The following is a 60,948-nucleotide window of genomic DNA, read 5'->3' as shown; positions in this document are numbered from 1 at the left end:
CACCCCCTGACCCCCCCCCCCCAACTCTGATCCATCTCCTCCATGATCCCCCCCCTCTAGTCCCCCCCCCACCTCTGATCTTCTCCTTCTGACCCCCCTCCCTCTTCTGATCCCCCCCTGCTCCCACCCCCCTCCCCCCTTGAAACAAACAAGCATCACGGTGGCTAGATGTTAACTACCTCGCCTGGTAATGTGAAAAAGGTAAATAGTCGAGTTTGTCATCACCACCGTCGCTCTCACGGAGTCAACATGTTTCACCCAATGAGCTTTCAACTCCGTGGTGTCTCCAGTGGTGGTCTTATAATAAATAAGAAACGCATGCGAGTGAATATTTATTTTTATTCAAAATGGTTTATTTTACGGACTGCACACTTGTGTAATGTATCGAGTTAATGTTTACTAAGAATGAATAAAAGTATGAACGCAGGACTTTAAGAACTTAGAGTAACAATTGTTTTTTCTTACATGGCACATCAACAATTTGATAAAAACCGCATCAGCTCCGACGAAGTACTGGTATTTCACGTTTGCTACAGGACAACAACAAAGACATTTCTAATGCACCTCAACTGGATTTGCCATTCGCATAAACTTCATTCGGGCGTGCCTACACGGGACCTCGGGAATTAAAATTATTTCAGTCGAATTATTTAGCCATAAATGTCCCTGCACGTTGGTTTAGGTTTCCTCACGGTGTTCTGTAAGATTATGTACACACATTATAATTATTATTACGGGGGCGATGAAGCAGACAAAAACATTTAAACTTAAGATGCACCAAAACACCAGAATTTTGCAAGAACTACAATTGTTTCTCTTCATGAACAGACTTCACTTAAAACAAAACCACACCGAGATATTTTTTGTTTCAAGGGATTATTGATAAACTAGAAAACTAATAATTTGACCGATGAATTGGGTTTACAAATTATAAGTTTACATGGCATGAACCTGTCCAACCCTGCCGTGTTGGCGCTGCGGTCGGTTGCTTGATCCCCCCCCCCCCCCAAGAGCGGAGTTCGATTCGTGACTGCTGTGTGAGGGGGGGTTGACTGCTCACCGTCTCCACGCTCGATTATAAACCAAAAACGGAGAGGGGGCGGGGCACACAGGCACACACACCACTTGATAAGATGGACAACGGAGGTCGCTCACGCGGAATTAACTTCATGCTCCAGTCACGGAAATGCGGAATTTCCCCTAACAAAAAAATTAAGATCACACACACGCTGGACCCGCACGATGGAAGGAATGATTCGATTGGTTGCAATTGTGCGCCTTTTGCGGTCGAAAATCGCAACTTGCATCAATTTAATATTCCTAATTTATTCCCAGCCTGCTCACTATCTGTGTGACGACGAGGTTATTTTTCACGTGATGACCACCTTCACCACCACCATCGATAGAACGTTAGAATTTGTTTACCATCACTTGTGAGCAAGGCGAGACAAAAACAAGTGTGAATGGGGGGGGGGGAAACTGCGCAACAGCAAGTTACGTCTTTATTAACAATCGCAAACAGAGACGCCACGTGTTCATTACTTGGAATGTTGTTTCGGCAAAGCAATGACAGTTCTGAATTTTAAACAGGAGCAAATTACGCAGGGCCTTTTTGTGGTTCTGGCATGGAATGGCTTCGGGGACGGCTTTCTTGCGAGCAAAGCAAACATCGCACACATCCCACGGAGAGAGAAATTGTTCTCGTGTTCAACGCCTAAATAAATCTTGGCAAACGAATTTGAGTTTATACATGTTGCATAGAATTGTCTTAACTAGATACCAGGAAGTACATTTCTAAGTGGGTAGTTTAATTTGGAGATTAAAATATAAAATATAATATACTGCAACCATGATCTTCACAGGTAGCACCCACTTACGTCCCGGGATGCACGGCACAATTTCAATGCAATTCGATTGCACTGCACCCCAATCGATTCGTGGTGAAACACGATGCAACCACGCGTGCAATGTAATCAAAGGCAAGACTGCCAGACACACCTACTGATAACAAATGCAAAGATACCCCGTCGAGCCTGAACAGACTGTTGGCGCGAGTGCTGTTAGCGAGCAGCACCTATTCAGGGCGGCACGGCACACGAGGGGTGGGTGGCCAACACCACGCCCAGCCACCATTGTCTCCCTCGTGGTGATGTTTACAATCCACACCAGGTACTCGATTGACGCAGACTCGACCTAGGGAAGCAGATACTATTAAGAGAGGCAGTTAAGGCAGATGTTGCCCACAAAGGAGTAACGTTGCCCACCAGCTCTCTCGGCCAACTTTGTCTCCCCAGTGCTGATGTTTACATGCTTCATTAGCTACTCATTTATGGCTGGGTCCACTTAGGGGAGGACCAGTGCTGGCTCAGATCTTCGCCACCGATGTTTGCTTGTGGCCGAGGTTCGCTTACTTTGCCTAGAGCAGTATGCTAACCACTACAAAAACACAGATACCCCATGTAGCCTTAACAGACTGTTGGGACAAGTGCTGTTATTGAGCACCGATGAATTGCTGGCACGGCACACGAGAGGTGGGGTGGCCAACACCACGCCCAGCTGCCTTTGTCTCCCAAATGGCAATATTTACTACACACCGCGACTCTATCCACCACACATACACGCGCGACTAATTCGCTCACCGAACAGACCAATGTTGGATTGTGGTCACGGCCACGATTGACAAAAAAAATATTGGATTTTGCCTCTCGTCCACAGGGTGGGGAACGGGCGTGGCAACCTCCTTTTGCATGGGGCAAAAAACGTGGCAATTGTGCGATGCGACCAATCCATCACCTTCACGTCAGGCTCGCGTAGATTGCAGTGAAATTGCCGTGCACCTTAGGTCTTCAAGAAGCAAGGAGGGGGGACATCATATCTCATATATAGTAAGGAAGTTATGGAAGGGAGCACTCCTTTCACACACCCCACCTCCCCAGAGCAGAAGCAACGAGGTTAAAAAAACTACTTTTAGGAACACGAACACACGAGGCTTAATTCACATTCACGAACTCAAAACTCTAAACAGACGGGACTCGACGGCACGGCTACGCTCACATCACCTAACTCCCACCTGAATCGTCTATCTGAAACGATAACGGAATGGGTTTCCACCTTTTAAAAAAGGGATAATTAACGGTTTGCCATTATTTAGGCTGACAAGGGAGGGGAGTTGTGCCGATCGCGAACAAGGTGTGACGAATTAAAAAAAGAAATCAATCTCCAATTATGGCCAAAGTCAGAGTGAGAATAACAACAGGACAATTCTGAGCCAGCGGTGAGAAGCGGTGAGAAGCGTTGAGATGAGTGAGGGGACAAACCCCTTTGGGTGGGGGGGGGCCTTCAAACAATGTACCACCTCGGCCTTCAATCCCCTCATCGTCTCCAAGATTTGTTCGCGTCTCCATCGGCCAATTCCAACAGGGGGAGAGACAACAGCAGCGTCCATGATTCAGCTTGGGTCACTAACGCACAATGCTAGCAACGACAAAATGTTAACCACGAATTTAAAAACAATATCTGCTAAACCACACACTGCCATCTGTAGCAGACGTGTGGGAGTGCACGGGAAGAGAGGTGTGGTGCCGCCGGTGGTGGTTGTGCGCCACCACCACCGGTGCCACCAAACAGTGCCAGCAACTTCCCAGCAAAGCCAACAACGCAGACCCCCCCCACCCACAACGTCAACGCGGCGACGGATCGACAGACAGGCAGGGGGGGGGGGACAAACTTAAAACGTCCATTAACACCGTCTTACAGCAGACATGATGAGTCACAATGGTAGTAATGTTATAAGGCAGTGTTAACAAAGACAGGTAGCCAAAGATTCTAGGTTTGTGCTTGTACAACACTGCCGATGCAGTCCCTTAATTGTCCTGCAGGAAGGAGCAATTACAAAGTTGAAGAAAGAGATAGAGGCTGAGAGAGGTGCTGGGTTTGTGCAGTCGTGCGTCAGCGATGTCGATGGTGTGGGGGGGGGTTAGATGCACTGTGATGGGAGTAGTGGGGAGGGTGTGGAGGGGGTAGGAGGAGGGGAGGGTGGCTGGAGGCAGTGCAAGGGTGGAGGGATCTCCTTGACGGGAAGAGGACCGTGCGGGTGGGCGGGCGGATGAGCCGAAGGTTTGACGCCACCCCCCTTACAAGTTGTGCAACTCCTGCAGGGTCTGTTCCAGGGCTTGGTTCAGCTTCAGGTTCTCGTCCTTGGCGTGACCCAGTTTATCTGCGCACGGAAATCACCGAGTGGGCAGCGGGGGGCGGAAGGGGAGGGGAGAGGCGACAGGGCGAGTGAGCGGCGCGACGCTCAGGTCAAAGCACAATTAGAACCCCCCTCGTGACGTTTACACAAATACAGAATCGGAATATGTATTTATACTGAAGGAATCTGATGAAGTATAAATCTCTTTTTTCACAGCTGTCCAGCAGCAACCGTGCACTTAAAATATATTTTTTTTTACGAGGCAAGGCCCGCGCTGAGCTATCTATTTTTCATAAGTGACCCGGCCACAAAGGAGAGCTCAACGAAGTGGCTCATCACGTGGACATTTATAGCTGCCAAATACTCTGAATGTACGTTTCTAAATGTGGAGAGGAAAACCAAAGAACCCAGAGAAAAATCAACGTGACCAAATTCCAAATATATAGGCGTCGGGGTTGGGATCGAACCCACGACCTCCTGCATACCAGGCGAGGGAGAAAACATGAACTTGGCGCGCAGCCGGGCACGCTGGCGCTCGGTCGGTGTGGAACCAACGACGGGACGACGCTGGGCCTCGACAGCGTGTGCCGGAGGCTGGGGAAGGGTCCCCCCCCCCCCAGTCGTGGTGATAAATTCTGAAGTCGGCGTTTTAAATTTCCGTGGCAAAAAACCCAGGGGGGCAGAGGACGCAGCTCCGCAGCCGGAGAGAAACACACACGCCCCCGATGGCTGCCGCAGTAAAACAAGGGGAGTGTAACTAAAGTTGGAGCGTTCTCACGCAAACCAATCTGTGTTGTGCATTGCGCCGATTGCAGCAAAACTAAAGATGTACATAAATAGGAGGCTAGTCTCTAAAAATGCAACAAAAAAAGGACATCAATCGGCACCTCCGATTCGCACGGTTGAATACGTACGGACATTAATAACTCCAAGGCATTGGTTCGGCCTTATCAACGTTGATAAAAATACCTCTTCCAAATCAACATTACAGACTTAATCCCAGGGGGAGGTGCTAAGAGAGGGAAGGGGACCACCCCCCTCCACCTGATGTTAAGTCCCAGAGAATCAACGGAGACATGACGAGACTCAAAGGAAACATCAGAACAAGGAGGAGACGCTGGTGCAGGGGAAGTTTGTGTTGTGTGCGTGACACACATGTTTGCGTCACGTGTGTGCTCGTTTGCGCGCGCGCAGCAGTGCCCTGCTGCTTTATTACGTTTGTGTGCGTCGCACGAGAATGGATCGCAGCAGCAGCAGTTAGACCATGGGCCAGAGCAGTTCTGCATTACATTTTGGGGATACAGGTTTCTGTATTTGGCGCATAAAAGTGGAACGTGATAACGTACTAATTAAATTGCCAATATGAAGATGTTGATACAACTCAGGTTTTGCCACATCAGGTGGTACCAGCAAGGTAAAGTAAACTATTTTTTTATTTTACCAGGTAAGGCCCACTAACTATGCAGCTATTTTTTCAGAAGTGACCTGGCCACAAATAATAGCTCAACAAAGTGGCTTACCATGTGGAAATGTATAGCAGCCAAATACTGTAAACCCATGTCGATTCTAAATGTGTAGGGAAAAACCGGAGGACCCGGGAGAAAAATCCACACGACCACTGAGAGATAGACATGCCAACTCCAGCAGGCGTGAGGGTCGAGATATTTGGTCTGAGCCCATGGACTAAGCAATGAAGGATAGAAGAGAGGAAGGGAGGGAGGGAGGAGGGCAGGTACCAGACCGACTTAGTCGCTGAATTCATTCAGCAAGACTCTGAGCTCGCGCGTTAGCACGCGGTTACTCTCCTTCTCCTTGTGATAGCATTCTTGGGGAGGCACAAAAGGAATGCAGATAAGGGTTAGAAGCAAGGCAAAGACAGTGAGAGAGAGTCCATTTCCCACTCTAAATACAGTGCAAGAACTGTAAAGAGCGGACGCGAGATTGTAACCACTTGCAGATTACAATAATGCATCGGTATCCATAATAGGCGAAAGCCTACGTGTTAAAATGCACAGGTATCCACAAGAGCAAGCTAAACACGTCCCAAGTGTGGTGTTGCTACAGACGATGGCAAGCCACCGCCTCGCTTATCAAATGAGAAGTGGGGGCCCCGAGCCACCAACGTGGAGACTCCAAGTGGCTCGGTGGAAGAGCGAGCAGCTCGCAACTGGAGGGTTAAGAGTTCGAACACTGGCTGTGGGTCAGTTGACTCAGCCCATCATCCTTCCGGAGAGGGGGGGGGGGGGCGATAAACAGAGTTGTAATTTGAGGACGAAAATAAAACCGTGGTTGTTCTGTGGGTCAACTCACCGCCGCCACCATCTGAACGTTGAATTAACAACATTGGCTGAGGGCCGTAAGCACACGATGCGGTAGAAGGCAAGGTGTAACGAGACGCAGGTCATCCTAAATAGCTTATGCTTACGAAACATGTACATAAAAGTAAGCACACTAGCACGGTTAGCTACGTACGGTACAGAAGTTCAACAAAAACAAAGTTATTTCCACACACGGTCTTATGGGTTCACACAAGACCCACGCAGCCTCTAATGGGCTGCTACAGTCCGCACGATAGAAAAATAATGGACGCGGTCAAATCGCGACAACTTTCTGGTTTCATTATCGATGGGGAATCGGTGTGAGTAGGTCTCATCAAGTGATCATTGTGGCAATGTGCACGAATCGCACAAAGAATGGCAGCACATCACATTAAATCTTCAGAGATAGAAAGGACATTAAATTAAGTACAGTAATACCTCGGTATACGACCGCTTTGGAATACGTCGAATTTGGTATATGTCGTGTTTTGACGAGAAAAAAACATCTTGGGATACGACGCGCTTGCTAGAACTTGTATGGGTCGGGAAGAGTCACCGCGTACCCGCGTAGACCCCGTTCACGACTGAAACAAAGCGCCGCTCTTCAGTCTGCCTGTACAGTAGATCTCGTTCAGTGCACAACCCTCCTCTCAGCAAGGTAAAGTGATGTTAAATTTTATTTTTTATTTCAATTTATTTTAATTTATGCATTTATTTTAATTAATGTATGCATTTTAGTAATAAGTAGTATCTACATTATTTTATATAACCCCATTAATGTATTATGTCATATAAAATATCATTTCTTATACTCTAGGAACGGATTATTTTCTTTCCCTTTATTTTTTATGGGAAAAATTTGTTTGGTAAACGTCATTTTCAGTACAAGTCCTACCTTCTGGAACGAATTAACGACGTATAGCGAGGTACCACTGTATATCTACGATTGGTAGTGGAGCAATGGTAGTGATTAAACTGCACTGAGCTATGAACCTGGCAGCCAGAGTTCGATTCCCAGCCGCAGCTAACAGCAGTGGCCAAGTGATAACTCAACCAGCATGGGGAAATATGGTAAAAACAATTACGCGCAAAATAAACTGAATTATTTTTTATTTTATCAGTTAGGGCCCACCAAGCTATATTGCTCTTTTTCAGAAACGACCCAGCAAAGAAAGATAGCTCAAAGAAGTGGCTTGTGGAAATTGAACGCAGCCATATACTCTAAACGCACATTTCTAAATGTGGGAGGGAGAAACCGTATGACCCGGAGAAAAATCCACGCGAACACCAGAACTCCAAATATACAGCAGCAGGCGTCAGGATCAAACCCAACCTCCTGTATACCGAGCGAGGTAGTTAACATCTCCTAGCCACCGTCGTGGTGCCCCAAACCCACGGCACACTCAAACTTGTGTTTTGCTTTGTGGTTCAATATTCAATTGCTCCGGCGCAATCACCATGGCACTTGCACCAGGCTAGGTGCACACCGAGGCAATCGTTGTGCAAAGAGCACGCTCCGCTCAAACGTCAGCAATAAACGAGGTTCAAAACACGACAATGTAGTATCACAAGCCGACTGAGCAGTTCCTGCAGTTGGAGAATTATACAACCAGTTCATAAAACGATTAAATAAACACACAACTTGCATGGGGTGGGGGGCGGCTTAGGCAGCTGTCGACATTGCCCTGGTGCCAGTTTTATTTGCTTGCCTGCCCTCGCTACTGGTCTAAGGGGAAATGTATAACTGCATTAAAATGGTTACATATATGGGGACCTTTGTGTCCATATAAATATTTAAAAAATATGTTAAGATGGTCTGTATATTTGGAGTTTGCATCTTCTTCCCGTGGTCAAGTAGATTTTCTCTAGGTCCTACAGTTTCCCCCCCTAACTAAATCAACACCACACATTAAGAGTATTTGGCTGCTATACATGTTCACATAAGCCACTTGGTTGAGTTATCATTTGTGATGGCCAGATTGCTTCTGAAGAGCCACACGGCTCTCAGCGGGCGTGACCTGGCAAAATAAAAAAAGTTTTTTTACTTTCTCAGAAGTGTGGCCAGGGCTGCCCTGAGGGAGGCCAAGGAGGAAGTTTACCTTAGGCCTCAAAGCGGACAAATGCAAAATCTCTCCACAGCTAGTCGGTCAGCCACCTACTTGCTGTGCCTGCCTCTACGATAGAACTTTTTCTGCCAAAACTGCTGGAGAAGTGGAACCGAGAGAACGACGCAACGAGTCCCATGACATCGCGACAGGTTCAGCTCAGCGCGAGCCTGAAAGTCGGCTCGAATTACCAACCAGGGTTTGGTTACACATCAACTTATTTATATTGTTACTTAAGTTCTCCACAACGACAGCCATTAATATTAGTATTGTGTTCGGGTTAGTTTAGCATGACCTGGTGACTTTTGCGCACAGGCACTCTGGGCCCAGCCCAGCACCAGCAGCCAGCGCTCCCCCACTGGCTGTGGACACACGGCACAAGTCCGTGGGGGTGGCGGTGACGGATGGATGGCGTGGTGCAGGATAGGTGGAGCCCACATGCAACGCTCGCAATGTAAACGTACAAGCCAGCGTGTGTGCGGGAGAGCAAGGGTCTGCCACACACCTTGGGAAGGGGGTTTCCGGTGCTCACACTGTGGGCGGCATAACCCTGTGGTGCCAATCTTTCCACATCGCCACGACGCAAATGCCGCACGTTGCAGCGCGAAAAACGTACATGCGGTTCGCAAAAAAAATTGCATTAAAAGGGGAACGAAAAAAGGCCCGTGGACATACGTAGGGGTGGTTGAATGTTCGGGGAAAAAGTGTTTGAAAAGGATGAGCAGGTAAAATAGAGTAACTTTTGTGCAGACGTTATAAATAATCCCCAATTGTGTATTCGTAGATGAAGTCTAAAAAAAAATTAGAAGAGTCCAGGGAATCCATACAAATTAGTACACAATGCACTTGACAGACCAGCACCGTTTGCAAATTAAAAAATATATTTTTAAATAACACCTGGACAAATCATTTGCAAAGAAAAATGTACTGCGAAGAAGCAGCTCAAAGCGCAGGACAACAAACTCTTCAGAGGGTGGATTAAAACCTTGCGCACAGGGCCCACAAAGAAATCCGCACAGGTTCATCAAGGTCTCTCATTTTCATGATAGTCCATGGGAGTTGTTCCATCGCACATCAATTGTTACCTTAGACGTAGGTGTAAGTGTCAGTGACCAAAATTAAAATAAAATAAGCAAAAAGCCAGAAAGGAAATGGATATCACCGCCCATAGAAAACAACCAAAGAAAGAGCAGACAGAATCGCAGATGAAGCTGGAGTTTTTATTCGAAGAACATTGCAGGATGGAAAGTGCAACGCAAGACAGGAGGAGGGGAAAGGGGACAATGATGGCAAAAGAGTGGCAAGTTTACTGGTTCCAACAAGGGTCAAATGTGTGCACGATAGCGACATGGTTTTGAAAAATCCTCAAAATCGACCGCCAAACTCTGCAAAAAGGTGCCAACAATCCGGAGCAACCACCAGCGGCACCACTCCCATTTACCGAGTATTCGCCATTGTGCAGGATTCACCGATTTTGCGTCGGGTTCGGCAGGGGCCGATGACACGTGCGTGTGCAATGGAAAAATGAGAGACTGGCAGGAAGACATGAGGAAGGAAGGCCAGAGGTGGGGGGAGGAGGGCAGGAAGGGGCCCGAATCCAGCGAAAGCAGCAACATCCAGGATCCCCCAATGGAGAGAGACCATCTTGAAGATTTAGCTACAACGCGACAAACACAAGACACGGAACGCAGACACAGAAGGCATCGTTCAAAGCGGATACGCACAAGCAACAACGGTCGTAATAATGCAAAGAACAGTGGTGTAAAAGTCAAATATAAATAGCGCACAAGCCCAGAGCAAGTGGTGAAAATTGCACATTCATACAGTGGAGTGAACATCTCCTTTAAAAAAAACCCATTTCATTTCCAACAAAGCAGTATTCATTTGTTGACTCAAGAAGGCATCAATTAGAGTTAACCCCAAATCCCCACCCCCGTAAGGATCTGATCCCATAATCTTAACGATATCAACCTGCAACAGCACGAGCAAACGAACGCTGCAATTGTACACACATTTCAAGTTGCTACTATGGCTACTCAGAATTGCGCAAGCTGATCAATTCGTTTGCTACAAAGCGCATTCCGTTAAAAAAACGCTGTTAGAAGCAAAAAACCACACCACATCTGTTAAAAGAGCGCGGGCATGCACACTACACGGTTAATAAAATCAACAGCAAGTAGAAAAAGAGTCGCCGCCATCCGTAATTGATTGAATGCCCCAGAGGGTTTGTTCGGGTCACCAGTGCTCACAATGACCTGATTTAATGTGCTTGATAGGCACCAGCGGGGGGGGGGGGGGAATCTCATCAAAGCACCGTCGATATATCTATCTTTAAATGGCAATAAAAAAGAAATGGAGCGCAGATGAAGAATTATTGAGTTTTAAAGGATCTGTGCTAGGCATGTGCCTGCTGCAACCACAAGGCCATAAATTAAGCGGAAAAGCAATTAAACTGTGAAAAGTTGCCAATCTTTGTAGTAATAAGCAAAGCAAAACATTTAATAAAAACCCCACTCCACCAATGCAGTTTGCAATGAATATTAACGACACCATAAAGCAGCTGGTGACAGACATCGAAAATGATGGCTTCTTGTCGCACCGCATTTTAATTAAATTATGGGCATAGACGGTTTGGATTATAAATTTGCCTTCTTATGAATGTGAGGACGTGTATTTGCAAGTGGTGCCTCTACCAAAAATTATAAGGTTAGAGGTTTAAGAGGAGCATATTAAAAAGGAAAACATAATTTGACGTTTGGGTAAAATAATTTTTCATCGTAAATAAAAAAAATCCGTGACCAACAACAAGGGGACTCCCATTTCTGAACGGACTTTTTTCTCCGTGTAAGCAGAATTTTAACTAAACTACTGATCTACCGCTTGCAGATTGGCCTTGACGTGACGATTCTGCGGGGCTCTAGCTGTCGTGAAGATAGCGACGCGCGGAAACTCAAGCGACGAGACAAAAGTGTGCCAGATTTAAACAAAACTGGAAGGGAGGAAGCCAGGTTAGCAGGCAGTAGCAGCACAACAAAGAAGGGCAGAGCAGGAAAGGAGTATTTACATCGAGGTCATATCATTGAGGGCAAGATCCAGCTCCTCACTCACAGACTTGTATTTCAGTTTCTGAGCATAGACCTCGTCTACGGGGGAGATCAGACGCACAAAGCAGGGCATGGAAGGAACAACATAACAAGAGATGCAGAAAAATAAATTAAACCTATAGGAAAAACAGCAGATAATCAATAAGGGAGAAACAGCATGAGGGGATAAGTGAGGGGATAAGCGAGGGAAGCTCCCCCGCTCCCCTGAAATCAAACACAAGGTTGGTGTAGATCTGTGTTCTTCATTGCAAGGCCCGCGGGACACTGGCGGTCCCTGGTGGACTATAGTGCGGCCCCCCGACAACACACACGGAGTGAAAACACCCCCCCCCCTCTCCCATCATCACCATCGTGCTGCTGTCAAACCCCCAATTGTTTCCAATGTGTGGCGGCCCTCACACGGATGTCTTATCGGCAAAAGTGCCCTCCTCCCTCTGAAAATTAGCGAAGAACACTGGAGTAGACACACACACGCGAATGCTCGTGCCGAAGTTGTAGTACAATTTAAATTCGTAATGCGGAAATATCTGGGTTTGAGATTTACCCACAATAAAGTTTAGTGTGAGAGGGAGTCGTGAAAGCAACCAATGAGAGGAAGCGTAAGAGAAGTACGGGGTGTAAATGTTAACTCACCAATGTTCGAAGCTGAAAATGTAATTACTTTTGCGCAAAAAGCTAGCGCATGTGTTCTTAAAAGGTGACAAATCTTCACCCGCAGCCCAAATTGTTTTTCTTCCTAAAAGTATATTGATAAATCCCAGTCCAAAGAGTGCTGATGTGGCACAACTTTTTTGGCCAGCAATGGACAAATATTTTGCCACTACTGAAAGGAACCACTGTTCCCCCCAGAAAAGCATTCTAAATTGACCTATTGCTAAAATTGTTGTAGCAACTAGACAAGCTTGCGATGAGGATTGCCAAACACTTGGCATTAGAGCGTTGTTAAAAAACTGGGCGTGCAAAACAGTGGCCGGGATTGTGTTAGGGACACGGGGCCATTGTAACAAGGGGGGGCGGGGGTTGGGTGCGTAAACCCAACCCCAAGGACCTTCAACAAATGCATCACCCACTTCAAGCCAGTGCTTCCTGCCAGAAAAAATGCGGCTCTTGTCAACGGTATTCTCACACGGCAGACTTGGTAGTGGGCTGCTCGCGAGAGCGAGTCACCAAGCCTGAATTTCACCTTCATTATCACGGGCTGCAAAAACTTTGTTATACAGAAGGGTCACAACACTTTCAACAACTTCAAAGTTTGTTAAAATTGTTGCAAGGTTTGGTTTCCTCCCCAATTATGTTCGAACGTGCTATCGGCATAACATTAGGAGATTAAGAACTTTGTAATTAGGAAGCTCAGACTTCAGAACTATTTTTTATATCTATACAAATTTGGACTTTATTCACCATTTGGTGGTGCGCCTCACGTCGGCAGCGTGTTACACAGCAATCAAAACTACCAGCTGGGAGGACAAGTCAAAGTAAGTGAGAACTAAACGTAACGCGATTGTTTCTGTGCGGTTATTAGTCACTAAAAATGTTGACTACCAACCAAAATCTAGATTCAAAGTCAGGATCTCAACGGTGCTGGCTCCGTGCGTGACACAGAAATCGGCCCTCTACTCCACCTTGGCTACCTAACCCGGATGTAAAATAGTAATCATTTAATAATATTATTCTTAGAATATTTTTGAGTATTTGGCTGACATAAATTCCCATGTGATGATCAGCTACTTCATTGGGCAATCACTTATGGCCAGGTCACCTGAAAAAGTTGCTAAATAGCTGAGTGGGCCTTGCCTCCCCCTGCTGTGTTTGTTTCACACCCGATGACGGTTGCTTGTGTTGTGATCGAAACGTCGTGATCCATTATATTTTTTTCTACCTATGTGACTTTACCGAAAGAACAAAAGAATATAAAATTACAAAGTTTTTTTTCCCCAATAATTCATTACAATTAGATCCCCCCCAATGGTGTCCGATCAGTGTTGTACACCTTGGTTCAAAATTACTGTATTTAAATATTGTTTTACAACACGGTGTGACTAATTCTTAGGACGCACACAACGTAAAGATTATTTGTAAGGCAAAGTTTGGGTGTCATGCTGAAATTTATGTTGGGGGTGAAAAAGATAACGTAGGTTTTTTTTGAGCTGCCTCCATAGAACAATCCCTATGCTTGATCCTTGCTACTGCACCACAAGAGCAAGGCATGCACACACAGGCATGACCCCCCCACCACGTACGGTCGCTAAGTGGGTGCAGGTTTACGAAAGGTTGCTGCTGGGAGCCGAGGCCACGTTGACAAAAACATTTTCCATGAGCTCTCTGATGAGCGAGCATCAAGCCACTGGGCACCTGTTTTCCCTTGCGCTTTAGATCACCACCATACATGCTAAGTGCCACGCTGATGAAAACAACACCTCGCGCACAACCTTCAACTTCTTAGATGAAATGTTAGCGTTAACCCCTCCCGCATGGTCAACTGGAATAGTGCAATAATCCTCACTTAAAAAACGACTCTGCCTTGAACATTAGCACCAGCTTAAAACTGAAATAAGAGGTTTGCAAACATCTTTCTCAATGGTTCTTTCGAACTATAATTAATCATACATATCCAAAATGGTAACATCAGCTGTTCACAGGGTGCCTCATTTCTCTCCTGCTACTATTTTCAATCTTTGTCAAGTCACTTTAGTTTCACTCAAAAATGATCAGGGATTTTCCAGACCGAGCCAATGTTGAAAATTCCAACTTCCATTGTCGGGGGTGGTTATATCCATGAGACAACCACTTTACTTCGCCCACAAAGTGGTATTCATTTTATCGAAGCCAGAAGGGTGGACGGGCCGAGTTGACTCCCAACTCACATTCTTCCGACTGCGAGCCGAGCACCCCCCCCCCGTCCTCTCCCGCTCACCCCATCTAGACCGAATTAGCTTCACTCAACACTTAAGAGTTTTTTTTATTGGCTGCTGTTATTTTGGCAACTCAGTAACCCATCTGAGTGCAATTGTCTGCTGTGGACAAGAACTGTGGCGGGTGATACCTGAAGGGATCCTGATCTCACCAAATCTGCGCAAGGCAGGAGGGAGGGTAAGCTGCTGGATGTGGCATGAGTACGAGCCAATGTTGGCTTCAATGTACTAATAAACCGAGCAGGCATCGACTTCCTTCTGCTTATAATTCCCACCTTAGATTACAACGAAGCTGTCCTCGAAGATCCACTCGCATGTACCCATTTGCGGAAATCCTTTGTACCCTGATAATTTTTTCCCATGTCAGTCTCAGTGATATAAATTACAAAAAAATCACAAGGGTACCATTTTTTTACTTTTGTTAGTGTTTTGGTTAAAACTATAAAAACTGTAAAAACTTTAAAACTCGTTGTTCTAGAGGACATGTATAGCTTTAATTTGATAACAAAATTGTGGGTGTGGGGCCTGTGTGACTAGAGGAAATGGATAAAATGCCTCGTGGGAACTGAAATTATTATGTTTCCAACTACGGAATAAAGTACAAAGCAGTGTTGCTACAACTCTCCTCAAATATCACAGCCCCTTGGGGATGTTCAATCACCCAGTGAAACTTACACGCTGTATCTCACACATGTGCCCTCCTCAGCTCATCTTGCTATGCATTCCCGGTTGTTCGCACTATGCCATGCGGCCAACACAAGTGCGCGGGTCCCAGTGCCTCGCGTACTATTCCACTAAAACGCATTTCAGAAACCGGAACCACACTATTCTCCGAGGTCTTCTCGTCCAACAGACTGCACACACATTACTGCTTGACTTTCACCCCTGTGTGAGGACATCGACCTTGCACAAACTCGCAACCAAGGAGAGGAGACTTTGGCAAACGATCAAACTAAGTGGCAATGGGTAAGCGTGAAGAGACACGGTGCTATATTTAAGCAGAGGCCACTTGTTGCACACGGTGGCAAAACTGATGAGACAAGTCCCCTCAGGACGCATCAGCTGCGGGCAAAGTTACACGCAAGCAGGGGCGCCGCTGTGGAACAATAAAAACGGACTGCGACGTAAATCACTGATCTTGCTGATCTTAGCCAACCAAATGAAGTGGGGGCGTGGTTACATCATGACTCGATCTCTGGATCGATTGGAAATGAGTCGACAGCGATTAACCCGGTATTTTTTCATGTTTGTTTATTATAGATCAACTGAGCGGAATTCGATGCAATTAAGCTCGATTAACGATCCAAAATACCATAAATGGGCAAAGACACGTGCCTTCGGCCAAGGCCACACCTACTTTCTTCCATGTATGAGCAAATCTCAAATCGGCGATTTCGTCGGGTGTACAATTTTATCGTATTACAGAGACACAAACCAATTTCAATTTTGGCTGCTTGGTTAACACTTGAAAGAACTCTTCTCCTGGTATCCTGCGACAAAACCCGTTGTATGTGAGGAATGGAACTCTTACCTTCCAGGTCGTCAATGCTCTTCTCCAGCTTGGCTACCGAACGCTCGGCAAACTCGGCACGGGTCTCAGCCTAGATGTGGTCGACAAGGGAGACATGAACGTGTGTGCCAGGTGAAACACATAAATAGCTGGGCCAAATCCAAGCGACTTTAACGCTTCACCCCATACAACCTTTGTCTGCCCACCCCCCCCCTCTAAGACTACAACAGTTCCAAAACGTTAAACAATGTATGGAAATGTTATATTTATAATCACACGTTTATAAAATGAATTGGCCAAATAAACTCATGCAAGACCCTTCCCAAAAAGTATCCTAAAACTTAAGAGCTTCCGACAAACCATAGTTACAGTACTGCCCACTACGTTAACAAACCGGCATTGATACGAGAACAATAAAGTTACATTTCATTTTCATACTCAATATACACGGATCAAAATGTATAACCGAGTAACAGGGCATTCGGGTTTCCCCCCCCCCCCCCCCCAAGTGCCTTTCATAATGTACAGATTCAATATGTACCTTGAACCCAAATAAACACGCAGGGTATTCTTCAAATATAGTTCTGTGTAAATGTTTTAGATAGTCACCATGCCTACTGAATGAAAGAAAGCAGCCGATATGTACCTTGCAAACGTTCAGTTTAGCAACAGAAAGTCAACTATACATAGCCAACATACGATATTCGGGAGTTCGGTACAAAGTTTGACAGCACAGACCAATCGTCGTATAACTTTGGTGCAACAACTTTACAAACCTCCTTCAGCTTGTCAGTAAGAATTTTAATTTCTTCTTCATATTTGTCCTCCTTTTGCGAGTACTGTTAAGGAAATAAGATCCACAGAAGAAGAATTAATTTGAACCGCAAGGCAAGCCCACCTGCAAAATTACATTTTCATTCAACTCATTCACATGTGGATAGAATCGTACAAGTACAGTCAGATGAGGAAAGGACAGAATGAGAAAGGACAGCGAGAGAAAATGTAATATTGGCATATCTAAAACAATAAAAATATGTTTTTTATATTATTGGACCACCTATTTATATTCCAAATGTCTTATTGGACAAGTATTGACTAGTGGTAAAAAATAATTGTCTTTCTGGAACTCCCAGTCCGCAGATCCTCATGGGAATCCGGCAACAGCCCCAGGTGACACCACAGAACCACTCCGGGAGTCAATTTAATAGGCTGCTCCCTTACCCAACTCTACAGTGCTCTGCAAAGGCCTTTTGACCACCAGTCAGTCATTCACTACATTCTGCAATGTACGACAGAGAGCTGGGCGATTCAGGTAGCCAATTGGTAACTGGGCAGGAACTATTAATTGAAACCTACGTGTTGTCTTCGGTAGACACCTATAAAATGCAAAAAACATTCTTCAATAACACTGTTCTAAAAGAAAAGCACACATTTTACTATCAAGGGCCATTACGTGAAATGTAGCCTATTACATGCTTTTCCTTTTAGGGTAGCGTTAATGAAAATTGTGTTCAAGATAAGGTCATTATCCTGAGAGACGCCCGTCTAGAAAAAGTCAAACACCTATTACCGGGACTCGGCGGCATAGGGATGCCTTCACCCAGCAGCAGATTAATAATGGGGCTGCAAATGTCAATTACTTTGCATTTAATGCGCGCCTCTGCCAATTCCTAAAATCGAACAAACCTCAAAAAGGCCACCACCTTCTCTCGGGCCTTGGCCCACCGCTTAAGGTACCGCTCGGCAGGGTTCAACGGAATTCTGTCCGCGAGAAGCCGATCCCCCACCCTACCTTGTCTGACTGCGCCTCAAGAGACTTGAGGTTGTTGGTGACAACTTTGAGCTCCTCCTCCAGCTCGGAGCACTTGCTGCTCGCGGCGATATCGATGAGGAGGAGCAGGAGGAGCAGCGAGCAGGAGGAGCAGCGGTTTGTCGCAGTTGCAACAGAGGATGACAAATGCGGAAATGAGAAAGAAAAATGTAAAAAAGGAAATTGGCAAGAGAGGGGGGGCAGGGCGGGGCAGGCCAGGGCAGCATGTACTCTGGCTAAGAAGGGAAAGGGAAGCACGGCAGGTGATCGTCTTAGGAACCGTTAATAAACGTGACAAGTCAGCATCTCCTTTCTAAAGAGCCAACCCTCGTGAACTCAAATGGTGATAATTCAACAGTTAAAGACACTTGTGCTCGTGGCAATTTAATGCTAATTTGGATGCGTTGGGTGGAAGTGTCCAAAACTACACAAATTTGGCTAGATCATTATGTCGCGGCCCAACCTAAAATTAAATTGTGGAGCAACGCTCATCTCCACTGGCAGCTCTTTCAGTGATAGAAATTCCACGTGTGGCAGTGACCAGTCTATCCACACGATGACCACTGTTCATGACGTGCCTGCGCTGTTGCCCGTTTCATTTACCAAGCCGTAAAAGGGCAGCGAGCGAGCTGACCAACCCCTGATCAGGATTGAAGTTGCAACCTTGCGATTGCAAGCGGAGTACTCTTGACAATAGCACCACACAGATTAAGTGAGAGCGAAGCTCTTATTATATACAAAAAATATTATCCAAATATTTTAATCGTCTGGACTAAGCGATTGCCACCGTGCAACCGTTTCAGCAGCAAAACAGGAGAGAGTTTTAGATTGAGGCAAAGCAAACCTGCCAACTGAAAACGTAGCTGCAACAAGGCGAGTGCAAGGTTGTATTTTTTTTCCCCACAAGAATCGGAAAGTTTTCTTGTCCGTCTTAAAATTTCGAAGAGGCCAAGTGTTCCTGCTGAGGGAGTCAAATAAACTCAGAGAGGGTTTCCTGCTCAAGGGAGTTGGAGGGAGGTGCTGCTCTCCTGAACTAGCGGTGTAAATTCCACCTTCCCGTGATGGGGAGGAGTCAATCCAGAGGGAGGGGAGGAACAGAAAGCTGAGGAATTGGCAATGAAATGTAGTAATCCCTATGGGTGCTTTAGTCTGGAACTGTGATGCTTAGGAATTAGAAGTGAACTCTAAAGGTGCCCACCTCCCCCCACAGTCTGGGCGAGAGCTTTGAGAATGAGCACAAAACCATAAAATCCTGAGGATGTGTTTGGCTCTGGAATATTATTTTCCTTGACCAAACATCAAGGAAGAATAATAGTATTACTGTATAACATTCACACAATGTACTTCTGACTCAACATCTTCTAACAATACGAATTAGTCCAAGGGTCAAGACAATGTAATTACTTGTCGGAACCACCACCCGAGATGGCCAAGCCTGACATATAACACTCTTTAAAATGCCACTAAAAGGTGAATAACCCTGCTTGCACAATCCATATTAATTAGCCAAATTGAAAATAAAACCAGTAATCCAAACATGTCACACCTAGCGGTACCAAATTCTACTATGGCACATGGACTACACGCACGACCAATATCAGAAGACTGAGATATATCACTTGAAGAACCGAGAAAGCTCGGTCAAAATAGGTACAGTTGGCAGCTGTGCAAATACACCCCGAACGGTCCAGAAAAATAAACACCGCAGCACAGGGCAGAAGACACAGAAAGGCTCCCCCGTAAGGTGCCAGAGGACAACATGGACACACAAAGCTGCAGGAGTAGCGAGGGGGAAAAACATGGCAGGAGGAATTGCGATGAGAAACGAGGGCCTTCATTCAACGCTCACGGTTCCACTTGCACGTTCGAATCGTGCCACCACAGGGCAGGAGTCGGCAAGGCACGGGTGGTTTACCCCACGAATTTAACCGAGCCAAGAATCGAGTGGGCACTTTGCTGGCCTCTAGCTAGGGATCCAAAACACGTCAGGGTGTGTGGCTCCCGACGTGAGTCGGCGCTAGTCCAACGCAGAGGTCACCGCGTCATCTTCGTGTATATTAACATTGCGCGCATTACGAGTTACGTCAGCAGCATGGCTCGGCTTGTGACAGTGGGGAAAAAAACCGTGCCGTCTGACCCAACACGGCTCCGTTGTGCCAGTGGAAAATAGAAATTAAGATAGGTTTAATCATTGCACTTGTATTTAAGTGATGATACCTCCTCCTCAGAAGCCATGAGGCCCTTCAAGTGCTGATCCTGAATTCTTAGCTGCTCCTCCAGCTGCCTGACTTGGCTGTTAGTATCACAGTGAGGGGTCGGGGGCAGCAATCAAAATCGGCATGCAACAAATAACAAACTCCGTTAGTTTTGGGGTAAAAACACACGCGTGTGAATTAAAACCAACAAAACTGCAAACCAAAGGAATACATTTTAAACTGATTAGTAGAAAATAACGATGAGCTTTAAACGGTGTTCACTGCAAACAGAAAATGAATTTAAACTCTTCGACTTGTATTAACAGTTAGACATTGCAAAAGAGACCAGCAACACCCCTTATATGCTCACATTGGCACTGGGCAGCAGAAATCTTGAATAACAGTCCTGAGCCAGGTCTTGGAAATTCAATAGGTCTGTCACTGGGATGGGACACTGATGGAACCAACCAAGTTGTGGGTGATCATTTTACACACCCAGGAGAGATGAGTAAAGTTGACCCTGAGCAGGATTTTATCTCATTAAATAATGAAATGGCAATATTTCTGATAACACCGAATGAGCAATATATATAGGCCAAAACAACTTGCAGGTTTGATATATTTTAAATATTTTAATAGTTTCTAAATTAGTTTCTTAATTTTAAAGTAAATCAATTGATTAAAATGAAAAGCAAAACTAGTTTAATTGGGAAACTTAGACCTAGACTTAAACGAAATCCTGACGTTTGAATTTCAACAATTTCACTCAACCAAATGAAAATAATTCTATGCTGTAACCGATTAGTCTTGAAAACATGCAAGGGTTTTAATTTGCTTTTATTTACTATGAGACAAAAAATAATGACGTGGGTGCAATCTCCACATGGAGCAAACATTTGGCCACTCGCGCAGAAACAAAAATGGAGCAAATCGAGTGTCACAAATGATGACTCACGCGTCGGCAACTTCGGCACGTTCCTCTGTCCGCTCGAGGTCTCCCTCAAGAATGACGAGTTTACGTGCCACCTGGAGGACGGAGGGGACAGGGAGGGAGAAGAGGCACCGGCAGGCATGACAAGGGGAGACAGGCGAGGGGCGAAGAAAATTTTTGCTAAACCTCTTCACCACGTTTGATGGGAAAACCAACAAGGAAAGTGATAGTATTTCCACAAGCCCCGCTTCTCTTAAGCAGTAGGTGCAATAACTGAGCCTTTTTGAAATGTAAATGTCCCAATAAAACGTATGTGTAGCAGAGATACTTTACATCCATTAGCTTTACTTGTAGTGTCCATCTCAAACTAGATTTGAAGCTTTTGTGACTGCAGGAACACTCTTTGGTTATTTCGGTAAAGTCACGTAGAAAATTAAATAATAATAGAATACGACGTTTCGATTGCAACACAAGCAACCATCATCAGGTAAGAATGAGTGATAAAACACAGACACGGAAACAACATAGGCAGACACACATGCAGAGAGACACAGAGTCACACCTATGTTGTTTCCGTGTCTGTTTTATCACTCGTTCTTACCTGATGATGGTTTGCTTATGGAGCAATCGAAACGTCGTATTCTATTATTATTTGAGTAGTGTCCATCTACTTTCCGAAACAATGAGTCCCAAATGTATTAATTTAAGCAAGGAATGTTTTCCATCTTAACGATGTTGCAGACAAATTTAACAAGGAATGAACAGCCACTCAATATTAAAGTTAATTGTAAACCCAGCAACTGCTTAAGTGGACTTTTTTTCCCTCATCCACATGCCCCAAATGCAGTACCACAATGCCAACACTAACATCAGGACACAACCTAACATTGTGATGCTCTTACAAAGTGTGCCATCAGTAAATCAGTTATTTACCAAGCCAATGTGGACATTTTTTTGTATTTAATATCTCGGTCTTGTCAACATCTGCATGGCATCACTAGCAGCTGCAATGTGGATAATGCAAATCGTTTGCATCAGTCCTCATGTTTTAATTTGTCCTTGCACGATGAAAACTTGGAACTGCTTGTGTCATCCGTGATCTCAGGCAGGTCGAAAGTGGACAGGGAAGTAGTAAGTGGCTAAAGAAGACCTCACCTCCTCATACTTGCGGTCGGACTCCTCGGCGATGTGCTTGGCTTCCTTCAGTTGGATCTCCTGCAGTTCCATTTTCTCCTCATCCTTGGAAGCCCTGTTCTCTATCACCTTCATGCCTCTGTGGGACAGGACACACATCCGACCGTGTCCGTCTAGTTCCTTGCCGAGCTGCATTGGCTACTGACTGCCGAACGAAAACATCATATGGTCGTACTAATGACACAAAGTGGAAACCACAAATTAATCACAATACCTCGGCTGATCTCATCAAGAAGCATAAACCATCAGGCGGACTACGGTCATCCTCGCAGCAGCAGCAGCAGCTTTTGGCTAGCCATCGAACAAAGATGGTCAACACACACGCTTTCACTTCTGTGACCATCTGGAATGCTCTTCCTTTCGATATTAGGAAGCCATTGGGAGTTATGCACTTTAAAATCATCGAGATTGAAAACCAATTTCTTTAGAACAGCTTTTTGGGTTTAGTTTGTTGTCTACCCCCTGGAACCTCCAATCAGCACGGTGGGCTATGTACAGTGAGAAAGTTCAACATACATACAAACACCACGTCACCAGCACCGGTGCGTTTTGGGTGTTGGTTAAATCTGGAGGTGTCCCATTTTAAAACGACCCGTGGATAGACTCCATACAAATATGTATTGCACTGAAACTAAACTATATATATAAAAGGGAAATTTGTGAATATGTGTGTCTGTTCGAAATGTTTAGCATTCTTCCCAACATGCAACGAACTTTAAATTTGGCATGTGGGTAGCTTCCAGACTGTACACAATGCAAAAAGTATAAAAATAGACTTTTGTATTTGGGGGGGGGGGGGGGGGGGCGCAATAATGGATATATTTTTCACGGTGAGTGGTGACGTCACATCTGTGATGTCACCCACATGCAGCAGTGTCACGCAGTGCGCCTGCTGACGTCACGCATCCCCCCCCCCCACCCTCCGCGTAGGCCGTGTATTAATCCAAGACAAGAATCCAAGTCTCAGGCGAAGCCGGGTAGTAAAGCTAGTGACTAATACATCAGACAGTTAATTAATGGCAGACAACATGACAAGGAACGCATCTCTATTTCGGCAATTATTAATGAGAGCTCAAGTTCCATCATCTATGCAAGAGTTTGCATTGTAATGTGAATACTCAGAGGAAGCAAAGGAGGTTAAGAATACAGTCTCCTTCATTTATCTGTACTTTAAAAAAAATAATCCCCGAGGATGATGGGTTGTGAGAAATACACATTTTTATGCAAAGACATACATGAAGGTGACGTATGTTCTGCTTATCTATTTAGTTATTTATATTCTCGAAAATTACAATTAAATGAATGATTAGCTGTATTGATGTCGCGTTACTTTTTAACCCCCACCCATGGAGGGGAATTGATTTGTTTCAACTCGTCAAAACTAAGAATAAAACAAGAATGTATACTTACACACATTTATAAAGTGGTCTAGTGTGCTGCACACATGATTTAAGTTGTATAGGGAAAGAAAACCACCTCGTGATATGAACACCACATGTAGGTCAACGATAGAGAGTCAGTGTCTGTTCAAGTGAGTGTTAGGCAGTGCCCATTTCTGATGAGGGACAGTGGTGAAAATTGCATATTCCTTTGGAAGAGGCCAGTCTCCCTACAGGATCAGGATCACAACTACAAATAACCCACAAATTGGTGTCACACACATCAAATCTAAACCAGAGAAATGATAAACCCGAGTCTTTCCCCGAACGAAAGTTGAACTCTCCAACTTTACGATCACGGGTTAAGCGCCAACTCCCGGCATCATCCGGCCAGATGGCGGAAAATGTAAATTCGACGAGAAACTACAACAACGCAGGCAATCGCACAACGCCTCACCACACACACTAGGCCCCCCCCCACCCCCACAGTCCGTAGCCAACCGTGCTAAAGCGGAGGTGCACGACTGCCCCGACGTTCCTTAACGTATCTCACCTCTCGCTCTCATCAGCCGCCTTCTCGGCCTCCTCGAGCTTCTGGAGAGCGGTGGAGAGACGCTCCTGGGCCCTGTCCAACTCCTCCTCCACCAGCTGGATGCGCCTGTTCAGCGATGCCACATCAGCCTCGGCCTGCAAGGAGGAACAGTGCCACAAAGGGAGGGGACAATTATTATAACGAGAAACGTTTCAAATGCTTTGTGCCACACACAGAGCAAAGTCAAACTTTCAGCAAATTAACCTCGTTACAATAAAAAAAGCATTGAATGATGTAACAGTTAAGTAAACGCAAGAAAACTTGGGTCACAGCAAACCCAGCTGCTGGGCGTGGCTGTGGTGAGGCTGTGGTGAGCGAGTCATCTTCACTCTAATATTGTTTACAAACCTTACTCTACTGAATCAAATATGTTACCTTGCTGTTCAAATAACTTTTCTGAATGCCAGGAGACTTTTGAAACAGGCATTTGTGAAATGAGGGTCCAATTCAGGGGAGTGGGGGGGGTATATCAGTTTTGTAACAAAAACCCGTTGTTTCCACGAAGACCAAATTTAACCCTTTTCAAGTTTGTGATTTTATGTTGGAGTGCTCCACAATTCATATTATACGCAGACAAATATTTTCAACTGCATATTTAAGATGTAATTTAAAACAAATATTAGGAACTGGAGGTCTGGAGGTGGAAGAGTACTGTTCAATAGGTTTTAAAGAGGTATTGTACAGGACTGTGAAAAAACTGGGACTGCCTGGCATATGCCATTTCTAAGCCTGCACTGATTTAAACGCCTTTAACATCTTTAGCAGTGTAATTTTTATTTTCTCATTCAAGTTTTAAAACATGCCCCCAAAAAAAAACATTATAGGCAGGACATGCCATGTCCGTCCACGTTATTTTGGGTACAAACTATATTCTGTTAGGTTACTGAAGCTTCTGCACCTGCAAGTTAAATCAGTGCCCAGGGACAGGTCATCAAGGTTGGGATTAAGGTCACAACTCCCCATAGCAGGGGTCGGGAACCTGCAGCTCGAGCCGTATTTGGCTCCTTAAGGACCGCTTCGTGATGTTATTGATTAAGGACCGGGTCCAATATACACGATCATTTCAGTTCTTAAAATGTTTTACCGAATACGAATGAAATGTCTCTTCTTGTTAGTTTGGTTGTCGACCTCTGCCCCATACCAATCAATGAGTCAGATCATGCAGATAAACAATGAATGGTTGCCCCGTTTTTATCCGAGATAAGGCTGCGAGGTAAGCAGATGACTGGTTTATAACCAATCACACCGACATTCCAGACAGAAGAGTTAAATAATAAAAGTAACGCTCATTCAAAACAAGCACAAATACAACACGGTTCTCACATGACAAAGTTGAACTCAAGTGACTCTCTCCCTGCTCGAACAAGTAATGGGATGGAACTCACTGCTTAAATGATGGTTTTGAGTCATTGTTGGAAATTACACATTCCCATGGTAAGGGTCAGTATTTCGATAGGATGTTCACCATTTACGCACAAAAATTAAGTTATTTGCATCAACACCAGAGCGATGGATTTAGCCGACAGGAACCTCCCCTTGCATTCCCCACGTTTAAAATGCGCAAGTGTTTACACGCCGGTTGCGTCAAAGTGTAAACCGATGACATTATCGGAATCCTAGTGGAAACGGCAAGTCATCACATGTTACAGGAAGTGGCAAGGTGCACTACTGCAGCTGAGTGCACACTCGTTTCGCAAGCCACAGGCAATAAAACTCACGTGTTGGGGCATTGAACTAGCATGTTGTGGTGATGTTTTGTAGACTACAAGTGTTATTTAAAATCCAGACACTTGGTTTAAGGAATTAATTTTTTTTTATTACGAGCTGATGCACAGCCATAACATTTTGTTCACCAATTTCCATCGTGTTATACTAAACGTATTACAAACAAACATCAGTGCTAACTTACGATTAGGACAGCAACTGGCAGCAACATCATTGTACAAAAAGTCTTATTTACTACTCCCTCTAATTGACATTAATCCGTTACAAAATGCTACAATATTGCCTATTACATTGCCTATATTTGAATAGTGTAGGGGGTGGCGATTCAGTTGTTCGAGCACTGTACTCTGAACCTAACAACCTTGGTCAGATTCCTGGCCAGCCAACAATGGCGTATGTTTATCAAGACTGGTGCCTGGACGTCCTCTTCACAAACACTTTAGTATGGTGAAACCACACCCTTCATCGACCACAGGATTGATTCAGCGCCGTAAATTCGAATTCCAAAGTGTTGCTTCAAAAATAACCTGTCAAATAGTTTAAAACACAAATCCATTCGACAGTATACACTTGCGCTGCCTGTTTTCTTCTCACATGAAACCCAATTATTCCCTGCAGATCACACGCCAGATGATGTAATGGCAAAATCAGCTTTGCTTTTGAGATGACAAATGAAAAACCAGATAGGCAGGCACCGTCGAGCGCCACGATTAACAAAGAACCACGGAAACTTAATGGATACCAAGGGAACCGGATTACATTTTGGGGAGCGGACGGCCAATCGCTGCCAAGACCAACAGATGTGCCGTTTCCGCTCTGCAAAGAAGAGTTCCAGCGATTGTTTCAGCACCGTCTGCACGGACCATCAAGGGACACTCCCACCTCGCAGCAAAAACTGCAACGAACCGACCCCGCCGCCCGCCCCTCCCTAGCCACCGAGCACCATATATGGCCATGAAATGCTCCGTGCTCGACACAGGAGCCGCGTCAACTGGAATCCGGCCCGAACTTCGGGCACGCCCGCTCACAAAGAGCTTGTGTGGCATGGGGCCTGCTCAGCCCACGGAACACTGCACAGCGCGTGAACCTCTCCCAGGCAAGGGGCCCTTCCCCACTCGTTGCACAGTACAACCAGACCATTTGGCCTCAAGCACAATCCTTTACGAAAAGTTTGAGTTTTTTTTCTCCCCGATGATTTAAAGGCTAATCTATAACAGGCCTTACGAATGAAATCGGTTAAGAAGCTGTGCCGACTTTTTCAACGGGTCATTCCTTCTGAAACAAAAAACTGACAGTTCACCAGCATTGCTTGAAGCAAACCTAACTGCTGATGAGGCAATGAATGTCAAAACCCAGTCCAGAGTTTGTATTTAATCAATGCTGCCAATAGCATGCACTTGCAAGCAGGCGATGTGGTTAATGGGTTGTGTAAATAAAACACTTTCTTGTGTGGAGACACAAACATGGGAAACAGGCGTTATTTATTTTGTTTCTGGTAGGCTATAGCAAGCAAACAAAAAAAGCAATGCTTGTTTCCCCCACTGTACTTTGCCCAACATTGACAGATTTTGTTAAAGCCAGACCGTGCAACTGTAAGCAACTACCCAGACTATATAACTATATAGCTTTTTTAAGAAGCGACCTGGCCACACATGATGGCTCAATGAAGTGGCTTATCATGTGGAAATTTAAAGCAACCAAATACTCTAAATGCATGTTAATTCTAATTTGACGAAAAAAAAACCAGAGGACACTAAGAAAAATCCACGCGACCATGGGGGAAAAATGCAAACCCCAAATATACAGGCATCAGGGTTGAGATCGAACCCAAAACCTCCTATATACCATGCAAGGTAGTCAACATCTCACTACCATGGTGACTGGTGAAGCTTTCATTCCTTGTTGGGTTGAGAATGGCTGGAATGCTGTCAAGTTTAATTTTAACAACAAAAAATCATCCATTTCCTATTAACATACATCTGTTGTGCATTTGGCACTAATATAAAGCTTGCGGTAAAGCGTTTGGGAATCATGCACAGGACACACAACAACTGCGGTGACCCTTGACACAGTGGAGGGTCTGAGGAGAGGATAAATTTGCGTTGGAAAAAAGCAATGGAGTGGTATCCATAAGTCCGCAAACAATGGGAACACCTAAAGCCAGCCTGGGATATTGTAAGAGTAGGAGACCTTGGAGGTCAGATGTTAGCCACACATAAAGCATTGGTTTTTGTAGCAGCAGGAAGGAAATTATGGCGACACATGGGGTTGGGGTTTTTAACAGCACTGGCAGAGATGTCCTTGTGAAGTTCGTCTTGACCGGGGAGCGGTATTTTGTGACCGTTACCAAGTGTGCAGAACTGCTCGACAGGCGCACGTGCGTGTATGACACGGAAGAATGGTTCACATTTGCGTTAACATGTGGTGCAGACGCTATATATTTTATTCCAATGTGGAGATCTCTAGTGAGCCATTTCCGTTGCACATGCCTTAAGCATGAGCACGAGGCATCCCCCACTCAGCAGCCTCACATCCTGCCCAGTAACACACCCACGCGCATGTAGACACCCGCACTGCAAACTTCCTCAATGAAATTGTATGAGAGCCTTCACATTAGCTGTGGTTAGGTTCCCACACTCGCTGTAAATCTAACACTACAATTTTGTCTTGGGAAAAAACTAAACAAATTGGTGCTTTGTCTATACAATGTGCAGTATAGCTGGACAATCCTCACTTAATTAGCCTTGAATCTTGATTCCTTAGACTCAAATACTACTTCTAAACGGATCATAATGGGAGATGCCCATGTAATACTCGTCGATACCATACCGGTTTGAATTATCACAGACCCCGGCTTCAACCAAAATCGCCATAAAAAATTACCAATTCCTAGTGTGCGGAATTGTACCAATTCACCCTCGGGCAAAATGGTAAGGCCCGTGAGGCTTGCACAACCTAGGTTAAAAGGCCAACCAGAGTTTGGACCAGCCAGTGCCAATGCACCACCAAAATGCCTGTAGTAGATCAGCCTAGGCCACTGATGGCAACTAAGTGTGTGGTCTAGCATATATGCAGGGCAGATATGCGTGTGTATGGAGTCTTGGTTAGGTGGACATAAGAGTAATGGATAATATACAATCTGGATACATGGAATCAGCCAGAATTGAGAGTCTGGCAAGCTAGAAATAATAATGAATAACCAAACATAGTAAAAGCTTAACAAAGCTAGAATTGCAATAGAATACAATCCTACTCAATGTCTTAGATCTTACACTGTAGAATCTCTATTAAATAAATAAAAACATTAAAATTAATGTAGATTGTTTTTTACACTAAAATCACTCAATCCTTGGATGAATTATCCGAGGTGGAATGTGGTAAGAATAAAACACTTGAGATTTACAATTTGAAAAGGTCTTTATAAAACTGAGCTTAATATTGTTAAAACACGATGCTTGCAGGAATTACCCACGTTTAGCAAACACCATACCCCCCCCCCAAACATGCAGCCTTGCATGTCAAAAATGTGAAAGCGAGAATTCCAGCGAACGGGACAAGTTTGCCAGAACTACACCAAACTGCAACCATGAGATTAAGAATTACTTGTGCTATGGCCGCACCCATTTTATGAGAACCTAGCCCCCTCCCTCCGCTCCCAAGTACTTTGTACAGACTGCCATATGCCAATCCTCAAACACACACCAGTTTTGGTGTCAAAAGAGTTATAACATCACATTGTGCCTATTCATGAATTTCCCTTTAGAAACAGAATGGAACGCGACACACGATCTAAACGGCCTTTGCTTAATCCGAACCATCTCATAAGCCAAGGTTTATATTACATTTTAATTAACTTACAGTCACCTGTGTTACTGTACACGATGTTACCCGAGCACATTTCAGTAACATTTTCAAGCACATGCTGACCTTCCAGGACTAAAAAGCACACCATTTGACATCGGTAATAACGATTTATGACTACTCATTAATTTATGAAACCAATTCTGCCCCAAGGTAAGATGGATTTGATATAGTCCATGTACGAAACATACCAAAGAATCTGGTTACACAGCCATTTAAAATAAAGTATTCCCATCTTCGTAAATTACAAAAAGCGTTTTGGAGTCCATGACCGTAAACTACAATGGAGAAAATTAAACAAAGCCAGAGTGTGTTTAGCGTTGACGTGATGCAGTTAAAACATTCCCCATCTTGTAAGGCTGCAATATAATGCGAGGCAAAGTAAACATCTGATCGCCAAGGAATGATGAGGGGGAGCTCATACTCCCGTGTGAAGGCCAGAGCAAGGGAGTGGCGTTCCAGGCTTAACAGCAGTGGCTGTGATGTGGCATTATCATCAGGCTGCCCATTGTCGGCAGCCACCCCCAAACAGCCACAGAAGATTAAAGTGAAAAACTGCATTCGTACACTTGACTTGAAAGTCTGATGGCCATGGCACTTTTCAAAGTGTAGAGGTATTTCAAACATCTTTGTTAAGAGCCATTTATTTTGGCTGGATGCTAAAACACACAAATCAGTACAAGTTTTAAAAGGAGTGTTTTGTTGTTGCATCTTTAAACACCCAGGCCTCATTGTTAAACAGGAATTTGGCAATTTATGTGACTTGTGTAGAGCACACAATCCCAGACTGCAGACGATTTTGCCGTTTTGGATATTGTGCAGCACTTTACTTTGAATTTCCGTATGTCAGCTATTCAAGCTTGCAATAGCTGATATACCGAAATTTTCTGAACACTGTTAAGTATATGCATAAAACACTCCAAGGATTAATTTGAAAAGAAAAAGGGCAAATGCAGTTAATCAACAGGCTGAACAAACCTTACACTGGATGAGTTTAACACTTTAAGGTTAGACAACACGCTTATTTATATTCACAAACAGCTTAGGTCGCCTGCCACTTCATTTAAAATGGCCATTAATAACCCAACAAAAAGGAGTAGTTAATTTAGCAGTACAAGTGCCCCCTTATCAGCAATGCCACACAATGGTCCCAGACCCAACCTCATACAACGTGCTTATCTGTCTGGAACAAAGTGTTGCTGTTTTTTATGGAATAAACACTGGCAAGCCCATAAGAAAAATGCTTCTCTAAAAAAGTTAAGAAAATTAGACTCACTAGACATAACACCAAACCCCCATACAAATGTGCCACGTGGCCTTTTCTGGTAAAAAATAATTGAATCGGTTTTGAATGAACTACACTCAAGAGTACGTGACGGGTCAACAAACAGCACAACGATCAATCGAGACGAAGCTGCTTCAATGTTACAGGATATCACTCTGGAAACAGTGGCAATTGTAAAAAGGCAAATGTAAACGCTAATTTTTCACGTATTGCAGGGAGGAGGGGAAGACAAAAGGCTCTCCCCACCTGAAAATGGCACTCCAAACATGTAATATTACACGTTGAAATTTAAAACAACTCAACCTCTAGCCCTTGGGCTTGTTAATTATTCCGTTTCAGTCTCAGTAATTTAGTGAACATCAATTAACGTGAAGAGTATACTTCAAATTCACCATGAGACATTTTACATGATTTAGTACAGAAGGCATCGATTTCCACTCCATGTACAAAAATATTTCGCGAGCATAAGCACACGTATTAAACCACGATTAATGATAATCAATTACGGTCAACAGCTACAACTTAAAGTCACCCAATTCAGCCACCAAATTAATAGTCTAATTTCTAAATTAAAACCACCCATTTCAGCCACACACCACGTCCTGGAATCATGTTTTTTTATGTGGGTGGTCATATAGTTAGTTCCTTGAGGTTATGCGGATTAGTAATAGTTATTTCAGGGCCATATTGAACGCAGGCCACTGTAAACCATTAAGAAGAGGGTTCGGATTGTGTTTGGGAAGGATCAGAGTCCAACCAAAATTTGAGGGGGAGTGTAGATTGCAAGCATTTTAACCCACGTCCTCCAGCACTAATGGACATGCCCAATTCCTCAGGAAGCAAAGATCCCACTGGGACTCTGGCATACCAGATACACTGTACGCGTGTGCATTCCCCATTGTGAGGATTCATTCATTAAAATTATATGGTCGAACACTTAATGCTTTGCTACGGATTCCATTACACACACAGACAAACACTTGTACCGATTTCAACTTTCAATATCCTTAATATTTCTATGTATTAACAGCTAAAACTATGAACCAATTCCACCACCAATTCCCTGACATTTCCAAAAAGAAAATAAACCCAATGCAGGAATAACATTTTCTGGAACCATACGTCTTGGCCGATTTTTCCATTAAATAAATACATAAAAATTCCACATTACAGTCATGCTCGTAAACGAATCCAAATAATGAATGACTTCTATCAGAATCATCTGAACCGTTTTGAATGCTTGGAGCCACAATGAAAGAATTGATCCGGGAGGACCCACCGATGAGTTAAAGCCACTTGTATTTAAACAAGGTTCAACTCTGGTGAGTGACACCATTGATGTTAACTGTGAAAAGTTTTGCCTTAAGCACCAAAACCAAACAATGACTTTGCAATTAAGTTAAAATAAGTAACTTTGTACACACTTCAACAATGTGACCTCTTTTTTTCACCCCACAACATACCGAGACCAACACACAGCAGCATTTGCCAGAATAGCCACTCCAATATCTAACAGTAACAGAAAGATTACACAACGGTATCACAAGCTATGCAGTTAAGGCGCTTGGGGCCAAAATTCTACCACAATTTACCGTGACAAAAGCTTCAAGAAAAGGAATTGTAGCCGAGAGCACGGTTTAAAAAGGCGCAGAGCTACGAAACTCTTTGAGAAGTGGCATGGTCACAAATGACAGCTCAGCGAAGCGGCTTGTGGACATATGTAGTAGCCAAATAATATAAGTGCATGTTTCTAAAACGTAGAAGGAAAAACTGAGGACGCAGAGAAAAATCTACACGACCATGGGGAGAACACACAAACTCCAAATATAAAACAGGCGTCAGGATTGAGATCGAAGCACGACCTCCTGTATAGTGGACCGAGCAAGATAACATCCCCTAGCCACCGTGGTGTCCCAATTCCAAATGAGAGCCAACAACGAAGCACACATCACTTTTATACATTACCTAAACCCTGAAATTTGAGATCAATGGCAAAGAGAAATCCCTACCACCATTTAAGCTCAACAAGCAGACCATTTAGAAACAGGCATAGAACATACAGGCACCCGTGCTTTCCTCTCTAGCCTTACCTCTAAAATAAAACACTACACAGAATGGCAATGAAAAGAGTTTTAAAACTTTGGCAACTCAACCCGCCAGCTACGGTTTGTTGCGCTCTTATCGTCTCCTTGAGAAAACGCCGACCCCACCCATGACCCACCACCCTCATTTGCATATCACCAAACGTCTAGAAACAGTACCCACTGCGATAAAGACGGCTGTCTTGTTGACAATCGGTTTGAAAGCTTCCTGTTAAAGTTTAGTTCATATACTAAGCAACGTGTGTGTTGTGCCATTTACCAAATAAAACGCGTATACTGTACAGTGCTGCATATTAACTCGGCCTCTCATCTCACCCTTCCATGACCAATTCACAAGGAATGCACTCAATGTCGGCAGATGTTAAAGGCTAAGCAGCGTTCAGCTTGGAGTAGTGCTTGGATGGGCAACCACCATCCATAACACGCGTGTTATTTCGGCTGCCGAGGGGCTACAGTGCTTCATGGTTGGACAATAGAGGGCAGTGGAGAAAATCAATTGTTGTACGGTACTGTGCTATGCTCCAACTCCTACGCACCGCCGCACCTTCACAAACCCGCACAGACCGGTATGGTGAAGTATGATCAAAGAACCCCAAGACCCGCACGGCATGGAGAGACCCTCATTCAGCAGTGGACTGAGAATGGCTGTACATGCTCTTAACCAATCCTGCAAAATACGTGTCAGTCAGGTGCGTCTGTCCAATTCCACATTCTTGTGACCGAGGCAAGTCTGTCCACGGGAAATCAAACAATCAAAAAGCATATGATGCCCAATAATGATACCAAGGCCAAACACAGTACACCCAGCACGAAGCCACTCCTTAAATGCGTTGAATGCGAGGGTAAAATGTGCCACCATATTCGTGACTTTAAGTAACAGTAGTGTACATTCAAGAAGACTTTACAGCTCCACTAAAGCCACTTTCACAACCGTCTCCTGCAATAAGAACGCTGCCGTGCATCTGCGCGCACACAGACCCAAGACAAAGATCCCCACCGAGTTTATCGCTCACTGGACGCTGTTGGCGACAAGAAACGTGTTTAGGGCCGGCACAATCCACACCACATGCACAATGCATATCACGCGTGTGCATGACTCTAGAGTATATTTGCAAAGGCAAAGTGACGTGCTAATGCGTACAAAAGGTGCACGCAAATACATCGCATGGAAACACATACCAGTTTAAACATACGGGCATAGAAATATGTAAACTCATGACACACACACAGTAACCCGACAAGACCTCTTCACCGAGGGTGCTTCCTCGGACATGCTGGTCGTGGGGAGTTATTTGACCATACTTCATGACGCTGGTTCGCACACTGGGATATGAAAATACGTTTCAATTACTTGCCACGTCTAACACCAGCGGCTTGTCGAGGACGGCGACATCTGAAGCCAATTGTCGGCCCTCATCTCGCCCCGTTCATCAACATGGGTGGTGGAAATGATCCAACTATCCATTGACCGACACTGCGTGGTGTAAGGCCTTCATCCAGCAGTGGCATGAGCAAGACGTTGCACAGACACACAAAGCACTGTACACTACTACAGTGCAGACCTCACCATTGAAGCAAACCAAGAGCTGTTTGTTAGCTCTCGGATTTCTCGTCTCTTACCCCGCCCGTGAGAACTCCTCCACATCAGTCCCAGCTCACTCCGCTAATCCACCACCAGAGTTGATCTTCCCTCCACCAGAGTTGACATCTCCACTACAGAGTTAATATCTCTACCATAGAGTTATTATCTCTACCAGAGTTGATCTTCCCTCCACCAGAGTTGATATCTCCACTACAGAGTTAATATCTCCACTACTAGAGTTGATGTTCCCTCCACTACAGAGTTAATATCTCTACCACAGTCAGTCTAAACCACCCCCATCAAGTCTCCTGTACCAACGCGAGCGAAGCCATTCAATCGCATTCCATCACCTCCTCACGTCGCTGTCAACATTCCTCCGGTAGCCGGCGACCCCATCGCGGCTAATGCGTCGCCGTGTGGCGTGACAGCACCCACACCACTCTCACACCGACATGGAAGAGTAGGCCAAATACCCATCTAGTTAACGGGGGTTATTTCTCTCGCGCTTCCGTCGAGCTCGACCCCTTTCTGCCAGCAAGTAAAGACACTTGAGGCTTTTAAGAGAGTCTGTCAATAAGTTAGTTAGAGTCGCCGCGTCTCCCCTCCCTCACAGACGGCGCCCAACGCGAGACGAATCGGCGCCGAAGCCGTCGAAGGCGCCGGAGAAGATGCCACCAACCACAACGCCGCGAGCCGTCACAATTTGCTCTTCCACAACAACAATACATTGCACGACAAGTTGTGTTTATAACAAAGTCGTCGTCCCTCACTTTCTCGCGCCCCTCGCGCTCCACCTCCAGCTCCCTCTGCAGCGTCTCGGCGCGCTCCTCCGCGTCGTCCGCCTGCTGCTGCAGCGTCTTTATCTTCCTCTTCACGGCGTCGATCGAGGTCACTCCGGCCATGGCTTCGTCACCCCGTTACCTCGCAAAGTTCCCTACAAGTTATACTCGGTTACACTAAGTTTTTACGTTATACTCGGCTTCAAATCTAGAATCCTTACAAGTTTGTTGCCGACAAGGACTCTCTCGTCCTTTCTATATATATACTTTATAAAATTAGTTCGCGTTAGTAAAAAAATATTCTCACGAAACTGTTGCTGTTGTTAGTGAGTAGCGAGAGTTGCGTGTGGGGAGATAGCGGCGACTAAGGGGGGGAGGAGGAGACGAGTTAGTGGCAGAGCAGCGAGAGAAGATGGCGGCGGCGTGGGCCGAGAGGTGGGGGCCGAGTGGGGGGGAGACGAAGTTTGCGCGGGAAGACGCCGCGGGGGGTGGGGGGGTCACCTGCAGGCGCGCGCTCGCCGGCCCCGCCGCGCCCCTCGCCCTTATATAGGGGAGGGGCACGGAGCTTGCCGGACGTGACGTCACGAGAACGTTACGGCGGCGGCGGCGCTTCTCTTTATTTAATTAATTCAAATGTACCGACCACGCCCCACGAGCGATTCCAGCGATTCCGCGTGGAGGAGTCATCAGAATGAGAATCTTCGTTAAATCAGATGAGCTGTGAAGCTCTTTCCCCCCCCCCCCAACTCGTGTCCCCCCAGATAGGGGGGGGGGGGGCACGGGGGTACAAAAGTTACAAAAAATACTGTAATAATACAACAAATACTGTAATAATGCAACAAATACTGTAATAATACAACAAATACTGTAATAATGCAACAAATACTGTAATAATACAACAAAAACTGTAATAATACAACTAATACTGTAATAATGCAACAAATACTGTAATAATACAACAAAAACTATAATAATACAACAAATACTGTAATAATGCAACAAATACTGTAATAATACAACAAAAACTGTAATAATACAACTAATACTGTAATAATGCAACAAATACTGTAATAATACAACAAATACTGTAATAATACAACAAAAACTACAGGAATGCAAAAGATGGAGAAGTAAGAAAATCAATAAAATAGGTAAATGTACTCAAATCAACTATTTTTACTTCAACTGCTAGTTGGTTTTATGTTACAAGGTAAGGCCCACCGAGCTGCTATTGTAGCTATGATATCAGTAGTGACCTAATTCTAGATTTGAGGTAGTGACCTGCCTATCGCAGCTGAGAGCTCGAACCAGCGGCTCCTCGTCATCACGTGGACATTCCTAGCAGCAGGCAACCACCTCTCTCCAAACGCGTGGCGACGTTGGCTCTCAACGCAGAGGGGAACCCCTCGTGACCACGGGGAGAGAGAGAGAGAGACACGCAAACTCTACGGCACGGGTCGGGATCGAACCCACGGCCCTGTACACCGGGCGAGCGAGTTAACAGCCCTCCACAGGGACAGCCCACTGACTTATACTGGTAGGAACCTCCTGGTTACACCAGCCCACAGCGGATTATTGTGTTCGTCCGTCGTGCATCCAAAAATGGGTGGGGAGGGGCTGGGTGGAGAGGGGCTGGGTGGGGAGGGGCTGGTCACCCCGTGGTGCCCTTATAAAACTCAACGTTTAACCTACTCACGCCGGCTTGTGCCCGCCCTCACAGTCGGGCATATTTGTGGAATACACCAGGCCGCCGTTGACCCTGGCCATTGACCGAGCAACCCACCAACGTGTTCCTACCAGCAGGAGGACAATGTGTGTCTATTTAAAGAAGCGACTTGGGCCAGGACCGGTTCCGAATATTTGTCTGCTACCACGTGGCTTAGTGGGCCTTACCTTGTCAAATACAATATTAAAGAAGAGTTTTAGTTAAGTCACAACAAACTCAACACATTCGTCAATCACACCGTGTGCGTGGCCTTAAAAGAACGGGTGTGCTGTATCATATGCGACGTTTCGGGCAATGACCCTTCTTCATAGCACGTGGATGGAGATGCCAGACAGGTGTAGTAGATACGAGATAGCGACGGCACTCTGTGTATAACCGTGGGGCGTGGTGGTAATTAAATGATGTTGTTTTAATGTGAATCCTGGTGAACAGCGTTCACCACTCAGCGACTGCTGCTGGTGATCGATTTTTAAACACACGATTCTCACGCAAGAATCGCTAACATGGGAATCGATGAATCTACATCCGCTCTGCGATAATTGACCAAAACTATCACGTTACCATACATAGCAGGCGTGACCAAAAAGATCTCCAAAATTCTAAACAAACATAAGATCCAAGTCCGATTCAGTACAGTGCATAAAATCCGTGATCTGATTCCATCTGTGAAGGATGTCGTTCCTGACTTACAGTATCCTGGAGTCTACAAATTGAGTTGCATTTGTGGTGATTGCTACATTGGAGAAACAAAACGTCATGTTGCTGATCGTGTCCGCGAGCACAAGTCAGATCTGAAACACGGCAGAACTGATTCTTCGGCCGTTGCCGATCATTGCTACAACTCGGCGGGCTCTCATGAAATTGTCTTTTCCGAGACCAAGGTTCTCTGCAAACCTCCGGGCTACCATCAAAGGTTTGTACACGAAGCCATACAAATATACAAACACAGACATAATTTCAACCGTGATGATGGGTACAAACTCAGTAATCACTGGAAAGATGTTATTAACCACGCAAAAAATACTTAATTACACTTTTTGGACCATCTTATCTGACAGGCACTATTTGAATTTACTTCACCGAGTGTTAACATCCACAGTGTTTAACAGTAATCTCTTCATTGTTCTTTGATCACCGCTCGCCACGTTTCCATTCATTGTGTTGAGCACTACGTGATGTCTTTGATCACCGCTCGCCCTCCGTCCCGGCGCGTCTCCATTCATTGTGTTGAGCACTGCGTGCAGTCTTTGATCACCGCTCCTCCTCCCTCCCGATACGTTTCCATTCATTGGCTACCACAGCCTGATAAGCCCCCCCTCTCCACCTCCCTTCAACTTGCTTATAAGGGATTACATCTTGAATCATTGCTTCACTTGATGCAGCTAATTCGGCTGTGACGGTCCCACCTGATGACGGAGACTTGTGTTGCCTCCGAAACGTCGTGAATTTTATTTTGTTTTGTTTTATTTTACTTTCATTAATTTTAATGTTTTTACCTACGTGACTTTACCGAAAAAACCTGAGAATATGAATCATTGCAGTCACGAAAGCTTCAAATCTAGAATTGAAATAAAGACCTCTAAGACGCGTCAGGTATAACACACACGCAGAAACTAGTCTTAGTCAACGAGTTGTTTCTTGTAAAAGGTGGGGAGAGTGGATAATGTTTTCCATCGTTAAATCGACGAAGTGGGTGAATGTATGTGGGTGTTATTTATTTATTTATTCCCGTGGCGGAGGAATACACGCGACAGGACAAGGCGGCGGAGAGTTGCCGCGGGTGAAGTTTGCCGAGGGAGGTGGTCGTGAGCCACAGCGCCTGTGTGCGGCTTAATACGTTGTTTGTCAACTGACATTTTACCCTTTAAACCGCTAAATTATTACAATCGGTTCCGTAAAACTGTTAGGACGACAAAGTATGTGGATGCCATTTCGAGGTTTGAGCGCTGTGGTTTGATTTACGAGCTCTGCGACGTGAGCAGAAGCGATGGCCACCAGGGAGGTAGTTGTGAATGACGTGTTGTGACAAGAATGCCGCTTTTCATTGCCTCTGCCACAGCTCAATTACACTGCAGGCAATTAATTAACTCGGCCTCCCCCACGTGGGCCATGTCACTGCACTGCTGGATGAACACCTCCACAAGCACGTAATCCTTCGAGGTCGATAAAATGAGCACCACTTTTGTGTGTGTAGGGAGTGGGAAGCCAAACATTGGTTGTCCTATGGATGTGGCCCCCGGTGGCCTCTAATGTGGCCCCCGGTGGCCTCGAGTGCGGCCCCTGGCGTGCGGCCCCCCGACACAACATACACGGAGTGACCCCCCACCACCACCATCACCATCGTGCTGCTGTCAAACCCACAATGGTTTCACATGTGCGGCGCTCCTCGCACTGATGATGTCTTATCGGCGAAAGTGTCCCCCCTCTGAAAATGAGCGAACAACGCTGCTGTAGGCACCTGCACGTATTGCCACCACGCGCAAGGATGGCACAGAATGGGCGCCACTGACATTCTCGTGACGAGAGAGATAGAACAAGAATCTCGTGTTCTCCCGGCCTTATCTGAAGGCACGCCATCGCCGACACGCATTGCTAAGGGATTTCTCGTTCGCGGAAACCGCCACATGGATTCCATCTCGCTCTGTTTATTCACATAAAGCACGGCTCGTATCAACACACGAAAAAACTAAGACAAAGATCCCCCGTGTAGCCTTCACAGACCGTTGGGGCAAGTGCTGTTAGCGAGGCACCTACGGAGGCCGGCACGGCACACGAGGGGGTGGGTGGCCAACACCACGCGCGGTTGATTTTGTCTCCCCAATGGTGATGTTTACACACTGCACCAGGTTACTCATTTGAGGCTGAGGCGACCTAGAGGAGGCCCAGAACCGGTTCAGACAATCGTCGCTGGTGTTAGCCGTGAGCGGGAATCGGACTCGGGTCGCCAGGTTTGTAGCGCAGTGCGCTAACCACTGCGCTACCGCTCCCCAACACACATACACACGTGTACACACACACACGTGTACACACGCGCGCACACAATGACCTAAAACAAACCGCGTCTTGCAGGAAATAGGGGCCCTTGGCCTCCCATCATGGGGCAGTTGGCCAGCACTGATTCAGCCAAGCCTGGCGCTGCTGATGAGAGGCTCAAATGTCGAAACCGGCACCCCAAGAGGTTTTTTTCCCGTTGTTAAACCGACGCTGCCGATAAGACGCCACCCCATACATGCAGAGGGCCCGCGCATGGTGAGACAAAGCCGTGAATAAACCTCTCTGGTGTCGGTCAATCCGTCTCAAAGACAATGCGTTTATTACTATTATTATGATCAGAGCATGTTTGTTTGCATGTTTTTGCCACAAGTACCTGTGGCTAATGTAAGATGTCTTGCAAACAGGTGTATCTGTTTGGCGTGTATCTGTTTGGCGTTTGAACATCGTATCACCTCCCGTGTTATTTGCCGACAAGAGTTAAGCCTATTCTTACTTTTTGTTCATAATTTTTTATACTGCCGAAAAAAGGGATCGCATAGATATTATCCTCTGCGTGTCCGGTTAAAGTACTGGGGGGGGGGGGGGTAGCGGGGAGGGGGTGCCACGCGCTAACAACAGCGGCGGAACGTCCGCGGCTGCTCCACCCAAAGCGTAAATCAGCCGCGGAATAATCCCACGTCGCCCTTCCAGATCTCTCTCTCTCTCTCACCCCACCCCCACCTCGCCACTTTCACTCGCAAACACGCACACACACAACACGCACACACACAACACACACACACAACACGCACACACACAACACGCACACTCAAACAAGTTAATTTAATGCAGTCGCGAAATATCCATCGCGCCCCGTGCCTCGCCGAGATGGCCGCACTCAATCAGGCGCCGTCACGTTGCAAATTCGGGCCCCCCCCCCACTCCTAACAACACCCCCCCCCCCTGTTCCTCGTCTCCCACCCATCCCATCCAGCACCACCTCTTCGCCCCATTGCCGCGTGATTTACTGGAACAATTACCCCACCCACGCCACCCCCACGAGTATCAACCGCGACCACCTCAACCGCGCTCCCTGTACACATCTGCGAGTGGTGGCGGCGGCGCCGCGACCACTCGCAGTGCTCCCCGAGTTGCACTTTGACCTGTCGAGTGACAAACAGCGGACTCACCCCCCCCCCCCCAAGACAACAACCTCCTCCACCTCGCATTGGCAGACTGCTGGGGCAAAGTGCTGTTCGCGAGTCGCTCGCACCTACAAACTAAACTTTGTTAAATCTCGACTTAAAGCTTTCTCGTGACTGCAGGAATTCATATTCTTTGGGTATTTCGGTAAAGTCACGTAGATAAGTTCAAAGAAAAGAAAAACAACTACGATGCTTCGATCACAACACAAGCGATCGCTTGTGTTGTGATCTAAACTATGTTCTTTATTTTACCTGGCTGCCACAAATGATAGCTCAACGGAGTGGCTTCTCATCATCGCGTGGGAATTGATAACAGCCAAATACTGTAAATGCGTGTCTCTAAATGTGGAGGGGAAACCCGAAAAGACCTGTAGGCCACGGAGAGAGAGAGAGTCACGCAAACTCCGAATAGACAGCAGGCGTCAGGGTCGAGATCGAGCCCACGGCCTCCTGTACACCAGGCACCTATGAAGGCCGGCACGGCACACCCGGTGGTTTCAAATGTGTGGCGGCCCTCACACTGACGATGTCTTATCGGCGAAAGTATCGATAAAACATCGCGAATAACGCTGCTGTAAGTTGCAGTGCAACAACTGCAATGCCACATTCGGGTGGTCAAACCGCGCCGTGTAGCAGGCGGAGTGAGTGCATCGCTGTGACGATGTCTCCTTCGTATCTGTGGATGGGTTGTTCCATTGCGTCGTTCTACGCTGTACTCCGGTCTCTGTTCTGGACGACCACGGTCGCACACAGCTACTGGAGAGAGTTTTTGTTGCAACTAAGAAAGTGTGCGTCAGGTAATCTGCGTTCAGCGCGTGATGAGTCATTCGGAATGTGCGGCGATTGCTCAAGTGGTTGTTGATGACGAAGATGACGATGATGATGACGACGATGTTGTCGTGGTTGTGGTTGTCTGGGTGACATTTTTGTGTGTCTGCTGGTGGATGAGTCCCACCGCACAGGACAGGGACAGTCTGCAAGTGGATGATGGAACGTAAGAAGGTTTTCGCTAAAACTGTTCAGAAGTCGGCTGTGGCAGAACGCAATGGGTGCCAGGATGGCTAGGAGATGTTAACTACCTCGCCTGGTATACAGGAGGTCGTGGGTTCGATCCCGACCCTGACACCCGCTGTATATTTGGAGTTTGCATGTTATCCGTTTTTTCCCTCACCACATTTAGAATGAACATCATCACGCGTATTTGGCTGCTGTACATTTCCACGTGATGAGAATGATAAGCCAACCTCGTTGAGATACCGCTTGTGATCGCCACGTTGCCTCCTCTGCAAAAGAGCCACGGATCAACTCAGTGGAGCCTTAACTGCTCAAATGAATTCTTGCACGGACCACGGCTGCTGGTGATGGCATTTACCAAATCCCGAGGAGCGGACCGTGACCGCTGCCGGGCATCGCAGGAGATGATCCGTGTGGGTCGCTTCTCCTGACAAGCGGACACTGGCCGCTTGTGTAGAGGGCTCCCCACCCCCCATGCCTTCACGAGAGAGTTGCATCTGCCGAAAGGCGCACGCTCTCAACTCGGTCTGTCTGGGCTCCGCCGTGTGAGCCGTTGTGGAATTGGAGCCAGATGCGAGAGCTCCCTCACCGGGGAGGGCGGGAGGGGGCGGGGGGGGTGGGGGGGGTTCCTCGGCGGCTCCATCCAGCGGCTTGTGAGAAAGAGAGCTCGCTCGCCACGGCTGCCGTCAACGCGACGACCGAACGTCGAACGAACATCCCGCCATCGATTGATCTCCTCCCGATCTCCAGAGCAAGCAACGCGAGTGTGGGCACCCCCTCCTCCCCCCCGCCCCCCCAAAAAAACTAACGTATTGTTCTCTAGCTCACCCCACGACCCCCCCTTAATCTCCCCCTCATATCCGACACCGTGACTTTTCCTTATTCATATTTTCATTGCTTGGCTTTCACTCATTATCCCCATTCATTCAATACATTCGTCATCATTTACCGTCATCAATTTCACTTTCGCCGAAATCACGATCATCATCACCGTCATCACAGATTCGCCCACATCGCTTCCTCGCGTCTATTTCATCTCCACCATTGCATTCATATGTACAGTTGTTAATGATGTGTAAAGCATCCTTGGATGAGGCGCGATACTAATGATGTTAAGATAACGACCCCCCCCCGTCTCTCTCCCCATGAGGAGCCGAGTGAGAAGTGTGGGCGCATGGCGCCCTCCGGCGGCGCTTCGGTCCCATCTCTGGAGCCGCTCGCGGATTGAGAAGCCGCGGCAGGCAGCCAGCCAGGCAGCCAGCCAGGCAGCCAGCCAGGCAGCCAGGCAGCCAGCCAGGCAGCCAGCCAGGCAGCCAGGCAGCCAGGCAGCCAGGCAGCCAGCCAGGCAGCCAGCCAGGCAGCCAGCCAGGCAGCCAGCCAGGCAGCCAGCCAGGCAGCCAGGCAGGCAGCCAGCCAGGCAGCACGCACGCGGCGAGAAGGCGACCTCAGCTCTCAGTGGTAACGATACTCATGGTGGTGATGGTGGTGATGGTGGTGGTGATGGTGGTGGTGATGGTGGTGGTGATGGTGGTGGTGATGGTGGTGATGGTGGTGATGGTGGTGATGATGGTGGTGATGGTGGTGATGGTGGTGATGGTGGTGATGGTGATGGTGGTGATGATGGTGGTGATGGTGGTGATGGTGGTGAGGGTGACAATCGTCACCATCACCGTCGTGTCGACTCGCAACGCTGCGCCACCGCCGCCACTCGGTGTCCACCCATCGCTCTCGGAGAGAGAGGACGACTCATAGAGAGAGGACGACTCAGAGAGAGAGGACGACTCAGAGAGAGAGAGGGGGCGACTCTCATAGAGAGAGAGGACGACTCAGAGAGAGAAAGAGAGGACGACTCTCATAGAGAGAGAGGACGACTCAGAGAGAGAGAGGACGACTCAGAGAGAGAGGACGACTCAGAGAGAGAAAGGACGACTCAGAGAGAGAGAGGACGACTCGGAGGCTCCAGGAGGAGGAGCCACAGACGAGGAGCGGGAAGGCAGCAGCAGTCACGTGGTGCTGGTGAGGAGCCGGCGCTACCGACGATTGTCCAAGCTCTGCAACTCTCTATATATTCTCAAGATGGTATCGGCCCAATTCATGATGAGTGTGTATACACGTGGGAGGTGGAAACCGGAGCACACGGAGAAAACCCACGCGTGCGAGGGGACAACACTCTATCCCAGGGGTGGGCAACCCGCGGCTCCGAAGCCGCATGCGGTGGCTCTTCAAGGACTGCTTTGTGACGCTGTTATCGACTCAACTAAACTTTATCATGGGACCTCCTTTGCCCTTTTTGTAGATGCTCACCCCGAGCTCTCGTTACTCTGATAGTGCATTGTCTTTGGGCTGTGTGCGCCTTTTGGCGTCCTCTGGTCTAACACCGTTTGAGACGAGGCTCAAAAGAAAGCTGTCTCTGGTGTGGACCAATCAGTTTCAAGGACAATGCATTTACTATCAGAGTGACCACAAGCATTGTGGTTAATTCAGACGTGATTCCTTGTGAAAGGTTTCAGTTTGGTGTTTTAACATCTTAACACCTGTTTTGTTGCCAGAAGAAAGAGGAAAAACCTATCATCAACTAAACTTTGTTTCTTTTCCCAGGTGAGGCCCCACTGAGCTGCTATTTCGCTCTTTTTCAGAAGCGATCTGGCGATCGCAAATGATCGCGCAACGAAGGGGCTTGCCATCTTCTTCATCATCACGTGGACATGTTTAAGCAGCCAAAGACTCTAAACGCGTGACGTCCGTTCTAACTGTGGAGAGAAAAACCGGAGGACCCAAAGATAAATCCACGCGACCACGGGAAGAGAGAGAGCGAGAGACACCGCGAACTCCGATGATATCAGGCTTGGGATCGAGCCCACGAACGCCTGAATAGCAGGCGAGGCAGTTCGCATCTCGCCACCGTGTGGAGTTCGCGTGCATCGCAGCTCTTGACATGTCTCTCCCTGTCTCTCCCTGTCTCTCCCTGTCACTTGCTGCTCGGTGCCGCCCTCTCGTGGCAGCGCCAGGGGGCTCGGCTCCTCCTCGACGCTGCCTCCACAGCGCTACTGGATCACACGCAGGCTCAGACACGGCGTGTGGAAATTCCACATTGCCATGGCAGGTGCGCAGTCCATCCGCGGAACCACCGCCGTTGATGACTTCCGCCAAAGTGCAACGTTTCGAAGATGATGCCGATGGTACTGCTGCTAATGTCGTTGCTGCTGTTGCTTCGGCTACTGTCGCTGATGATGACGATGGTAATGCTGATGATGCTGATACGACTAATATTGAAGTTCTCATTGCAGGTCAAGACGTCGTTAACCACATCACCTGTCCACAGGAACTTATCGAGGTCCCGTGGCAATTGGCCACTCCGTGTCTGTGTCACGGTCAACATTAGACAATGTCAGCGAGCAGCACCGATGAAGGGTCGGCACAGCACACGAGGGGGGTTGGGGGTGGCCAGCACCACCCCCGGCCGTCTTTGTCTCCCCAGTGGCGAATTTTACTACACTCCGCACCAGGTAACTCGTTTGAGGCTGAGTCGACCTAGGGGAGGTCCAGGGACCGGTTCAGATAATCGTCACAGGCGTTGGTGGCCGTGAGCGGGAATCGAACTGGAAGCCGCTGGGTTCGTAGCGGCGGCGCGCTAACCGCTGTGCTAACCGCTGCGCCACCGCTCCCCGCTCTGGGATCTCTCTCGCACCACATCCCACGCAGCGACTACGAAGCCCGGGGCACACACTCGTGTCTCCACAAGCACAGCATCAGCCTCCCATCCCCATTCCACAGCCTTGCCACAGTAACGACGAGTGGACGGCGCCGTCCACAGCCTTGCCGCAGTAACGACGAGTGGACGGCGCCGTCCACAGCCTTGCCGCAGTAACGACGAGTGGACGGCGCCGTCCACAGCCTTGCCGCAGTAACGACGAGTGGACGGCTTCGAATAGCAATTGTGCCCCCAGAAATAACGCGGGAGAGGCGTCGGGATGTTCCACCAGCCAAGCGGCACCGGCTGTTGCGAGGCGCCGTCCACGTCGGCCTTCACCCAGTTCACCAGGCACCGCCGTCTTGTAGACGGTGGCCATCGTGAGACACACGAGCGGCGCTTGCCACAGGTGAGACCACGAGGTGAGACCACGTGGTCTCACCTCGTGGTGGAGCACCAACGCCTCGCGCACCCCGCTCGTCCTCGCGGCGGCGCGCGGCGCTTTCGGATGCGCTTCCGCGGCCGTCTGGAACGCTCTCCCTTGCGATAGGTTAGGACGCCACTGGGAGCTGTGATGCACTTTTAAATCTAAATTGAAAACTCGCTTCTTTGGAACTGCTTTTGTGTTCAGTTTGTTGTTCTTCCCCTCCGATTAGCGCGGTTGGCTACGTACGATGCGAAAGAAGTTAAATATACACGCATACATAATGCTCGTGGTAGAACGTGCAAAGAAACATCCTTTAATAATAATAATTAGTTTAACATGTAGGCTTTCGCGACCAGTATTATTCATCATAAAGGTTTTTGGGTTAGATCGCGTTATTTATAAATGTGTCGTAACCCTCCACCACCCGACACGGCCAATCAGTAAAAAATGTGTCACTTTAAATAGTTCACTACTTAGCCCACCGGTGTGTTGAAGAGTGAATCAACATCATTTACAATTTTGAGTACGACGTTTCACTGGTAATTACATCCAGCATCATCGGGAAATTTGCCAAATGCTGCTGATGCTGGATGTAAATGATGTTGATTAACTCTTCAACACACCGGTGGGCTAAAGTAGTGAACTTTTTTACTGTTTGGCCGTGTCGGGTGGTGGAGGGTTACGACACATTTATAAATAACGCGATCTAACCCAACCACCTTTATTATGAAGAATAATAATGATGCTGTGTGCATTGTCCTCGAAACTGGCTGGTCTGCACCAGAACCACAGCCTCCTTCATGCCCATGTCTCATCACCGGTGTTCGATCACAGAGCAACCCCAACACGTGACTAGCACAATGACAATGCAAATATCAAAGCATAATGAAGATTGATAATGAATTCAGAAAGTTATTAAGTAATTCACTAATTAATGCATTCATTAATTGATCAGCTATGGGATTAATCGAATGGCCCTGCCACCCCGAGTCGAGTCAGCTCCAGCTCACTCTGAATGTGGTTTGGCCGCATTCATCGATTCGTGTTGCTTGCAGTTCTACGGAGTTGTTGGTCTGGATAAGGCTGAGAGCACTCAACGCTGCACTCACTTCTGTGTGTGGTGTTGCGGTGGCCTGCGAGCCTCCTGCACGAGATCGGCCTGTGGAGGAGGAGGCTCGCCAAAGGGACGCTCATCGGCAGTGCCAGGCTAGGTGCATGTGAGGCTATTGGGCAGCTGTGAGGCAGTCGCTCTCCAACGACAGCGGAGGGCTGAGGAGCAGACGCTCACAACAACGAGCGGACCGCCGGGCGGATAAGACTCTACAAGTTGGTGTCGTGGGGAGCATAGGTAGTGCACCTGCCAGTCATGTCAGTCGATAAACCTCATAGCACCTGTGTCTGTCCCGTGAGCTCCTCCTGCACCTAGCCTGGTACATCAGTCAAGCCATAGCACCTGGGTCTGCCCCGTGACCTCCTCCTACACCTAGCCTAGCACAGCAGCCAACCCATATCACCTGGGTCTGTCCCGTGAGCTCCTCCTGCACCTAGCCTGGTACATCAGTCAAGCCATAGCACCTGGGTCTGCCCCGTGACCTCCTCCTGCACCTAGCCTGGCACAGCAGCCAACCCATATCACCTGGGTCTGTCCCGTGACCTCCTCCTGCACCTAGCCTGGCACATCAGTCAACCCTTATGACCTGGGTCTGTCCCGTGACCTCCTCCTGCACCTAGCCTGGTACAGCAGTCAACCCATAGCACCTGGGTCTGTCCCGTGAACTCCTGCACCTAGCCTGGCACAGCAGTCAATCCATAGCACCTGGGTCTGTCCCGTAGCCCCGAGTTCGATTCCCGCTCACGGCCACCAACAACAGCGGTAACGATTATGTGAACCGGTCCGGTGCGGTGTGTAGGGAACATCGCCACTGAGGAGACAAAGGCGGCCGAGCGGCGGGCGGCCCGAGCCTTTCATCGGGTAACTCTGCTAACAGCACTTGCCCCAACAGCCTATCGAGACTACACCGTGGGGGGGGGCACCTTTGTCTTTGTGCGCGCGCGCGCGCGTGCGAGTGGCGAGCGGTCGCGCGACTCACGTCGGCCGCCTTCTTCTCGGCCTGCTCGAGCTTCTCCTGCGCGTCCTTGAGCGACGTCGAGTACTTGTCCAGCTCGTCCTCGGTGCCCTTGAGCTTCTTCTGCTGCGCCTGCAGCTCGTCCTCCACCTGCGGCAGGGACACGGCGGCCACCAGTCGGCGAGGTTGCTCGTGGCGGCGGTGGTGAGGATGATGTGACGCACATGGTTTGGTTTAATAAAAGTAGGAAAAGAGTAAACTTTCTCTCAAACAGAAATCAATGTGCAAAGTGTGGGTGAACGCATGTTAAGTGTTAATTAATTAGGGGGTGGGGGTCACAGGATATTTGGACCACCCTGTACCCATCACACACACACACACAGGTGATGTACTCAACACACACACACACAGGTGATGTACTCAACACACACACACACAGGTGATGTACTCAACATACACACACACACACACACAGGTGATGTACTCAACACACACACACACACACGGGTGATGTACTGAACACACACACACACACACACAGTTGATGTACTCAGCACACACACAGGTGATGTACTCAACACACTCACACACAGGTGATCTACTCAACACACTCACACACAGGTGATGTACTCAACACACACACACAGGTGATGTATTCAGCACACACACTCACACACAGGTGATGTACTCAACACACACACACACACAGTTGATGTACTCAACATACACACACACGGGTGATGTACTGAACATACACACACAGGTGATGTACTCAACATACACACACACACACACAGTTGATGTACTCAGCACACACACAGGTGATCTACTCAACATACACACACACACACACAGGTCACATACTCAACACACATACACACAGGTGATGTACTAAACATACACACACACACACAGGTGATCTACTCAACATACACACACACACACAGGTGATGTACTCAACATACACACACACTCACACACACTCACACACAGGTGATGTACTCAACATACACACACACACGCGGGTGTGATGCGCTCATCACGCCGAGCCACGCACGCTGTGAGCCTTCTCCTCAGCCGCCTTCTTGTCCGTCTCGGCCTGCTCGGCCCGGTCGATGGCGTTCTCCTTATCCGCCTTCAGCATCTGCATCTTCTTCTTGATGGCTTCCATCTCGGCGTCGTCTCCGTTCACTCGCCCCTACGAACTCGCGGCAACAGCTTCGGCACACGGGCACACGCGGACGGCGGCTGCTGCGGCGTTGGTGGCAACAGCGAGAGACGGGCCGAGTGAGCGAGTGAGGGAGACGGAGAGAGGACGACCCCTTGTGAGTCACACACACACCGATCGCTCTGCAACCCCCACCCCCGTGCCCAGGGCTGTAAGCTTATACCAGTTTGCTGAATAGTGGCCTATTGGCAAATGGGCATCCCTTTTTCGGTCCGATGGGATGGGAAGGGGGATGAGACACTGGGGGAGGGGGTGTAAGTGACCCCCGAGAGAGCTATTTTAGTACCTGCTGCTGCTGCTGGTTGTGACGCTTTGGAGCAAGTGGTGCAGGAGGCCACGTGGCGAGCGCTTTGCTGAGATTGGCGGTGGCCACAGGCTCCTTGAGAGGATCGCCAACGGCACTCAGCTCTTGCTGGGTCCGTGCCCATAGCATACATCGATACACACAGCCACACACACACAGCCACACACACACAGCCACACACACACACAGCCACACACACAGCCATTCACACAGCTACACACAGCCACACACACAGCCACCCACACACAACCACACACACAGCCACACACACACACACAGCCACACACATAGCCACACACAGCCACACACACAGCTATCCACACAGCCACACACACAGCCACCCACACAGCCACACACACACAGCCACACACACACAACCACACACACAGCCACACACACACAACCACACACACAGCCACACACACAGCCACACACACAGCCACACACACAGCTATACACACAGCCACACACACAGTCACACACACAGTCACACACACAGCCACACACACAGTCACACACACAGTCACACACACACAGCCACACACACAGCCATCTACACAGCCACATACACAGCCACACACACTGACACACACACAGACACACACATAGACACACAGACACACACACAGACACACACAGACACACAACAACAACCGCCATTCGCTACTAAGTGACGGTGACGTCACCACGACGCTTGTGCCAGGCCATGTGCACCTTGAGGCCACGTGTAGTGTCGAAAGCCCGCTGGCAGGAGGTCACGGGGCAGACCCAGGTGCCACGGGTCGGCTGACTGAGGTGACCGAGATGACTGGCTGATGCACCACCTGTGCCCCCTACTGTGCTAACTTGCTGTGTTTTAGCGACCCGGCGCTCCGCTCGTTGTTGTGAGCGTCGCTCCTCCGCCCTGCGTTGTTGCTGGAGGGCGACTGCCTCCAACTGCCCAGTAGCGTCCTTCACGAGCCTCCTCCACTGAGGCCGATCTTGACACCGCTGGTACCAGTCATCGGCAAGTTCACTCAGCTCCACGTCCTCCTGTACCACATCACTCCATCTCTTCTCTAGCCCGTGCCGCGCCCGTTTAGCCCCCTCGATCCGTCCGAACAAAAGCTGTTTAGGCATGCGGTGGCTGGGCATGCGGGCTACATGACCCAGCCAACGCAGCCTTGCCTGCCGGAGGAGCTCACCGATGGGACTTTGCCCAGATCTTTCAAGGATTTGTGAGCTCCTCACACAAATCCAGCCTGGTCAAACCCAGGATGATGCTCCATTAGGGGGGTCCACGTTTCGCAAGCGTAGAGAAGGGAGGGAATGACTGTGGCCGAGACGACCTGAGGCTTCACGCGGAGCGACAGACCAGGTAGCTTCCACACAGCGTTACGCAACCGATGAAAAGATATTGCCGCTCGACTGATTCGGAGTGAGACCTCTGCTGTTAAACTGGAGCCGGTCATAAGCACACTGCCCAGGTATGGGAAACTCTCCACTCTCTCCACTACTGCCCCATCACCGATTGGGAGTTGTGGGGGTGGAGTGTCCGATGGTACAAAATACCCAGGCAGGTGCGTAGTTTTGGTGGGGCTGATGCTAAGGCCCCACCTCTTAGTGGCACGCTCCAGTCTCAGCAGCAGCGTCTCCAACTCCTCCTCTGAATGAGCAGCTATTACCAAATCATCGGCATACATAACGTGGTTGACCAATAGGGAGCCATCCCTTAATCACACACAGACACACACAGACACACACACAGCCACACACACAGCCACACACACACACAGCTACACACACAGCTACAGCTACACACACACAACCACACACACAGCCACACACACACACACACAGCCACACAGACACACACAGCCACACATCAGTCAGCGTGTGCCACGTGTGCCGGTCTGACTCCATTGTTGTGAGCGCTCCAACTGAGTTTCACCCATCCACTCATCACTGTCCTCCGCTCTCTCCCCCTATCCACCCACCACTCCACCCACCACTCCACCTACTCCTCCACCCACCACACCACCCATCACTCCACCCACCACTCAACCCACCACTCCACCCATCACTTCACCATGCCCCCATCACCCCTCCACCCATCACTCCTCCACCTACCACTCCACCCACCACTCCACCCACCACTCCACCCATCACTCCACCCACCACTCCACCATGCCCCCATCACCCCTCCACCCATCACCCCTCCACCCATCTCAACTAAAATTAAGCGTTTTATTTTCATCTCAGCAGGTAAGGCCCACCGAGCTGCTATGTATAACTCTTTTTCAGAAGCGACTTGGCCACAAATGATCGCTCAACGAAGTGGCTTATCATCATCACGTGGAAATGTACAGCAGCCAAATACTCTAAACGCGAGATGTTGATTCTAAATGTGGAGGAAAAACCCGGAGGACCTGGAAACATATCCATGCGGACACGGGGAGAATATTCACACTCTAAATATACAGGCATCAGGATCGGAATCGAACCCACGTCCTCCTGCATACCAGGCGAGGGAGTTAACATCTCCTAGCCACCACGGCGCCCGATCCACTATGCACCCATCTCTAGATTCACCATGCACCACCCATCTCTCCACCCACCACTCCACCCACCACACCACCATGCACCCATCTCTCCACCCATCACTCCACCCACCACTCCACCCACCACTCCACCCACCACTCCACCCACCACCCCACCATGCACCCATCTCTCCACCCACCCACCACTCCACCCACCACCCCACCCACCACCCCACCATTCACCCATCTCTCCACCCACCACCCCACCCACCACTCCACCCACCACCCCACCCACCACTCCACCCACCACCTCACCCACCACCCCACCATGCACCCATCATCAGCTCCACACAGTCAGCAGACCCTCGTGTTGCTCACCACGGCCGCAATCTCCGACGCGTCAATTTATTTATTTATTATTGTTGGCCGCGGCGAGCGGAATGAGCGCGGAGAGACAGAGGGGGGGGGGCTGGTGTGGGGGGAGAACCCAGAACAACCCAGGGGCAACTTCATTAGCGAGCAAACACCTGTTTATACCAGAGCCCCCCCACCCCGCAGCCCCCCCTTCTCTTCTCCCTGTCCTGTCAAGGCAGCCGACACGAGATTCGCGTTCGCACCGCAGACCCCACAGCGCGCGCTCCCCGCGCGCAAATAACGATTTCGTTGACTTGCCGCTCCGCGAACATCAAATGCCCCGTGGAGTCACTCAGCAAACTTGTTGCTGCGGCGTGGTGCGGCGATTACAGAGACTCCCTCTCGCTCCCTGTCCTACTACAGAGATTTCTCTCTCTCTTCCTATCTCTCTCTCCCTGTCCTACTACATAGATCTCTCTCTCTCTTGCTCTATAGTAATAGAGCAAGTGCAGACTCACTGAACCGGAATTAATAGCTTGAAAGCATTTAGCGCGGGGCCCTTGAAAGTGCGGGGCCCGTAGCTACATGTGTAGCTACATGTGCTGCTACATGTGTAGCTACTACTTATGTAGCTACACATGTGTAGCTATTTGTGCTGCTACGATAATCCGGCTCTGACTCAATCACTTGTGGGACCGGGACCACGCACGGCCGCGTTTGTTTCCGTAAGTGGCGAGGCCCCGGACCGGTTCAGATGAGTGTCGTGACCGGTGGTGGCCGTGAGCGGGAATCGAACCCGGATCTCTGCCGGGTTCGTAGCGCAGCGCGCTCACCACTGCACTACCGCTCCCCGGTGCAATGTCCACGTATGTCACGCACGCGTGAACACCACAGCGCCTGTCGTGCACATCAAGGAGTGGTTCACGTGGCATGCGCTCTCTCTAACAGCTGCACACTCGAGCGGGGCCACAGTGGTGGCTACGCTGACCGCGCGTGGCTGGCTGCCTGCAATCTCAGTAGCCCTGTGGAGGCAGCAGCAGCAGCAGCCAGGGTTGGTGGATCACCACAGCGACGGTGTTGCGAAACTCCTTTCCTACCCGTGGCTCTGCCAGGAAAAGGCGGTTACAGCAAGCAAGACGTGGAACTCCATGTGTTCCATCTCTACGGGGATAGAGTGTTTCCCCCTCGCACGCACACGTGGGGTTTCTCCGGGCGCTCCGGTTTCATCCCACATGTGAACACTCAACACTGGGATATCGACATCCTGAACAACACCAAAATTGATGCTCAGAATCAAACTATTTATTGATACTGGAGCAGGAATCTTATGAGCTATAAAGCTCTTTTTTCACAGATGTCCAATCGGGGCATGGCGTCAAAACGTCACAAGAACAAGCGACACAAAAACACGACGGGATTGCAAAGTATAGGAAAGGTAAACAAATCACTTACAAATAAAACTAAAGCTTGTTTACCTTACCAGTTGAAGTCCACTGAGCTATTAACTTATTTTTTTCAGAAGCGACCTGGTCTCCAATGATAGCTCAGCAAAGTGGCATATCGTGTGGAAGTGCATAGCAGCAGAGCTGTCCATAGCGGGGGTGCGGGGCCCGGGGCGAATCCCCTCACCCCCCCCCCCCAAGCGCGGGGCCCGGGGCGACTGCCCCGATTCACCGTGTACTCGAGCCGACGTGTCCCACTACTCTGTGTGTGTTGAACTTCTTTAGCACCGTGCGAAGCCAACCGCGCTAATCGTAGGTGGGGGCGGCGGGGACAACGAACTAAACACAAAAGCAGGTCTAAGAGAAATGAGGTTGTCAGTCGAGATGATGTAAAAGTACATCATAGCTCCAGTGGCTTCCTCATGTCGGAAGGAAGAGCGTTCCAGACGGCCGCAGCAGCAGCGCGTCTGACAGCGCGCCATGCAGTGACCGCCGCCGCCTTTGTTACATGGGCAGCCAAAAGCCGCCGCCGCTGCCGCTGCGATGAGCGCAGTTGGCGTGATGAAGGTTTATACTCCTTGACGAGGTCAGCGAGGTGCTGGGGTTCATTTGTGGCACGCACCGAGGTACGGCTCTAGCTGCTGCTGCTGCTGGCATCGTCACGGTGGCTATGAGATGTTGACGACCTCGCCTGGTATGCGGGAGGTCGTGGGTTCGATCCGGACACTGACGCCTGCTGCTGCTGCTGTCTATTTGGAGTCTGCGTCTCTCTCTCTCCCCGTGGTCGCGTGGATTTTTCTCCAGGTCCTGCGTTCCCCCCCCCCCCTCCACATTTAGAATCGACATCACCACGAGTTTGGAGAATTTGGCCGCGACACATTTCCACACGGACGACGGCGTTGATGACGATGACGACGACGATGATTTGTGGTGGCCAGGTCGCTTCTGAAAAAACAAATCTCTACAGCTCAGTGGGGCCTTACCTCTGGTAAGATACAAACAAAATTTATATCCATGAATAAAAATAGTTGGAATATTCGTAGCGAACACGCTACAAGCAGTAGCCCCCCCAAAGGGCCGTTCCACCTCCACCGTGACCCCAACCCCCTATCGCTCAGCGTGCCCAGAGTGGAGCTCAGAGAGTGGGTGGGGGCTGGTGGGGGGGGGGGGGGCTTGGGGTGGTGTAAGCCCACAGCCCCCCAGGTTCCACCGACACCCGGGGCCGCTGGGGCGCGACAGCTGCGGGCGGGTGGCAGTCGATGGCTGCTGCTGCCACTGCTGCGGCTGCTGCGGCTGCCACTGCTGCTCCTGCTGCGGCTGCCGCTCGTGGCGGCGAGGCGATGCCCGATTAAGGCGGCGCCGCGGAGCGCGTCGCCTGCCAGCGACTCCTAAAAATAGCGGAGCCCCCCCCCCCCTCTGTCCTTGCCATAGGTCAGTTATTTGCGGCCAATTACTCCGGCCCGTGGCTTGCTTGTACATTTCTGTCTCCGATGGGTTCTGTAGGGATTGTTACATACCGCGTGTGTGTCGTGTAACGTGTGTGTCACACCGTGTGTGTGTCACACCGTGTGTGTGTCGTGTAACGTGTGTGTGTGTCACACCGTGTGTGTGTGTCACACGGTGTGTGTGTGTACCGTGTGTGTGTGTGCCGTGTGTGTCACCCCGTGTGTGTGTGTCACACCGTGTGCGTGTGTACCGTGTGTGTCACACCGTGTGTGTGTGTCACACCGTGTGTGTGTACCGTGTGTGTGTGTCACACCGTGTGTGTGTGTCGTGTAACGTGTGCGTGTGTCACACCGTGTGTGTACCGTGTGTGTGTGTCACACCGTGTGTGTGTACCGTGTGTGTGTGTCACACCGTGTGTGTGTGTCGTGTAACGTGTGCGTGTGTCACACCGTGTGTGTACCGTGTGTGTGTACCGTGTGCGTGTGTCACACCGTGTGTGTGTGTCGTGTAACGTGTGCGTGTGTCACACCGTGTGTGTGTGTCGTGTAACGTGTGCGTGTGTACCGTGTGTGTGTGTCACACCGTGTGTGTGTGTCGTGTAACGTGTGCGTGTGTCACACCGTGTGTGTGTGTCGTGTAACGTGTGCGTGTGTACCGTGTATGTGTGTCACACCGTGTGTGTGTGTCGTGTAACGTGTGTGTGTGTCACACCGTGTGTGTGTGTCGTGTAACGTGTGCGTGTGTACCGTGTATGTGTGTCACACCGTGTGTGTGTGTCGTGTAACGTGTGCGTGTGTCACACCGTGTGTGTGTGTCGTGTAACGTGTGCGTGTGTACCGTGTGTGTGTGTCACACCGTGTGTGTGTGTCGTGTAACGTGTGTGTGTGTCACACCGTGTGTGTGTGTCGTGTAACGTGTGCGTGTGTACCGTGTGTGTGTGTCACACCGTGTGTGTGTGTCGTGTAACGTGTGCGTGTGTCACACCGTGTGTGTGTGTCGTGTAACGTGTGCGTGTGTACCGTGTGTGTGTGTCACACCGTGTGTGTGTGTCGTGTAACGTGTGTGTGTGTCACACCGTGTGTGTGTGTCGTGTAACGTGTGCGTGTGTACCGTGTGTGTGTGTCACACCGTGTGTGTGTGTCGTGTAACGTGTGCGTGTGTCACACCGTGTGTGTGTGTCGTGTAACGTGTGCGTGTGTACCGTGTGCGTGTGTCACACCGTGTGTGTGTGTCGTGTAACGTGTGCGTGTGTCACACCGTGCGTGTGTGTCGTGTAACGTGTGCGTGTGTACCGTGTGCGTGTGTCACACCGTGTGTGTGTGTCGTGTAACGTGTGCGTGTGTCACACCGTGTGTGTGTGTCGTGTAACGTGTGCGTGTGTACCGTGTGTGTGTGTCACACCGTGTGTGTGTGTCGTGTAACGTGTGTGTGTGTGTCACACCGTGTGTGTGTGTCACACCGTGTGTGTGTGTCGTGTAACGTGTGCGTGTGTCACACCGTGTGTGTGTGTCACACCGTGTGTGTGTGTCGTGTAACGTGTGCGTGTGTCACACCGTGTGCGTGTGTCGTGTAACGTGTGCGTGTGTCACACCGTGTGTGTGTGTCACACCGTGTGTGTGTGTCGTGTAACGTGTGCGTGTGTCACACCGTGTGTGTGTGTCGTGTAACGTGTGCGTGTGTCACACCGTGTGTGTGTGTCGTGTAACGTGTGCGTGTGTACCGTGTGTGTGTGTCACACCGTGTGTGTGTGTCGTGTAACGTGTGTGTGTGTCACACCGTGTGTGTGTGTCACACCGTGTGTGTGTGTCGTGTAACGTGTGCGTGTGTCACACCGTGTGTGTGTGTCACACCGTGTGTGTGTGTCGTGTAACGTGTGCGTGTGTCACACCGTGTGTGTGTGTCACACCGTGTGTGTGTGTCGTGTAACGTGTGCGTGTGTCACACCGTGTGTGTGTGTCACACCGTGTGTGTGTGTCGTGTAACGTGTGCGTGTGTCACACCGTGTGTGTGTAGCGGCTTTCGCGCTGCGCTACGAACCCGGCGACCCGGGTTAGATTCCTGCTCACGTGTCAAGACCGTCAACGATTATCTGAATCGACCCTGAGCCTCCCCTAGGTTGACTCGACCTCAAATGAGTACCGGCTGCGATGTGTAGTAAACATCGCCACTGGTGAGACAAAGGCGGCCGGGCGTGGCGCTTTTTACTTACGACCCACCCATCGTGTGCCGTACCGACCTTTATAGGTGCTGCTCGCTAACTGCACTTGTCCCAAAAATATATGAAGGCTATACGAGGGATCTTTGACTTTGCCTTTTGTCACGTACCGCCAGCAGGTCGTGCGCGATCGTGATGATGGTGATGATGGTGATGGTGGTGGTGATGGTGATGATGGTGGTGGTAGTGATGATGATGATGGTGGTGGTGATGGTGGTGGTGGTGATAATGATGGTGGTGGTAGTGATGATGATGGTGATGATGATGAAGGTGGTGGTGGTGATGATGGTGGTGGTAGTGATGATGATGGTGATGATGGTGGTGGTAGTGATGATGATGGTGATGATGGTGGTGATGATGGTGGTGGTGATAATTATGGTAGTGATGATGATGGTGATGATGATGATGGTGGTGGTGGTGATGATGATGGTGGTGGTGGTGATGATGGTGGTGATGATGGTGGTGATGATGGTGGTGATGATGATGGTGGTGATGATGGTGGTGGTGGTGATGATGATGGTGGTGATGATGATGATGGTGGTGATGATGGTGATGATGGTGGTGGTGATGATGATGATGGTGGTGATGATGGTAATGGTGGTGGTGGTGATGGTGATGATGATGGTGATGATGGTGGTGGTGATGATGGTGATGATGATGGTGGTGGTGATGGTGATGATGGTGGTGATGATGATGGTGGTGATGATGATGGTGGTGATGGTGGTGGTGATGATGATGATGGTGGTGATGATGGCAATGGTGGTGGTGATGGTGATGATGATGGTGATGATGGTGGTGGTGGTGATGATGGTGATGATGATGGTGGTGGTGATGGTGATGATGGTGGTGATGATGGTGGTGATGATGGTGATGATGATGGTGGTGATGATGATGGTGGTGGTGATGATGGTGATGATGATGGTAATGGTGGTGGTGGTGGTGATGGTGGTGGTGATGATGGTGATGATGGTGGTGGTGGTGATGATGATGATGGTGGTGATGATGGTGATGATGATGGTAGTGGTGGTGATGATGGTGATGATGATGGTGATGATGGTGGTGGTGGTGGTGATGATGGTGGTGGTGATGATGATGGTGATGATGATGGTAATGGTGGTGGTGGTGATGATGGTGGTGGTGATGGTGGTGATGATGGTGGTGATGATGGTGGTGGTGATGATGGTGGGGATGATGATGGTGATGATGGTGATGCTGTCTTTATTAATTTATGCAATGTGCGAGTATTTGTTGCAACGTTTGAGTTCCACATTTGGAGAGTGTATTCTCGTCTAATTGGATTAAAATTGAAATCTTACGCGAAGAATGTCAAACGCGACGTTCCGTTGCTCGCTGCCGCCTGCGGCCTCCCGTCACGAGGTGAGGAGTCCCACGGCGGTGCCATCCAGAGCAGCGTTCTAGACAACGACCCGCGGAAGTGGATGTCACAGAGCTACCTCTGAAAGCGCCTTCTTCTTCTTCTCGTGACCACTCTGGTCCACGCAGCACGGAGCGGTGGCGAGACGTGAACGACCTCGGCTGGCAATACAGGAGGGCGGGGTTCGAGCCCGACCCTGCTAGATATGTCCACGTGATGAAGATGAAAAGCCACTTCGTTGAGCTATCATTTACGATAGCGAGCTACATAGCTCAGTGGGCCTTACCTGGTAAAATAAAAAAAAGTGTCGTTTTAAAATACTCTGGTCCATACAGAACGGCCTGACGAAGCGGACATCACAGAACTACATCTGTGATCCGTTGGAGTAATGTCTGGTCCACACAGTCGACAGAGCAGCATTCTCGCTACGCGCCCTGCTAACAGACGGCGATGTTCATCGCACACTTAAACACTTTAAATTGTCAGGGCTGGAATGTAGCAATATTATTTTGCAGAATCAAATTCAGCGTAATGGGATTGTATTGTTTTTGGTGCAGCCATTGATTAATGTCCCAATGTTCTACGCTGTGCCGTCTGCTATGGAATGAGCATGACTGGGGAGTTTTGACTTTTACATTTTGTGCATCAGGTATCTGCATCTGCTGCCGTGTATGTATGTGTGTGTATGTGTTGAACTTCTTTCACACCGTACGTAGCCCGCCATGCTAATCGGAGGTGCGGGTGGAAGGACAATAAATCAAACAACACATCTGTGAGAAAGAAACGAGTGTGTCAATGGAGACCAGTGGTTCTTGACCTTCACTGCAGCCTTGCACCCCTTGGGTTCCCAATCGTTAACACGACGAGAATGTTAATAGCCACACACGGGGTTTGATGAAACAAAGGAGTTGTACTCACGTGCCACGCGCTTAATTTGCCTTTCGATAATTTACCTTCTAAATAAATCTGGCCACGTCTCGCACCCCCAGGGAGTGCGTGATGCAGGTTGAGAACCACTGATCTCGACGATGATTTAAAAGTGCATCATAGCTCCGAGCGGCTTCCTAATATAGGAAGGAAGAGCGCGTTCCAGACGGCCGCAGAAGCGCATACCAAAAGCGCCGCGCGATGCGTTCTAACCGCCTTTGTTCGAGGGCTAAAAATGTCACAGTGTGTTAAACTTCTTTCGCACCGCACGGAGCCGACCGTGCGAATCGAAGGTGCGTGTGGAAGGACAAGAAACTGAACACAGCAGCAAGCAGTTCCAAAGAAATGAGTTTGTCCATCTAGATGATGATGATTTAAAAGTGCATCAGAGCTCCGAGCGGCTTCCTAATATCGGACAGAAGAGCGCGTTCCAGACGGCCACAGGAGCGGCGTCTCTAAG

General features: G+C 48.5%; 1 protein-coding gene across 6 annotated transcripts; it reads right to left on the bottom strand.

Annotated features, from left to right (window-relative positions):
- Positions 1-325: 325 nt before the first annotated feature.
- LOC144736231 (uncharacterized) lies at positions 326-50,132 on the bottom strand. 6 transcript variants are annotated; one of them, XM_078618850.1, is made up of 10 exons: positions 49,736-50,132; positions 48,703-48,828; positions 24,204-24,337; positions 22,233-22,350; positions 21,102-21,172; positions 20,169-20,244; positions 16,918-16,980; positions 16,163-16,232; positions 11,680-11,758; positions 9,815-10,272 (listed from the first exon to the last, which is right to left on the bottom strand). In XM_078618850.1, exons 1-10 carry the CDS (start codon positions 49,847-49,849, stop codon positions 10,269-10,271), a joined length of 855 nt encoding a protein of 284 aa, XP_078474976.1. In that variant the 5' UTR covers positions 49,850-50,132; the 3' UTR covers positions 9,815-10,268. The 6 variants fall into 6 exon arrangements, with proteins under 6 accessions (XP_078474977.1, XP_078474979.1, XP_078474976.1 ...); XM_078618848.1 differs by lacking the exon at positions 20,169-20,244 and adding an exon at positions 17,934-18,009; XM_078618851.1 differs by lacking the exons at positions 9,815-10,272; positions 11,680-11,758 and adding an exon at positions 326-4,216.
- Positions 50,133-60,948: the final 10,816 nt, after the last annotated feature.

The sequence above is a fragment of the Lampetra planeri genome, chromosome 59 (assembly GCF_965212315.1).
Source record: "Lampetra planeri chromosome 59, kcLamPlan1.2.h2, whole genome shotgun sequence".
Lineage (NCBI taxonomy): Eukaryota > Metazoa > Chordata > Hyperoartia > Petromyzontiformes > Petromyzontidae > Lampetra > Lampetra planeri.
This window is presented reverse-complemented; position numbering and strand designations above follow the sequence as displayed.

Coding starts and splice junctions, on each gene's coding strand:
- LOC144736231 (XM_078618851.1), bottom strand. CDS start 49,849: ATGGAAGCCATCAAGAAGAAGATGCAGATGCTGAAGGCGGATAAGGAG. Junction 24,338..48,702: donor CCGAGAAGAAGGCGGCCGAC/GTGAGTCGCGCG, acceptor TCCTCCTTGCAG/GCCGAGGCTGATGTGGCATC. Junction 4,217..16,162: donor GAGCATTGACGACCTGGAAG/GTAAGAGTTCCA, acceptor TTCCGTGCGCAG/ATAAACTGGGTCACGCCAAG.